This window comes from Phocoena phocoena, chromosome 7, assembly GCF_963924675.1.
Source record: "Phocoena phocoena chromosome 7, mPhoPho1.1, whole genome shotgun sequence".
In the NCBI taxonomy this organism is placed as follows: domain Eukaryota; kingdom Metazoa; phylum Chordata; class Mammalia; order Artiodactyla; family Phocoenidae; genus Phocoena; species Phocoena phocoena.
Genome location: NC_089225.1, coordinates 47,653,946 through 47,726,034, shown reverse-complemented (window position 1 = coordinate 47,726,034; position 72,089 = coordinate 47,653,946).

The window sequence follows — 72,089 nt, the reverse complement described above, 5'->3', positions numbered from 1 at the left end:
AGACTGGGGATGTACTGCCTCTGTTCCTTGATGTCTGGGCCTCAGTTGAGGACTTCGATATATGGGGATGACTCAGAGGCTGGGTACTGGAATCATCTTGTGGGTTTTCACTTACATGCTTGGCATTTGGGTTGAGATGGCTCAAAGGCTGTGCTCACTTGTCTATTGATCAGAGCGGCTATGTATGGTCTCACCATTTGGTATGGACTCTCAGAGCTTGGTGGCTGGGTTGTGAGAGAGTATGTCCTGACAGACAGCATCTGGAGAACTAGCTTTCCAGGAGTCAGAAGGCTTCATTTGACCTAGGCTCAAACGAAGCTTCATTTTCCTCACATCCTGTTGGCTTCTGTTGCATCACTAAGGCTGACCCAAACTGAAAGAGAGGTGAATTCAACTTCATCCCTTGACGGGGAAGTGGCAAGTTCACATTGCCTAAGGGCGTTTAGGATAGGAGGTAATATTGTGACAATTAGGGGAAAATATCATGTCACATTCAGCATCTTATTGAATGGGGAGTTATTAGAGGCATGTATGCTAAAATCATAAAGCAGGATACTCACCATCTTCACTACTGTTTAACAGTTTAGCATATATGCCTTGTATTGAGGTTTTTACCAATGTAATTAGAATAGAGAAACCAGTTAAAAGCAGCCTATGAATCGGAAAGGACGGTCGTGTGTGTGTGTGTGTGTGTGTGTGTGTGTTGTGTGTGTGTGAGAGAGTGTTAAATATGGCTTAAAATGGAAGGCATACAGATGCTTTTAGGCTTATTGTTTATTAGGAACTCAAGAGATGGACAACATAGATGTACTAGCCATAGAGTGTGTATTAAAAATAGGTTTTTGCCCTCTAGGTACCTATGAGGCAATAAAATATACAAACAGATCAAACATACCATCAACAAAGCAGTATCATTATAAATTCAAAGAATACCTCTCACGAGAAGTTGAAGCATGATTATGTTGGCAAATTAAGGATGGATAACCCTAATACAAAAAACTTCTGAGAAGAGGTAGAGCATGAAGGAATTTGTGACAGCGTGTACAAGTGGCATACAGGAGCAGGGAGGAAAATGAAGCATGAGGACCAGCTTGGGCAAGATGTGGCTATTAGTGTCAAAAGCCCTGGGTTGCTGGGTTGGTAGCAGGAGCTCATGCACATATGAAATAACATTTTAAACAAGTCCACACACTTCAGCTTGGGGTGAGAGATTAAGGAAGGGAAAGGGGTGCATGTGGGATATCATTTCCCTCCATCTCAGTTGTTACACTGTTCAAGTCTACAGAGGTTTGTAATTGAAAGTGTACAATAACAGAAATACTAGTAATGAGTTAAGCTTTATAAGCCCTACTGTTTACTAAACATTGTGCTAAGTAAGAAATGCTAGCCTCAGCACCTCCAGTGTTCTTTCCTGCTGCTTAGTTACTCTCTCAAAATTCATACGGGCTCTCTGCTGTCGCAGAAACCTGAGTGGAGAGCACTCAGGGGACTGTGATCTCCCTTCCAGTCAGTGATAAGTGGGGGGCACACTGTGGCCCACCTCCCATCTGTGTCTGAAGTCCAAAGAGAAACCGAGAGCTCAGGAGGTATTATTGTACATGCCCTTTTCATTAGCATTCAGTTTTGGTCTGTTGCTTATGATGAGATAGGACAAGCATTTTCAGGGTGCTCCATTAAATTTCTTCCTAACGCCTGAATCTCTTTATGATGGTGGGAAGATAAGATGTCCTTGTCCTCCATGTCCTTTTATTATTCACTCTAACCTGGTTCTCGAGTGTCTCCATTCACCCATTTTGAATCCGCCTTTTCCTAATCTTTGTAGATTATTTCTCCATTTTTTGAAGACCGGGCAGTTGGCTCTTAAATGTTTCCTGTGGTCCTTTCATTTCACTGAATTTTAAATATTTCAGCCAATTTGAAGAGTTCATAATGATGAATAAGATTAAGCTTGGAGCTTAACCTTTTGAAACTGGGTGACGCGTTAACTCGGCTGGAACAGTGGTTAATTTAACAGCAGGAGTTGAATTAACTTGTCACAGCTCTGCCATTGTTAAATTTCCTGCTCAACATCCTTGTCCCAATCTCGCAGCACTCCGTTGTCCTGGGACCAGGGGATGAGTCAGGGTGAAGAAGAGAGTAGAAACGGGAGAGGAAAGATGGCATGCATTGTTAGGAGGGTAACAGGGTGACCAGAAATGGCCAGATGAAAAATCTGTTTTAGTTGGGGAAGACTAGAAAAGAACAAGGTGGTGGGGGGAGTTTGATAAATAAAAGGCAAAGCAAGGGGATCATGGGGAAGGGGGAAGTGAGGAACAGAGACAGGATGAGACATGAAAGAGAGGAGTATATTAAGAGGAGGCAATGGGTGATGTGGCTTGAATTTCTTGGAAACGCGTTCGTTTCAGCACATCAGAAGCTTTTAATAGTGGCAGTCTGGCACACAAAAATAAAGTCACCTGCTTAAAGATACCTTGTGCATTAGGCACAAATGAAAATGTTGAACCATAAGAATAATTTCAAAGATGATCCCAACAAAGAGAGGGAAGTTACTTTAAATATGGCTCAGCAGAAACATTTATTAGGCATATTTGTAGATCCTTGTCAAACATTATGGTTCAGTGCAGTTGAGTCAGTTAGAAGGGAAGAGAGTAAAGGGGTGGGAGGAGTGGAGAAGGAAAGTAATTCAGGGACCAGGGAGTCCAAGGAGAGGCAGGGGGAGAGCACGGTGGTCTTTTCCGGGGCAGGAGGGGGAGCACATTTGTGGAGGTTGGGGACAGAAAGCAAAAAACAGAAGCAGCTGCAGCAGGTACATTTGCAGTTATGTTTCCCTTCAACCAGGTATCGGGCATTGCTGGGCTGGAATACTCTGTGCACGTATTGCGTACCCTATGAGTAACTTTCATATGGGCATTGTCTCAGGTTTGCTATTTCTTTCAGACAGGAAGCTGTGTGCAGTAGAGTAAGCGGCTCGGCCTTCAGGGCAGAGGCCTTAATGACACCAGAAATGCAGGCAAAATAACCAGTCTGCTCCTAAGGCCCAGCTGCTTTGAGGCTCATCAATAGGGATCACCGAGAGCCTGTCTTCCTTTCAATTGTTTCAGCAGTGCCTTAACACTGAAAGGACATTTTCTTTTCTATTTGTATGATTTTGTCTGAAGGCTCACGTTATTCCACAGATGCTCTAACAGGTTTTCAATTTCCAAGGTAGTTGCCTGAAAAGACTGTTGGCTGCTCAGGAGCCTAACCAGCACTCAGTAGCTGGATCTGAAGCGGATTACTAAGGATTCCAGGGCCTTTTGCTTCTGTCCAAAATTACTTAAAGGTATAGCTATCAGATGGCTGTGCTGTGTCTGATGGATCAAGAGAATGAGGCAAGTGGAGAGAAGGTGAAAGGGATAAGTAGGAGATAGAGGACAAAAGGAAGGTAAAAAAAAAAAAAAAGTACAAGAGAGTTAAAGAGTGAAGGATTTCTTATTTAGTTTCAGGATAGAAACTAAACTCAAGGCATTTTAAACTCACCAATTGATGTTAAAAGGCCCTAAGAAAGTTTTGAATCTGGGTAGCCAGGAAGCAATGCACTGAAAAGTAACCATAGTGAAAAAAGAGTTTTGATGAATTAGCTGGTAAGGTTGAACTTTCCTCCTATACCAAAGCAGTTTGCTGGATGCACGATTGTTTTGCTTCAGATAATCCAAGCAGAGATACCATTATTGGTGAAGTTTGGGCAGAATTTGAGGGTACAAATTTGCATAGTATTGTTAACCACATGTTTCCTTTTTCAGTGGAGGAAAGTTAAATTTTTTTCCCCACCATTCAAAGTGTATATGTTTCCTAATAAAAATAACAGCTAGTGTGAGGTGGATTTGTCTTCTTCTCCTGCATAAGGACTTCATTTTTCAAGTTCTGAGGGATATTTAAACTGGTGTCTAGATAATAAACTCCAAGGGCAGCACTATATAGAAACTCTAAATGCCTTCCTTGAACATAATGCTTCTCAATATTACGTGGTACACCTGAGCTTGATTGGCCTTTAGCATTTTTGTTAAATAATGAAAATGAAGCAGGGGAAATTCAAATTGAAAAAAGAGGGGCATGAAAATTTCTACTCTCTCAGATGAATGAAACAATGATTTCCACTGTGTTTCATGGAACATTACATGGTATGGCACTCCATGAGTGAGGTATTTTCAATGAACTTATTTACAAAACAGAAATAGAGTCACAGATGTAAAAAACTTATGGTTACCAAGGGGGGAAGGAGGGGGGCAGGGATAAATTGGGAGATTGGGATTGACATATATACACTACTATGTATAAAACAGATAACTAATAAGGACCTACTGTATAGCACAGGGAACTCTACTCAATACTCTGTAATGACCTATTTGGGAAAAGAATATAAAAAAGAGTGGATATATGTATACGTATAACTGATTCACTTTGCTGTACACCTGAAACTAACACAACATTGTAAATCAACTATACTCCAATAAAACTTTTTAAAAATAATAAATAAATAGGAAAAAGGAAAAGACTTCATTACTGTACATCTCCAGGATGTGGTAAAGAACTTTCCAAACATGTTGACTAGGGAGTCATTTTCTTCACAGAATACAATCCTTACATTTTAGAACACAGCTATTACTTCTTAAGAATAGTATAGTCACTGTTTCACCAAGTTTTCATGAACATTCTCAGAAGTAACTGACCTACAGTCTATTCAGAGACAGGACAGAGTTCTGCATTCCCAGTGCCACCAGTATGATTTGATGGTATTGGTTTGACACAAGGAGTATGTAGCTCTTTATGTCATGCTAGCTTGGGCAGCACCTTCAGCTTGCTGTGACTTCTATTTGTGCTGGACAGTAGTGCCCCAGTAACTTTAGGTGTACAAGTTAAAGGGGCCGTGGAGCTGCTGCCAGGAAGACCAGCCCTCAAGGTTTCAGGGTTTCATTGAGCTGAGAGTGTGCATTTTGTAGCCACAGAGAGGGGGAGATGTGGGCTGCTCTGTTGCATCTGGACAGGACATCTGTACTCCTAGTCAAATGGCCATCCAGGCACCTCAGTGCTACTTTATGTGCCTGTAATTTCCATTATGACTTTAGACTGTCATCTTTCAGCATATTTTCATTTATTGTTTTTAGCTACAATCAGGGCAGTAATAGGAGAGCAATTCTAGGGAGTGAGTGCACAGATAAAATATGTAGACCCCGGCAACAGTGAGGTCTACTTAGCCACACCTCATATTTCAGTTCACAGAAATGTGTGTAGGGGTTGACATAAGTACTCCCTGTTGTGTTATTGCTTCTGGCTCAGTAGCCCTTTGAGAAGACCGGAGAATAAAGGACTGCAGAGAGCGGGTGCTATCGAAATGGCAGTGCTAGAGAGGGTGCCTGCAAGCACCCGAGAGAGTTTTGTGTTTTTTAACAAATGTTTTCTTGATGTTTCCCTTAAATCCCACCTGCGATTTCTTCTCTCGCCGTTGACATCAGTCGCCTCTCTGCTTTTCAGGCTTCTTTTTGAGGCATCAATGAACCTAAAGGAAACCAGCATGATGGGAATTTCACGACAACTTCCAGCACATTGTGCTTTCTTGGCAAGCAATGTCATTGAATGGCATTCAGACTCTCACGGCAGGGCCACGGCTGATCAATAATTTCCAGGAGCCCCTTTTGATTGTGTCAGAAGCAAAACCCAAGGAATGTGACTAGACCAGTTAGAAACAGCACCCTGACAGGAAAATTCCAGGGCAGTCAAAGGATAAATTGTAACATTTGGTTATATTACTATGTGCTAAGGCTCTTTCTTGACAGGAGACATTTGGTTCCCATTTTAAGGCTGCAGAAGGTTTTAACTAAGCACAAAGATATGAGTGTCACAAAGGAGTGTTTCAAACAGCTACATTAAGAAGCTGAGGTTGTCAGACCTCCCCTTGTGATTTTAAGGATGAGAAATGATTACGTATGTACTAAAAGGTTCCATTAGAAAACTATTTTAAATGCTGTTACCCTGGTAAAGCCTCCCCTAATGAAATGGAAATAATGTTATGATTTCTAAACTATTTTTTTTTACTTTTCTATCAGGAAAGTATATCATCTTGCAATATAGTACAGTTATATTTTTCTTAGCTTATTATTTAATTTAGTAGCAGTAGTAGGTATACTCATATAGACAGTTGTTGCATGATTAACCAGTAATTCCAACAGTTTATTAGCTTTTAAAATGCTTGTCCAGAATACTGCTAAATATGAGAGAACTTGGTAAGTATTTTTGGGTGATGAAGAACACAAAACGCACTCTCTTCCTTTGTATTATGCGTGTAGAGGGCAGAAGACATCAACTTTTACAAACATCACTGTCATCAATGCCATTTATTGAGGCTGCATGTAGAATACAGTATGACTGGGAATAAGGAAAAGGAAACTCAATTCTTGGACTTCTTGTCCTTCTTTTAGTCAGTTAGCAAACTGGAGGTCAGACTAGCTCCTTAAGTAGTCCTGTAGGCCATAAATGGTCAAGGTAGAATTTGGAAGGAGATCTCCCAGACTCCAAAGACCTTGTTCATTCTTTAATACAAGACTGTGTCCTAGTCAATGATGAGAAAGTAGAGCTAACAGGTTATTTATTCTGTTTCACCTTCAGTTATTGATCTGTGAAATGGGAATACTGTTGTATTCATTCCATGCATTTCAAAGCTATTGTAAATAGGAGAAAATTGATATGCAGAAATTAATATAGTAGGCTTCTAGTTAATGGTATTCTCCATCATCATCATCATCATCCTCAACCAGATTGCAAAGTTAGTTGTGATAATAACTCTTCTTAAAAGGATAAGATTAATATTTTTTAACTTTTTGGCTGTGTTGGGTCTTCATTACTGGACGCAGGCTTTCTCTAGTTGCAGCGAGCAGGGGCTACTCTTAGTTGTGGTGCGCGGACTTCTCACTGTGGTGGCTTCTCTTGTTGTGGAGCGCGGGCTCTAGGCGCGAGGGCCTCGGTAGTTGTGGTGCATGGGCTTAGTTGCTCGGTGCATGTGGGATCTTCCAGGACCAGGGATTGAACCCATGTCCCTTGCACTGGCAGGCGGATTCTCAACCGCCTGCGCCACCAGAGAAGTCCCTGGAAGAGGTTAATATTGATCAGCACTTTGAAAGGGCCTGACTTACAGAGAAGAGGAAAGGTCATTCAAGTTTAGAGGGAATGTCTGTGCCATAACTTGGAAGTGAAATAATTTTAATTTAATTTTATAGAGAATCTTTTAAGCAGGACTCATTGGATATGGTCGAGAGGAGTGGCATATGTGTGGCAAGGCAATGGTGGTGATGGCAATTAATAGAGTCTTCATTCATTTATTCAACAAACATTTAATGAGTACCACTTTATGCCAAGCAAAATACTAGCTCCTGGATTTGTAAGATATATAAACCATGATTTCTGCATTCGAGGAGTTCACTGTTCAATGAGCCATCAAATAATGAACCACTACTCTTTAGAGTGGAAAGTGTTGTAAAATAGAGCTGTGTACCTGTACAGTGGTGGCAATGAGCAAGAGGAAGCTGGTTTTTTTGAGAAGACTGAGAAAATTTTTCTAAAGGTTGATGCTTAAAATAGCACTTGCCTTTGGAATTGTAGTTTAAATTTCAGAAGATGTGTGGCCCAAGAGCTGACCAGAGAAGTGAACTAACATGATCAAAATGCGTGCCAAAGAAATTACTTTACCTGTAGGATGGACGGGAGACTGGGGATGCAGAAGTATCCGAAAAATGCTGTTTTGCATCATATAGGTAAAGCATAGGTCCCGACAATGGATGGATTTGAAAGAATTAATGGATGATGGACTCTGTGTCAAAAGTAAAAGAAGAGATGTGGAAAATCTGATATTATATTTATAAGCTTGAATGTTGTCAGAGATAATCATGCCTTTGATATATACACAGAAAGATGAAGAGCCATGCAAAATGTCAGCTTGAGTGGGAGTTAATTATTCCCAGCATGGAGAGAATTTCAAGAAGGTGTCAGCCAATGGGACTGACTGGGAAAATTGAATCGCTTACAAGCATTTTCTGAATTAAGTCTATTTCATCCTTTTCTAGTGTCCACAAACCACTGCAATAGATAAATCTGAGAGATGATGAAACTGATTTTTTTTCCCTTTTTGAGCTTGTTAAGAGTAGAGAAATAAAAATAAAAGCAGTCTAATACAGCATCCCTATATCAAAAAGGAAATATCCAAACACACTTACTTCAGAGCCCAAAGTGACTTTGGGATTATTCCATTCTACTCTCCTGATTAGTATCAGTTAAGTGAACTAATCCTGTTTGTGGATGAGACCTTCAAAATAACATATTTCTTTGTTTCTTTAAGTAAGAACATATGAAAACAGGGTACAGCTGTTTTAATTATATGGAAAATACTTTAGTCATTCACCACAGTCACAGTTATTGTCACTCTAGTCCTGACAGTATAGATTTCATAGCTGTGGTCTGATATGTGCTTCTCTGCTAGGTTTAATCTGACTTTTGAATAAAGAGAAGCATGTCACATTTGCTTTTCTGTGTCATGCGGACTTTCTTAGGCTCTACATAGTGTAATTGTTAATATATCAACTTTTTAATTCCTTGTTACTTGGAAGAATAAATCTTCCTGAAATAACATGAAGTGAAAACCCAGGTAAGTAAACAAAGATCTGAAAATCTGCATTAATTTTTTCAGTGGAGGAATATGGCATGCACAGAAGATTATAACTTTCAATTTAATGCAAGCATGTCTCGGCAGTCTTGACTTCATGAGAGATATCAAAATGTAAAACTGTGGAGATCGAGTGTGCACTCCCAGGAATGTATAGGACATTTGGAAGACATAGGCCGATTGGGCATTATTTGGTGGGCATAATTGAGAAAAGTCAGTGCTGAAAGAGAACCCTGGGAAATGTACAAATTTGTTACTTGTACATTGAGATGATTCCAAATTCCATGAGGATATTTAGGACTGGTATAATTTACTGATTAAGAGCATGGGCTTATCATCCAACAAAACTAGAATCAAATTCTTGTTTCCCTTTAATTATGGAATTTTGTGCAGAGTTATTTATCTTCCCTGAATCTCAGTTCCCTCATCTAGGATGGTGATGAGAACAAAAAGAGGATAAATAGATGATGTTTGCAAAGGGCTCAGCACAGTGCCTGACACAGTGAATGATCAAAAATGGTACTAATTTTAGACTTTTATAGCTCTTTCTCTAGAGCTAGCTTTGAGAGTTAAAACCAAATGAGACACTTTCAGGTATTCACGGGCACAGAATTTAGTTGCTTCTCAACTTCCCTCTTTTGGTACACCGCTAGAGAAGTATAGCAGAGTGAACATTTTCTGTGACAAGCTCAAGTCACTTTTCTCCTGATCTTTACAAGCTGGTTTCAACTGCCCAGATGCCCAGTGCTCACTGAAGACAGAGGCTGCTTAAATGAGTGACTTCCTGTTGCCAGGGCTTTCCTATACACGTCTCCCTTGGCATCTGTGGGGATTGGTTTCAGGACTCCTGTGGATGCTCAAGTCCCTTATATAAAATGGTGTAGTATTTGCATATAACGTAAGCATATTCTCCTATATACTTTAAAGCATCTCTAGATTAGTTACAATACCCAATACAATGTAAATGCTATGTAAATAGGTGCTGGTGCAGGGCATATTTAAGTTTTGCTTTTTGGAACTTTCTGAAATTAAAAAAATATATTTTCTCTCTGCGGTTGGTTATGTCCGTGGATGTGGAACCTGTGGATATGGAGGGCCAACTGTAGTTGTTGGGCATGCTAGCCTGAGGCCGTGGTCCTGTTGCCCTTACATGGAGGCCTTTGTCTGCCCCTTTAGCTTTCAGTCCTTTTTCCCTTTCTCTTCTATCTTAGCTCCTTGGGAAGCGGAGAACAAGAGTGAATTTACAGCTCTAATCCCCGAAATGGGGCTATTGACTTTGCCTTTCCATGGGTAAGTTGAAGAGTTTACTTATCCAAAAGAAGTTCTAAACAGTGCCTGTCAATTTCTTACCTCCAGTATGCTCCTTGCAGGGGACTGGTAGATCCTTCTTAGATTTAGGGCAACTGTTAGGTGAACACATTTCTTGTTTCACTTTAAAATTCCAACCATGCAGGAGAAGGGGAATTCCTTTTCCCCAGCACAAGCCTTATTACCTGAGGCTATTTGATCACAGACAAATACCAATATGCACCTTGTATTGAAGCAACTGACATTAGTGACTGCTCCTCTCAGTGCTGTTGAGATCATTGCCATGTGGAACTAGCGATTCCAGTGACTTAGTCTCTCTCCCTTTGTGCTATAGAGGGATCAGTGCTCGTTTAACACAATGTCACCCCAGAACCTATCTACTCTGGATCCATGGACACAGAACACTCTAAATATGAAACAGATTTCTTGCAGAGAAATCCAAAAAGGTAGCAGGTTGCACAGACCTGATCTGAAAGGAATCACATTTTCAGAATCTTGGAATCAGCTTCTAGAACTGGTTTTTCAGAGATACTCATGGTCAATTCAGGGTCTCCAAGTGGTTTACACCGGAAGAATGGGAAATAGCAGTCTATTTCACTTGGAATTTTTTTATTTATGGTACTAAAGAGAGCCAATCTCAAAAAATGTTACCATAATGACAAAGTGAATTAACGTTGGTCTTGGAAATCATGAAACACTTAATGCTCTCTAAGAATTTGGCTCATTAAGAAAGAAAAACTACTTATTGTTTTGTAACAATTTTTTAGATTTTACATTTCTCCTTTGAGGAATGGAAAATGTGAAACCGATATGGCAGTCATTTGAAATTAATTTCGAAAGCCTACTCAGTTTACTATTTAAGATCAAAGTACGTTTTTCTGATATTCTTTTGTTACTAATTACCATTATAGCTTAATTGACTTCCATTTGGGAAAGGATATATATATATACACATATATATATGTATATATACATATATATATATAACGTAAGCACACACACACACGCGTAACCGTCCAATGCTGTTTTATAACCTACATGTGTGTATGTGTATATACATATACACGTATACACATGTATACATATATATCCATCAATGGTAAAATAAAAGCAATAACATAACTGGCTTTTAAACTCTAGAATTGACTTATAGAAGATATTAAAGGTGTTTTACAAAATAAAATATAATGGAAACCAAGCATGAAGGTGAGTTAAAGATTTTTGTGTAGGAAAAAATTCTATTCTAGCCATCTTACAACACTGTGTAAAACCTTTTTGAAATGTAGAAGCAGAAGCACAAACCATTCGCCCAGCTTCCTCTTTCTGTTTTTTCTTCACATTTTATAAAACTGCAGTTTTACTGCTAGATAATACGGTAAAAACGATTCATTGTAAGGGTTACCTAACAACGTTGGTGGTGTTGATGAATAGTTGCAATTAATACATTCCCTTAATTAGTCTGATACCCAGAAGATGCACCTGGCAGGTCATTTTAATACTACAATTGATTTATAGCTGCTAGAAATGATTTTACCAGCTATCTTCAGAGAGTACAATTAGAGCAGATTTCATTTTTTTATGCATTTTCACTGAGGAATAAACATAAAAGGTCTATGTAATTCAGAACAAAGCAGCTATAATGTACTAATGGTTTATGGATTTTATTAATATTCAGCTAACATTAGAGGCAATTTTAGGGGAGAGCAACCTATTTTCTTTATGAAGTATTCAGTTTTTTAGTATCTGAGTGCTTTGTTTAAAAAATAAACCCTGATATTTTCTGATAATTTGCTTCTATTTCTTATAGCAAAAATGTTATGTTACAAAGTATGAAAAAAGAAAATAAGAATTTTATGTGCTATTTATTAATTGCATGCAGATACATTTATATACTGCATATTTCTTAAATACATGTAAATTTTAAAGTAAGTCATTAGGCATTCATGTGATTTAAATAATGCTTCCATTAATATAATTGTTGAGCTAATGGATGAACTCTATTAGGAATGGAGGGAGTTGCACTTCGTGGTTGAACAGGTAACAGAATATTTTAAGAACCTGATTACATATCTGTCTTTTAATTCCCTGTTTATCTGGGATATTAATTTTGCTAATCGGGACTCTCCTTCTCTTTCATCATCCATAACATGGGACCAGTTTACTTGTTTAGTTTACGATACTAGGACAATGAGAAATCAGTTCCACAGATAAAGCCAATAGTCCTGTGAAAAGTATTAATATTTAAATATACCATTTCCATGATTGAAATGAACGCTACCTAAAAAATGTCTTTACCAAAGGGTCAGCTCAAGGAAAATTTACATATAAAAAATCCAAAATTACTTTAAAATTTATTCTATGTCTAGTTAGTGAGGGTCTACTTCGTGCAAGGTACTAGGCTCAGGAAGTGCTGTGGATTCAAGAGGGAAAGAACAAAAGGTCTCTGTCAACATGGAATTACAGTCTAGTGGGGAAAGGCAGGAGGATTCAACTGATCCACAAGTAAAAAATCATAAGCTTCATCCCATGAAGGAAAAGCTGAGGAGCCTGTGAAAGGATATCACAGGGAGGCCTGGTTGCTGCTGCATTTCTGTATTACAGATTCCAAGGGGGAGATTGACAGCCTGGTCCAAACCACAGAGAAATACATCTTAACACCCAAAATGTCCCATAATAATGCATCTCTTTCAAAAGTGAAAATTCTTCTGAACTTCCATCAGTAGGTGAGCTTGGTTTTTTTGTTTGGTTTTGTTTTTAGTAGTTAGTAATAGATTTGCAAAGTCATTCAATCTCTTGTCCAAATTTCCCTCTTAACTAGCACTACAACTTACAAAGACAGCCGGCTAGGTTTAGCAGTAGAGTTCAGAAGCAGCTATTCTAATTCTTTGGAATTCTATCATCCACATAGAGGATAATTTATCAAATCTTACAACATGTGTGTGTGTTCCTCCTTAAAAAAATTTTTTATTGAGGTATAGTTGATGTATAATATTATATGTTTCATTTGTGCAACATAGTGATTCACAATTTTAAAAGATTACATTCCATTTAGAGTTATAAAATATTGGCTATATTTCTGTGTTGTACTATATATCCTCATAGCTTATATATTTTATACACAGCAGTTAGTACCTCTTAATCCTCTACCCCTATCATGCCCTTCCCTCCTTCACTCTCCCCACTGGTAACACTAGTTTGTTTTCTATATCTATGAATCTGTTTCTTCTTTGTTATATTTTTAAATATTTTGTTATTTTTTTGTTATATTCACTAGTTAGTTTTATATTTCAGATTCCATATATAAGTGATATCACACAGTATTTGTCTTTCTCTGTCTGACTTACTTCACTTAGTGTAATACCCTCCATGTCCATCTATGTTGTTGCAAGTGGCAAAATTTCATTCTTTTTTATTGCTGAGTAGTATTCCATTGTGTGTGTGTGTGTGTGTGTGTGTGTGTGTGTGTGTGTGTGTACCACATCTTCTTTATCCATTCATCTGTGATGGACACTTAGGTTACTTCCATATCTTGGCAATTGTGAATAATGCTGCTATGAATATTGAGGTGCATGTATCTTTTCAACTTAGTGTTTTTGGGTTTTTTTGGATATATATCCAGGAGTGGGATTGGTGGATCATATGGTCGTTCTAGTTTTAGTTTTTTGAGAAACTTCCATACTGTTTTCCATAATGGCTACACCAATTTACAATCCCACCAACAGTATATGAGGGTTACTTTTTCTCCACATCTTTGCCAATATTTGTTATTTGTGGATTTGATAGCCATTCTGACAGGTGTGAAGTGATATCTCATTGTGGTTTTAATTTGCATTTCTCTGATGATTAATGATGTTGAGCATCTTTTCATGTTACAACATATATGTTTAAAATAGTTTCTCAGCCAATATTATCCTGTGTAATTGAGGGTTATTCAAAATTAATCTTAATTAAGATTAATAATAATAATGTCTGGAATCATTAAGGCAAGATGATCTCTCAAGATGCTTTAAGGCCTTTGATTCTATACCTTTCCTGCAAAATCTACAAGTTAAAAAAATCTATGCTTGTTTACCAAACAGTGTAGTTACCCATAAAGTTTCTGAGATTCTCTGGGGAATGTCCTAATGCCAATAGGAAATTAAATGATGATTTCCACTAGGATTAGAGGGCCACAGGAATTTGGAAGTTTCCAGGTATTGGAAGCAAAGCTATTTTTCCCTGCTAACATTCTGGCATGTCTTAACAGAGGGTTAAAGTGTGTTGCCTTTTGGCTACTAGTGCCTGCTAACCCCTTTACCACCACCTCTGTGGTTATGCTGAAGGAGTCAGTAACCATCTCCTAAATTATAGGATTGGGACTTCAAGAGGTCATTTTATCCATCCCCCTGCTTCTGGGCAGGACAGTACTTAATTAGCTCGGCTCACAAATCTCTCTCTGAAACCAATTGATGCATAGAAGTAATCATTTGCCTCGGGGGACCACGATGCTATGTAGATAGATTGTTTTTGTTTATTTGTGTTTTTGGCAAATGAACATTTAAAAGTGAAATTCTCTCCCACTTGATTTTGTTCACAATGTGGTCTAAGTTATATTCTGCTCTGGTTCTCATGCTGCAGGAGGTTTTTAATGCCAAACAGGATCACTGACAGCCATCTGTGCCTGGCCCCAGGCATGGACTCTCCAAGGATATGTCTATGCTCACCTGTCGGCACTGCAGGTTTAGGCTGCTAATATCATTTGAACACTTTGCATTGAAAGAAATAGGAATAAAAAGGTAGTTTTGTGTCCTGTGGGAGAGTCATTATTCTTACAACTTGCCGGGCAGCTCCTTCATTCCAACTTCTTCAAGGCTGGCTGTTGACACAACTCATGTCACATTACACTGTTTTTTAATTTTTATTTTTAAAGATGATCTAAAACTAACTTCTGATTTAAATACTTAAGAGTTAGTTGTTCGTGATACTTTTTCTCCTAATTTCCCACTAACATGCTTATGAAGACATAAGAGATAAAGCAAATCAAGACACAAAACCAATCTGTAGCTTGCAAATAATTTTTAAACAAGAAACAGAACAGACTCAATCACCTAAAAGAAGGTGGGTGGATTCTTTCTTCTTTCAAAGTGCATCCCCTGACTCAGAAGCCTACCATCTATATCCAGCAGAGTAGGGGCCATCTCACCTCTGCATTGGTGAGTTGTAGGAGCTGGAGAGAGACTAGCCGCATCTCATCCCCTGGGAGCTTGTGAGAAATGAGGGATCTCAGATCCTGCCCAGACCTACTCAGTCAGAATCTGCATTTGAACAAGTTCTGCAGGTGATTTGTGTACTCGTCAAAGTTTGGGAAAGCACTGTTTCAAATGTTGAAACTCCCTCCCAATATGCAGTATTAAGAAATAAACATGTTGAGAAAGAAGATTATAGAAGTTGAGAATGAGAATTTTAGCCAAATATGATGGTGTTCTATTTCAGCTCATGCTAACAATTTTCAAGTTAGGAAACCTGGTAAAAAATACCTTTTTTTCTCTTTACCCACAACAGAGTTGCATAGAACACTAAAATGGCTTCTTTTACTTTTTAAATTTTCCAGGGTAATTGAGTAATTAATTTATGCATATTTAAGCATTTTGAATGATGTGAAACATGACATTTTGCTGTAATTTGACAGAAACTGTGCAGTAGAAGATATCAGTCACTGATTCCATGTTAAATTCCTTTCTATCTGAGACCTGATTGACTGTTAGTAGACTTAAAAATCAGAACATATAAAATAATCTCAAATATTTAAAAATGCATAGGAGAGAAAAAATATATATATATTAAGAAAATATACCAATTGCTAATGATCTTCATTAGGATTCTGGATGAGTTTTTCTTCCTTTAAATTTTCTGTATATCCCAATATTGCTATAATAAGTATGCATTACCCTATAGTCAAATTATATTACTTAAAACTTAATTCATGCAGTTTTGTTCATGCAAGAAATTGAAACTATGTAAAACCAGCAGAAAGTCTGGAAGTACACCAAAATACTATCTATACTTTTTTGTATTTTTAGTTTTTTATCAGTATATAGAATATGTATTTCTTCTATAGTGTCTGCCACAACAGTTTCAATAAATGTCTATGAATGAATAAATATGGATGTAGAATTTTGGATGAATAAATGCATGGATGTAGAATTTGCTCCTTCACTAATGTTAACTGTGAAGTATTTGCATTATAAATTTTTAGATGGTATCACCCATAAGGATTGAATTATGATGGTTAATTTGTACATATACAGTCAAGTCAGATTAGTAATAGAAAAGTACAGTTTTCAGTGCCCACTTCCTGTTTCTTTTCTCCCAAACAGCATGGCATTTTGTAAACGAATGGCTTAACTAAACTTTCACAAAATTTAGAAACATACGATTTGATATATAGTTCCTTAAAAAGCATTTACATTTAAATTAATTAGCAATTGCAGATCTCTTTAGCATGTGATATAGGTGGTAATGTTGATAGAGTCATTGAATTTTGGCCGGTAGGTATAGATTACTGAAATCAGAGATTTTAAATATTTTTAGGTCTGGGATCCTTTATTCAATGTATTCTTAGTGGGAGCATGAAAATTAAATACACCCAAGAAGTTCTGGTTGTTTGAGGTGGGGTGAGTTCGAGTTCCTGTCTGACTCTTAATGAGGGTCCCTAGAAGCAGATTTGGGGAGTACAGTCTGAAAACCATGAACTTAACAAAGCATTTGGATACTGGGTTAAAGTAGAATATTTTTTCCTCCAGGATAAAACGTGGTCCACTAAAATTTTATGTTTATTTACCATATCTATATCCATCATTTTTGTGATTTCTCTGTAGCACTGAGAGTTAGTTCCTCTTACTACTAGTGAAGAAGAAAGTTAGAGACATCCAGTGTACTGCCCAAGTTGACATTGCCCTTGAGCACCAAAGCCAGGCTTTGATCCCAAGCTGAAAGAATGCAAACCTCAAGTACTTTCAGTGCAAGACGGTGCTGTACTCATTAACATAAATAGCTGACAAGTTAGTAGTTATTGTTAACTAAAGAGGCAGTATAATGTGGTACCCAAAAGTTCAAGCTCTTAAATTAGACCCCTGGGCTCAAGTCCTGCCTCTGCTGCTCACAATGACCTTAGGCAGGTGACCAGATTTCTCTGTGCCCTTGTTTCCTTGTCTGTGAAATGTGGTCATCATAATGTTCTTCTTTTAGATTAGTTTGGCGTTTAAATAAATTTATATTAGAAAAGCACTCAGAACAAAGCCTACCAATAGTAAGTGCTCAATAAACTTTAGCTAATTAGAGTCCTTAGAGTAGCCAAGAATGACACTAGGCATTTTATATGTACTGTTTATATTTAATCTTTGCCACGAAGGAATGATATATGTTTTTTTTTTAAATTCTAATTTTATGAAAGAAAACCCCAAAACTCAACAAGTATAAGAACTCTGTAAGGATAGGTCATGATTCTGGAATTTTGGTCCAAATCTCTCTAACTCGAAAACCAATGCTCTTATTTAAAAAAAAAAAAATCAGCGGTAACTGGCTTTTAAAATGATAAAAGTTTCATTGAATTATTTTCTCAAAAAAACAGTGAGTAACAATAATTCTTGGATTCATTTAATCTTATTCCTCTAAATGATTCTAAAGTATATACTTCCATTTGTTTATATAATAACCTTATAAGATATGGAATAGGTAAATATAATGCCCTACGACACCAAAAGGTTATTAAACACATGTTTATACAGAAAAGATTAGTAGTAATATCCATATTAATGCAGAGCAAAATATGTCAGAATGTAAACCTCAATGTAGAATGTGTTCTGTCTCCCTGACAATCAATTTTTCTGCTTTGTATTTCATAGTCCTTATAGATTTTCATATTTTCAGTTACTACTTTTCTCCTGGTGCATTACATAAAATACCTAGTAATATATAGAATAACCATTTCCCATAATTGGTATTTCATGCCATATCATTGAAATTGATCTTTATTTCCTTTTGATGGCAAAGTTATCAGAATACCCCCTACAGAGTTCACTTATGCAAAGTGTTAATTTCCCGTCACTTTTTAATTTAAACAAGGGTGGAAGAAACTGTTCAGAAGGCAGTATGTATTCTTATGACCAGCAATTATGAAACTGAAATAAAATTTTTACAGCTTATTGTAATTGGAAATGGCAGACTGTTCCCTAATAATTAGCAATTTGTCAACTTCAAAATAATTTAGTAGAACCATGAATATCCCATGAGTGACTGTTAAATGATCTATTATGAAATGTCAGTGAACTGAGTCTACTTTCAATTGACTAATGACAGATCTAACAAAAACTAGATATTATCCCTATCTTCTCCTGAAACTTGCTACTACTTAGCAAAGTGGACCAAACTTTAATGGAGAAAACAACTGGTCTACTCTTTCACCAAAGAAGTTGTCCTTTTCGTTTGGGATTGAGGCATGTTTCCTTTATTGCAAAGGGCATTTCATATTGAGGCTGTCATTTATATTGATGTTCTTTTTTCAAAATGACACCTCCATGTAATTTTTTTCTGCAGAAAAATTAGACTTCAGTGTTCAGGGTCATTGGTAAGAGATCTTTCAGTGATTCAAAATTCATTTAAAATTTTAGGAAGAAGGGGGGGAAAAAAAACAGAACAAAAACTCCCCAAGAGAAGTAATATGTACCTTACTTGGAAGACCTAGCACATTTTAAATGGGCTTACCAAATAGAAGACAGTATTTTTCCTTTGCCAATTTAATAACAACACATGGGAATTTCTTTCTCTAGAATTTTGTGAAAACTTACAATTATCATAGGACTGAGTGGGGTTTGTTTGCTTCCCACAAAAGCAGAGATGATTTTTATTGACCAATCTTTGATCCGAGAGATTAAAGAAAGTACTGCATGAGCAGCGAGAAGGATAACACCACGGGGGTCAATAGGCTTTACTGCTATTGGAAATGAAAGTGAATCATTCCATTGGGAGATGGGGTAATTTAGCATTCTTACTGGGAACTCAAGACTCTTTTCTTTTTCTCCCTCTTCTGGAAAAAAAATATTCAACTTATGAATAGGTTTCTCCATGACTTAATACCACAGCCACACATGAGGTCATTTGGAGGGCACTAAATTCACCAACATAATTCTGCACAATGCTTTTTAGCCCAAATGGCCTGGCTGTCACATTCTCACACCCTTGATTGAAATGTCCCTAGTAGACTTTTGGAATGCAGTCTGAAGGCTTAGTGACTCAATATTTTCACAGTGAATACATTTCCAATCTCATAGAAAGTTGCCACTAACTGTTGCAGAGGTTATGTCTCTTTCAGTTTTCCTCTGAAAGACTGTAAATGGAGTAAAATTTCAAGTTTAGCTGAGTTTTGAGAAAACAGGATATCATAAATCTACACTGCCATTATTTACCATTATAATATGGTTCTGTTCAAGACAAAACTATCCAGCCTACCATCTTTGAACTGATAGTCTATAAAATAGTTTTTTCCTATTACCATAAATAGAATGATTATTTTTTTCCCTTTCTTTTTACTATGAGCCAGGGAATAAGGATTGGAAGTATAACATCTGGTATGATTGTGACTGGTGATAATGTTGAAATACCATTGTTTATAGAATATTCACCAAGACTCCTGAGGCCTGAGAAAATGTTCACATTATGCTTCTTTGTTTCTTTGAAATATTGCCAAAGAAATTTCATTGAGTTATCTGGATGTATTTCTCTTCCAATTTGCTAAAGATGTATTTAAGGCTCTGGGCAATTTATTTTAAATTTTGACTGATTGTTTTTAACAGAGTTCTCATTTAAAATGTCCATATTCTTCTCTCTATAAACGTTCTTGGATGTAAGACAGGTGTCTTGTAGTGATATCAGTAACTTGCCACCCAGAGCTATCCGATTCTGGTCCCTTTGGTTTCTAAAGCTGATTTAGCATTGGGGTTACACTGACAAAATTAAAATCTATGATCAAAACTACTCTGTTTCCTCTCATTTGAAGGCAGCTGTCCATTTTGCTTTTCTTAGCAAGAGTACAGAACTAAATTCTACATACTGTGCCTCTCCCTTATCAGATCATTCCATTCCAGTTTAAAATTTTGATTAATAGGAGCATAATTCTCTTCTTCTTGGGGGGAAAATCACATTTATTAATATTAACAGGGACATACTGCTATAAGTTTACATGATGGAATATGATTTCCCCTCAATTTTGCTAGCATACCTTTTTATACTCATTCATCTAGAGTCTTCTCATAGTATTCAGAATATTGCTCTTGGCCGTACCGAATGGTGTCCAAGTGGATAGAAATAGTGCATACTTGTTTTCAAAGCATTCACTTTGGTTGTTAGTAAGAAGCTGTGCAATGACTAACTTACTAACTTACAAGATTCTTCATTAAATGTTATTAATGTATTGAATTTTGACCAATGCCTTAAAATTAAAATTAATGGGAAATAATAAGTGATTCAGGAGACTGATGATTTTTTCTAAACTAAACATTGATTCATCTGTGACCTGAGGCAAATCAATCAATTTGAACCAGGTATATGTAAATGAAGAACCTTTTATTTTGAAGAGAGACCTGAGTGATATTTTACTGAAAGTCACAAAAGATTTCTCATTCTTAAACTGGGCAACTTTTGACTCCACCATTAGTGTGGAAGAATGTCACTGTTAGTCTAGAGTACCTAGTAGCTCTGTCTAACTATGTGATCTGGGCTCAAATCAATTACTGTTACATGCCTGATATAAGTGCCAAGGGTTAGTATGGAGTTAATTTTAGTGCTATAGATCCTGTTGAGTTCTGTATGCTAAAGTATAGTACTTATAATAATTAAAATTATAACAACAATGAGAATAGCTAAGATTTATTGATTCCATACTGTATATCAATCAGACTTTGTGCCTTACATGTACCATGTCATTTGATCCTGAAGATCAACATGTGGGATAGGTATTGCTACAGACTGAATGTCTGTGATCCCCAAAATTCGTGTGTGGAAATCTAATCCCCAAAGTGATGGTGTTTGAGGCCGGGCTTTTAGGAGGTAATTAGGTCGTGAGGGTGGAGACCTCATGAACAGTATTAGTCCCCTTATATGAAGAGGCCAAGAAGCTAGCTTCCTCCCTTATCACAATATGAGGATACCAAGAAAAGCTGTCAGTCTGCAACCCAGAAGAAGGCCCCCACCAGAACCTGATTATGCTGGAACATGGACTTGAAGTCCCCAGATCAGTGAGAAATAAATATTTGTTGTTTAAGCCACCCAATCTATGGTTATTTGTTATAGCAGCCCAAACTGACTGAGACAGGTATAAATATCATTTCTATTTTATGGTTGAGGACACCGTATAATACTAAACATGCTCAGAACTGGGATTTAAATTCTTATCTAAATGTCTGTAGATTCCACTTTAAAAACCATTCTGGGTTTCCATGCTGAACTCCTGGAGCCTCAGGACCCCAGGGGCTGCTCTCAGGGGGTCAGGGAGAGGCTAGCAGGTAAGAAGGTTCACGGTTTCCTCCTCTGCACCAATCAGAGCATCTTTCCTTTTACCTGGTTTACAAATGGGGCTGTGCATATGTTTTTGATGACAAGAATGATTTTGCTGCCAAAACATGTTGGGTAACCCCTGCTGACACATGCCTGGGGAGGCGGTGGGGGAGACCAGGAAAGCTCTCTACACCTGGGAATGGGGAGACCTTGTGTACAGACACCCCCTTCCTGATTCTAAGGGCTCCGCATCCTCTCTCTGCCCTCACTGTCCCCTTCCCGAAACGCTGACTGGTCCTTTTCTGCAGAGTCTCTGATCCCCAAGTTGGCTCTGGCTTCACACAGAGTGACTCAGGGGTGGCCGAGGCTGGGTGACTGAGTGGGGTGAGGGCACAAACCCAGTCAGGATGGGCAGGGGTGCTTTCCACACCACATACCAGGTTTGGGGCTAAGAGTAAAAGATTTGGGGAGAGGCTGAGTCAAGATGGCGGTGTGGGAGGGTGCAGAGTTAGCATCACCCTACAACTAGGGCACCTGCTGGCCACTGGTGGGGGACTCCGGTGCCCAAAGAGATGGGAGGAACCCCAGAATGAACCAGTAGGATGTAGAGGGACTGAGGGTGGAAGAGAAGTGGAGGCCAGACAGGATCAGCACCCCTGAGGCCGGCGAGATCAGGAGAGGCAGGTGGGAGGGGACATCCAGGAGAAGGGGGAGAGGAGTGGAGGGCAATTTCCCTGACCACTGGGACCCAGGGAGCCTGCTGAGCTCCCAGCCCGATCCCCTGCCCTCCAAAGCCCCCTCCAGGTCACGTGGGTCCTTGCGGGACATAAGAAGGAGGCCAAGGGGAGAACAGGAGAGGCAGGCAGGAGGGGAGCCCCGGGAGGAGCAGGAGAGGAGTGGAGGGTGATTGCCCCACCCACTCATGCACCGGGAGCCTGCTGAGCTCCCAGGCGAATCCCCTGCCCTCCATGCCCCCTTCAGGTTGTGTGGATCCTTGGGGGCATAGGAGGGAGGCCGGGGAGATGAGGAGAGGCAGGCAGGAGGGGCCCTCCCAGACCCCAAACAGGAGGAGCAGGAGAGGAGAGGAGAGCATTTGCCCCACCCACTTGAGGCCAGGAAGCCTGCTGAGCTCCCAGATGAGGTCCCCTGCCCTCTGAGACCAGGGGTGGGGGGCATGCCTGGGCCCCTTCTGTCCCTTGAGCCTAAGCCCCACCCCCCCACAGGCCACAGGGTGTTTTCCAGCCCTGTGGGTCCTCAGCATTGGCCCTGCCCACCCCCCAAACCTCACCCTTGCTTAGACCCCACTCTCCAGAGCCAAGGCCTGCTCCCCATCTTGTTTTTTCTTGCCCCTCCTCTTTTTTACTATTGTGGTACTGATACACCTTTTGCTTGTTGATTCATCTGTATTTTATTTTTACATTCTTTCTAACATATCTGTTAGTTTCCTAGTCTAATTTTATTTTTAGTTATTTATTTTTTTCCCACCCCATGCGGCTGGCAGGATCTTGGTTCACAAGCCCAGGGTCGGGCAGAAGCTCCTGCAGTGGAAGCTCTGAGTCTGAACCACTGGACTAACAGAGAACTTCAGACCCCAGGGAATATTCATTGGAGTGAGACCTCACAGAGGTCCTCATCTCAGCACCAAGACCCAACTCTACCCAGTAGCCTACAGACTCCAGTGTTGGAAGCCTCAGGCCAAACAACCAGTAAAAAAGGAACACAAACCCACTCATAAAAAAAAAAGAAAAATGAAACACCAAAAAAATATGTCACAGACGAAGGAGCAAGGTAAAAACCTACAACACCAAATAAATGAAGAGGAAATAGGCAATCTATCTGAAAAAGAATTCAGAGTAATGATAGTAAAGATCCAGAATCTTGAAAATAGAATGGAAGCATGGATTGAGAAAATACAAGAAATGTTTAACAAGATCTAGAAGAACTAAAGAACAAACAGAGATGAGCAACACAATACCTGAAATGAAAAATACACTAGAAGGAATCAATAACAGAATAACTGAGGCAGAAGAACGAATAAGTGAGCTGGAAGAAAAAATGGTGGAAATAACTGCCAAGGAGCAGAATAAAGAAAAAAGAATGAAAGGAATTGACAATCTCAGAGACTTCTGTACAACACTAAATGCACCAACATTCGAATTATAGGGGTCCCAGAAGAAGAGAGAAAAAGAAAGGGTCTGAGAAAATATTTTAAGAGGTTATAGTTGAAAATTTCCCTAACATGGGAAAGGAAATAGTCACCCAAGTCCAGGAAGCACAGAGAGTCCCATACAGGATAAACCCTAGGAAAAACGCACCAAGACACATATTAATCAAACTAACAAAAATTAAATTCAAAGAAAAAATATTAAAAACAGCAAGGGAAAAACAAAAAATAACATACAAAGGAATCCCCATAAGGTTATCAGCTGATTTTTCAGTGGGAACTCTGCAGGCCAGAAGGGAGTGGCAGGATATACTTAAAGTGATGAAAGAGAAAAACCTATAACCAAGATAACTCTACCCAACAAGATTCTCATTCAGATTCGATGGAGAAGTCAAAAGCTTTACAGACAAGCAAAAGCTAAGAGAATTCAGCACCACAAAACCAGCTTTACAGCAAATGCTAAAGAAACTTCTCTAAGCAGGAAACACAAGAGAAGAAAAAGACACACAAAAACAAACCTAAAACAATTAAGAAAATGGTAATAGGAACATACATATCAATAATAACCTTGAATGTAAATGGATTAAATGCCCCAACCAAAAGACACAGACTGGCTGAATGGATACAAAAACAAGACTCATATATATGCTGTCTATAAGAGACCCACTTCAGACCGAGGGACACATACAGACTGAAGGTGAGGGATGGAAAAAGGTATTCCATGCAAATGGAAATCAAAAGAAAGCTGGAGTTGCAATACTCGTATCTGATAAAATAGACTTTAAAGACAAGAGACAAAGAAGGAAAGGAAAAGAAAACAATAGCAAAAATCAATGAAACTAAAAGCTGGTTCTTTGAGAAGATAAACAAAATTGATAAACCCTTAGCCAGACTCATCAAGAAAAGGCAGAGGATGCATATCAACAAAATTAGAAATAAAAAAGGAGAAATCGAAACTGACACTGCAGAAATACAAAGGATTATAAGAGATTACTACAAAAAACTATATGTTTATAAAATGGACAACCACGAAGAAATGGACAAATTCCTGGGGTACAATTTTCCAAGACTGAACCAGGAAGAATTAGAAAATATAAACAGACCTATCACAAGTAATGAAATTGAAACCATAATTAAAAATCTTCCAACAAACAGAAGTCCAGGGCCAGATTTCACAGGCAAATTCTGTCAAACATTTAGAGAAGAGCTGACACCCATACTTCTCAAACTCTTCCAAAAATTGCAGAGGGAGAAACACTCCCAAACTGATTCTATGAAGCCACCATCACCCTGATACCAAAACCAGAAAATGATATCACAAAAAAGGAAACTTATAGACCAATATCACTATTGAAGATAGATGCAAAAATCCTGAAGAAAATATTAGCAAACAGACTCCAACGCACATTAAAAGGATCATACACCATGATCAAGTGGGATTTATCCCAAGGATGCAAGGATTCTTCAATGTACACAAATCAATCAGTGTGATACACCACATTAACAAATTAAGGAATGAAAACCATATGATCATCTCAATAGATGCAGAAAAAGCTTTTGACAAAATTCAATACCCATTTTTGATAAAAACTCTCCAGAAAATGGGCATAGAAGGAACTGACCTCAACATAATAAGGCCATATATGACAAACCCGCAGTAAGCATCATACTCACTGATGAAAAACTGAAAGCATTTCCACTAAGATCAGGAACAAGACAAGGATGTCCACTCTCGCCACTCTTAATTCAACATAGTTTTGGAAGTCCTAGCCACGGCAATCAGAGAGGAAAAAGAAGGAATCCAAATTGGAAAAGAAGAAGTAAACTGTCATTGTATGCCGATGACATGATACTACACATAGAAAATCCTAAAGATGCCACCAGAAAGCTACTAGAACTAATCAATGAATTTGGTAAGGTTTCAGGATACAAAATTAATGCACAGAAAGCTCTGGCGTCCCTATACACCAACAACAAAAAATCAGAGAAGTTAAGGAAACACTCCCATTTGCTGTTGCAACAAAAAGAATAAAATACCCAGGAATAAACATGCCTAAGGAGGAAAAGACTTGTACTCAGAAGACTATAAAACACTGATGAAAGAAATCAAAGGTGACGTAAACAGATGGAGAAATATACCATGTTCTTGGATTGGAAGAATCAATATTGTGAATACCACTATACTACCCAAAGCAATCTACAGATTCAGTGCAATCTCTATCAAACTACCAATGGCATTCTTCACAGAACTAGAACAAAAAAATCTTACAATTCGTATGGAAACACAGAAGACCACGAATAGCCAAAGCAATCTTGAGAAAGAAAAATGGAGTTGGAGGAATCAGGCTCCCTGACTTCAAACTATACCACAAATCTACAGTAATCAAGACAGTATGGTACTGGCACAAAAACAGAAATATAGATCAATGGTACAGGATAGAATGCCCAGAGATAAACCCACACACATATAGGCCCCTAATTTATGACAGAGGAGGCAAGAACATACAATGGAGAAAAGACAGCCTCTTCAATAAGTGGTGCTGGGAAAACTGGACAGCTACATGTAAAAGAATGAAATTAGAACACTCCCTAACACCATACACAAAAATAAACTCAAAATGGATTCAGGACTTAAATGTAAGACCAGACACTATAAAACTTTTAGAGGAAAACATAGGAAAAACACTCTTTTACATAAACCACAACAAGATACTTTTTGACCCACTTCCTTGAGTAACAGAAATAAAAACAAAAATAAACAAATGGGACTTAATTAAACTTAAAAGCTTTTGCACAGCAAAGGAAACCATAAGCAAGACAAAAAGACAACCCTCAGAATGGGAGAAAATATTTGCAAATGAAACAACAGACAATGGATTAATCTCCAAAATATACAAACAGCTCATGGAGCTCAATATCAAAAAAGACAAACAATCCAGTTAAAAAATGGGTGGCAGGGCTTCCCTGGTGGCGCAGTGGTTGAGGGTCCACCTGCCGATGCAGGGGACATGGATTCGTGCCCTGGTCCGGGAGGATCCCACATGCCGCAGAGCGGCTGGGCCCGTGAGCCATAGCCACTGAGCCTGCGCGTCCGGGGCCTGTTCTCTGCAACGGGAGAGGCCACAACAGTGAGAGGCCCGCATACAGCAAAAAAAAATGGGTGGCCGACCTAAATAGACATTTCACCAAGGAAGACATACAGATGCCCAAGAGGCACGTGAAAAAAGATGCTCAACATCACTAATTATTAGAGAATGCAAATCAGAACTACAATGAGGTATCACCTCACACTGGTCAGAATGGCCATTATCAAAAAATCTAGAAACAGTAAATCCTGGAGAGGGTGTGATGAAAAGGGAACCCTCCTACACTGTTCCTGGGAATGTAAATTGATACAACCACTATGGAAAACAGTATGGAGGTTCCTTAAAAAACTAAAAATAGAACTACCATATGACCTAGCAATCCCACTACTGAGTATATACCCTGAGAAAACCATAATTTAAAAAGAGACATGCACCACAATGTTCATAGCAGCAATATTTACAATAGCCAGGACATGGAACCAACCTAAATGTCCATTGACAGATGAATGGATAAAGAAGATGTGGCACATATATACAATGGAATATTACTCAGCCATAAAAAGAAACGAAATTGAGATATTTGTAGTGAGGTGGATGGATCTAGAGTCTGTCATACAGAGTGAAGTAAGTCAGAAAGAGAAAAACATATACCGTATGCTAATACATATATATGAAATCTAAAAAAGAAAAAAAATTGCTACTGATAAACCTCATTGCAAGGCAGGAATAAAGAGGTAGACTTAGAGAATGGACTTGATGACATGGGGTGGGAGGGTGATGCTGGGGCGAAGTGAGAGTAGCATCCACATATATACACTACCAAATATAAAATAGTTGTCTTGTGGGAAGCAGCAGCATAGCACAGGGAGATCGGCTCAGTGCTTTGCGATGAACTTGAGGGGTGAGATAGGGAAGATGGGAGGGAGGCTCAAGAGGGAGGGGATATGGGGACGTGTATGCATATGGCCGATTTTCTTTGTTGTACAACAGAAACTAACACAGTCCTGTGAAGCAATTATACTCCAATAAAGATCTATTTTTTAAAAAAATTCTGCTTTGACTTTTATATATTTCTCCCCTTGACTTTTGTATATTCACATAGTCCACAATTGTGTATAATCTCTATTGATTTCTCAAAACCATGTTTTGGTTACCAAATTTTGTCGTGGTGGTGTTTGCCAGCCAATTATATCTGAAAGCTTATTAAGACCTCTATTAAATGATTGCCAAATGTCTATTTCAACTACTTTTCCCTCACAGGGCCATTCTTTTCTGTGTCTTGTAGTGATTATTCTTATGATTTGGGGCTTTAAAATACAGAGACCTAAGTTCGAATCCTTACCTTACTACCTACTAGTTGCTAAGCCATTAATGCTAAGCTATCCTGAGCAAGTAGCTTAATATCATTCCTCAATTACCGTGTTTGGAAATAGGACTAATGCTACTTGCCAAATAGAGCTATTATTAAGATTAAATGAAATATGGTATAAATATGCTTATCATACAGTTTTTGGCACTTAAATATCAATTGTTTTAATTTTCATTGTTATGAGATATAGAGATAAGACAAGGTCTTTGTGACAGACTTTGAGATTATGGGGTCAGTGAGCATGGTTTGCACTTCTAAAGACTCACAGAAGTCTTAAGCGAAAGGAGCAATAATTCTTCTCTGGCTACTGAAACTGCTAGGGAGAAGTCCTGGTCCTGTTCCCTTTTTACACTACAGAACCTGCCTTGCACCTTGGCTGTTAATGAGAATAGTGTTCTATTTCAGAGGACCCCAGCTCATTTCCAATTGTTCGGTTTCTTTGCATCACCATAGTAAAATGCGATAGTAGTTTATAGAGGACAGGGTGTTTTGAAGATTTGCTTGTTCCCCATTTTTACTCTATATAAAATAAACATTCCACATTATTAAATGGAAAATGGCAACTATATTGATTGATTCATTTCCCTTAGGGTTTTTTTCTAAGGATCAGAAACTTCAGCCTTGATCTCAGTATGCGTATCTACTATCTCTGTCATGTTATAATTTAATTCCATAATTGTGTTTTGAACTAGGTATTTCTCAACTTTGGCATTTTACAAAGCAAAAAAAAAAAGTAATAAATTGAGGGGGGGGTTGTGCTTTTTTTTTAAAGGTGCACCTGTGGCATTTTCAAGAAAAGCAGGTGCTTTTGATATGAACATGAAAACTTTCCCTCTTTAGAAGATTCAGGCCAGTTTCTGAATTTTACTATCTCAGGGAACTATTTACAGTTACTTCCCAGAAATAAGCAACTTGAAGAATAAAAAACAATTTTATAGTCAATTGATGTCATTTTTAAAGCTTTTCTTCTTTTCTTCTCTTTTCTCCAAGATTTGACCTTACAATTATTGTTTGAGTACAGGAGATACACAAATAAATTAAAATTTTTTGCATTAAAATATAAAAAGCAAGAATAGTATGCTACATGTAGCTTCAAATTTTCTCTAATCTTTTTTATGGTTCAGTACCGGTAGGAATGATGTGGGTGATATTATTCTTCAGTTTCTACAACTACTGAGAAGAAATTACTTTTCAGGGAAAATGTATACTTTTATAAAAATAAGACTCCAGTTCATGTAGAGCCTTTGTAGAGTTAGAACTTCCATTGCTGAATTTCATTTGGAAGATCCCAGGAGTATATTATACTTATTTTATCTGCTTCTGAATGATGAAAGACTTAGTTGAATCTACTTGTGGCTAAACTTCAGTTTATGGATATATTATCCTGTTAGTAATGAAACTTTGTATGATTTTGGCTGATTAATAGTCTGAGAAATGGGAATATTATTAAAATTCTTATAGCCAAATGTAAGAAAAACTGCTTTAAGCTCATGGAGAATCAAGTTTTTCTATTGAATGCAATGCAGGTCTCATGCTAATTACCTGAAATTAGCATAGACTTCAGAACAGCTTGAGGGCACTATCCTCCACAAGACACCTCAGTTTAGACACCAGTCATACTCTCCCGGGTGCACAGGTTACCTTTGCTTCTGAACAACTGGCTACATAAGCAGGGGTTCCCTTTACCTTTCACCTTCAGTTATTCACTGGAATAATTCACAGAACTCAGGAAAGTGCTATACTTATGATTATGTTACCAGGTTGGCGTGCATTGTGTCAAATGGCTTCAACCAAGGAGGTGAGAGGAAGACCCAGACCAGCAATCTTGGTCCTCCTGATAGCAAGCGAAGAATTGCAGACTACCACTTCGGGCTTAAGCACAAAGCAAAGTTTGTGTAAAGCATAGTTACACTCTCAGAGAGAGAGAACGGGCTGTTTCTGCGAGGCGAAAGCAGCATTCCTGTACAGGCTTAATGGTGTTTTTAAGGAGCATTGTGTGGGCAGGAGGGGTGAGTGACAGGGGATCATTATTTGATTGACAGTCCCGAGCTATGTAACAAGTTCACTATTGCGCATGCTTTCACCCTAGATTCGCTAAGAAACGCCCACGGTGTGTGTGTGGGGCAAAACCACCTGTAGATTTTATTATAATGATAGTATAATGAGTTTGGGTTTACTATAGGTTATACACCTGTCTGGTCTGGGCATGCGCAGCCCGGGGAAGTTCTCTAGTGTTACTGTGTCCCCTCTTTACCAGGATAAGTTTGCCCACTGCACGACCATAGTTTCGCCCGTTCTGGGTGGGGTCAGGGGATGTTCCCCAGATGGTTGGGGTGTAACGTGACTCCTTGCTGCTAACGTCAGGAGAGGGTCCCCAAGTGTTTGGGGTGTGACTTGATTATTCCCCTTTTGTCCTTTCACCGCTGTCACCTTTTCGCTGCTAATGTCTGACTAAATACCTAACAATTATACTTTTATTATAAAGGACACAGATCAGCCAAATGAAGAGATGCATAAGGAGATGTCTGGGAGAGTCTCAAATATGAAGCCTCTGTGTCCCCAGGGCCCTTCACCCTCATAGTAAATCTATGGGTATCACTAGCCAGGAAGCTCACCTGAGCTTTAGTATCTAGAGTTTTTATTGGAATTTTATTAGGTAGGCATGACTGATTGAATCATTGGTCACTTGGTTGAATTCAATTTCCAGCCCCCATCCCCTCCCTGAGGCTGGGCTAATAATCATGTGGCTAAGTCCCAACCCTCTAAATCACCTGGCTGATCATTCTGGTATAGCCACCCCCCATCCAGAAACTATCTAGGGGCCCACCTTGTGAGCCACCTCATTAGCATAAACTCAGGTGTCCTTTGAGATGCCTGCTGTGAATAACAAAGACCCTCCTATCAGTGGGAAATTTTAAAGATTGAGGATCTTTCTCTCTCTCTCTCTCTCAGGTACAAGGGGACAAAGACCAGACAAATTCTTTATTATAAAGTTTTGGAGATTGTGGGGTTTTTTGTGTACTTAACTATGCAATATATATAACAAAATACATGTATGGCATCCTACTCTTGGGAACACTGAAGAATCTTGGGGTAAATCAAATGTGGCTTGCTTAATTCCAGCTCATGCTGTCTCTACACGTGAATATCTTTCTACCACTCCTCTGTGAAGCTGTATCTCTTCCCTTTCTTAACAACCTCAAGGTCCACCTCTTCCAAGAAGCCTTTTTTCTTTAGTGCACTTTGTGCTAGTGGTTTTCTTTTTCACAGTTCTACCTTTACAATGAAATGTGTCAGTGTATGTGTATTATCATTTAGCTGCTTACGCATTTCTATGGACATTTGGGTTCTGACAGCTAAGAAAAACTGGAGAAGAAATTGGGATGTAGAGAATTAAAATTGGTTAGACATAAAGGAAGATTCTAGATACAGGAGGGTTTTGATCCCTAGAAAGTACCAAATAACCCATGTTTTCATTTTTTATACAAATTCTAGTGACATGAGGTTCTGCTCATGTTTGGCACTGGTCATGTTTCTTAGATGCAATAATATTCAAGGTAAGTGAGCTCCCAGGGACAATGCATATTAGAGAGAGGAGAGAGATAACAAGTAAACAAGCACATGGCACAAGATAATTTCAGATAGTGATGGGTGATGATATGACAAGAGAGGAAGAATATGTGGGGCAGGAAGAATATGTAGCTTCAGTTTGGGTGATCTCCTCCAAAGATGTGATATATTGAGCAGAATGATATGAAGGAGTCAGTCATACAGTGACCTGGGGGCACAGTGCTCCAGGCAGAGGGAACAGTAGATGCAAAGGCTCTAAGACCAGACTGCACTCAGTGTAGCTGAGGAACAAAAAAGCACAGTGTAACTTTCAGAAAGTGAAGGGGAGACAAATGTTAAATGAAGTCACAGAAGAAGGTAGAAACCAGGGCCATGGTAAGGGATAGATTTTATTCTGATTTTACTATAAAATATAAAAACTACAGAAATATAAGAAAAATTAATCCATAGCCCAATAGAAACACTAACTGTGGACAAAATATCAACTCATTTCTCTTCAGTATTTTTTTTCCTGCATATATAAAAGTACACATAAAAAAAAGATCGGGGGTGAAGATATAGTTTTGTGACTTGCCTTTTTTTCACCAAATAATATGCTATGGGCACTTTTTCATGTCTGTACATACTGTTTTACAATGTGATGTTAATGGCAGCACATATTCTTTTATATGGATGTGCCATATTTATGTATTCAATCTACTATTTTTGAACATTCACTTTTTAAAAAAATTATTTATTTTTGGCTGCATTGGGTCTTCGTTGCTGCGAGTGGGCTTGCTCTAGTTGCAGTGAGCGGGGGCTACTCTTTGTTGAGGTGCACGGGCTTCTTATTGCCGTGGCTTCTCTTGTTGCAGAGCACAGGCTCTAGGCGCACGGTCTTCAGTAGTGGCATGCGGCCTCAGTAGTTGTGACTCGCGGGCTCTAGAGCGCCGGCTCAGTAGTTATGGTGCACGGGCTTAGTTGCTCCGCGGCATGTGGGATCTTCCCAGATCAGGGCTCGAACCTGTGTCCCCTCATTGGCAGGCGGATTCTTAACCACTGCGCCACCAGGGAAGTCCAGAGCACTCACTTTCTTATCTCTTTTTTCTCCCTTGCTTCAGGGATTATTCTTGTATTTAAAACATTTTACACATTTCTGATTATTCCTTCAAAATAAATTCATAACATGGAAATATTAGGTCAAATAGTATAAACACTTTTAGGGCTTCCAATGTGTAAATATCCTCTAAAAATACACCAGTTGGCACTCCCAGTCAGTGGTTGAAGTTTCTGACTCACTGTACCCTCACTTTAAAAAGCACTTCAACTTTAAGAGGTAAAAATCATATCTTGTAGTTTTTTACTGACTGTGTTTAATGAGATTAATACATTTCCCACTTACTTATTGGCCTTTATATTTCTTTTTTGTGTGAATTGAACTGGTACATTTTCCATAAAGCTTTTCTTGATTCACTAGGTGAAAGTTTTTCATCCTTTTCTGAACTTCCAGAGTATTTTATTTTTGCTTTATGGATTTATAGTCTTCCTTGTATTGTAGCATTGTGTAATAAATTTCGTAGTTCTCATAGATGTGAGGTTGGAATCTTTGTCTCTTTTCCTGGATACTAGCACAACGTAACACATAAAGTGAGTACTTAAGATGTGTTAGTTGAGTCAATAACTGATCCTCATATTTAGTTTAGCAGATACTAGTGTAGAGCGACTTATGATTTGGGTGTTATTTTTATGCATATTCTTTAGGATAGTTTTCAAATAAAGTATCAGTTTTTGAAATGATGCTGCGTTGATGAGTTTAATTTGCTAAAATCCATTTTACTGCATCATGAATTATATATTGTCATATTTCTTCCTCATTTTCAATTACCATTGTACACTTGATTCTAGTCCAAGTACAGACTTTCATCAAATGCAATAGTACTTGAGCTATTAGCTTAGTTTAGTTAGACAGTTTAAACTTTAGCATGTATAAAAATCATAAAGAGGACTTGTTCAAAGAGAGGAATAGTCGCTGCCCCCAGAGTTTCTGATTCTATAGGCCTGAGGTGGGGTCCAAGAATTTGCATTTCTAACATGTTCCCAGGTGGTACTGATGCTGCTGGCCTCTGACCACATTTTGAGAACCACTAGACTAAATGATATTCAGCACACTTAGTGTCCCCTTGGAAAGAAAGAGCAGCTGCTTCTTTGCATAATTTTTCTTATGAAGTATGTCCTAGCAAAGGATGTAGAAACAAACTTTGAGAAGAAGAGAATTTTGCCTATAGCTTTGGCAAGCGAACTGCCTTAGTGCCTTGCATTTTCTCTTGCTGGGAAATCCTCCTGTTGAGAGGGCCACCACCGTTACCATTTTAGAACTTGTTCTACTTTAAAGAACCAAGTGAGTTCAGAAGAGGGAAGAGAGAACAATGAGAAAGGACACCTGTGATGAACACAGGAGGGGGGTGCAGGTTTGATCAAATGAGCTCCATCAAATCACCAACTCTCCCAACCCCCCAAATATAGAAGTTGACATGTTGGCTCTACCTAAGGCTGTCTCAGAAGGGAAATGTCATGAAAGTATAAACTGCTGCTTAGGGCAGCACAAGTCCCGTGGGGGCGTCAACTTCAACAAAATTGTTAAAACGTGTGCCAGCTTCAGGTTGGCAATTTCGAGTTCACTTCAGTAACGTCAATGACGCACCTTCACACAGTAAGCGCAATAGAGACAAAGAGGTGCCTTGCAACTGCCGGAGAGAGAAAAGAGTCCTCTGAGATGAAATGTTAACATAAGAAGTGGAAATGGTTTGTCATAGTTGCAAGCTGGCTCTTTGGGGTTCACTTTCCTATAGCGAGTGAACTGTAGTGTGGTACCCTAGCAAAAGAGTCTCAATAAAATTAGAACAATCGTTTAAAAAGGGCAGAGAGAGAGAGAGGCTAGAGAGAGAAGGAGAGAGAGTTCTTTCTTTTGTGTGTATGTGATAAGAAGCTTAACAAAAGTGAAAAAACGCTTTATGTGGATGTGAGTTTTCATGGCAGTCTCAAGCCGACACTCAGTTGCCTTTATTATAGACTAAGCTACTTTAGCAAGCAAAGGATAATGGAGAGACAGAGAATGCAGGAAACAACAGTCAGGTGGGGAGGAGGCATGGAGAGACCTTTTGACAGGGAATGTTCTGTAACTAAAGAAACAATATACATTTTATTTATGTTTTTCATATACTCTACTCCTTATAAGAAAGAAAAAGAATATGTGAGTTTCTCCCTGCCCTGAATCCTTGAAGTTATTTTGAAATGTGATTTAATAGAATGCTAATTTTTAATTACAATGTCATGTTTAGGGCCAGGAAATTCTACATATAAGAGAAAAGAATAGCTGGAGTGTGTTGAAATAGGAGCCATTTTTAAAAGTTTGTTTCCAGTATATTATAGTGGAAAAATAACGGAAACATATTTAACAGAAAATGAAACAATCAACCAGGCTCCTTGCTCTTTTACTTGCTGAAATGTTCGTAGGGGCCAAACTAGTTCAAAATTGGTGGGAGGAATTGAGAGACTCCATTAAATAACTTGCCACCTTATTTACATTGTTAGCTTGAATTTTACTCAAACATTTACGTTTGTTTTGTTTTTCGTCTACATACGTGAGATTCCAAGGAGTCATAGAAAGTGAGGTTTGGAAAAGACATTAAATATGACCTATTGGCAGATGCTTGAATCCATTGGACAATATCTCCAACGTGCTATACTCCAGTTACTTCTTGAATGATGGTATTCTTATCAAGACAACTGGGTGCATATTTGAAGGTCTTTGACTGTTAGACTGAACCAAAAATCTGTCTCCTTGTAATTACCATACCTTGTTCTTTCATTTAAGTCCATACTAAGCCAATCGTGTTCTTTCTCCCTGATATAGTAATATATCTAGACAACTATCACATCTTCTTCAATTCTAAAGGTTAAAAATTCCCAGGACCTTCATCACTGATTATGGTGTTTCAGGTAGTCTGATAAGTATGGAGTAGAGAGGGCCATTATTTATACTGAAGCAATTTCAGATCAATCTGAAATTCGATGACCACCCTCCAACATTGACTCCTGTTAAAATAATTAAGTATAACTCCACCAATCCTTTTTATTTTTATACGTGTTCCTCCTAAAAAGTTATACTTTTTATATTCTACTTGTGCTGATAGTTCACTGGTTTCAAATTTTGGGCATGGTATTTATTTTTATCAACCTCTTATGATTATCTATGTCCTTTCCCATCTGTGGGGATCTTTTTGAATCTAAACTTTATCATTCAACAGATTTTATATCACTCCAAGCTTTGTGTAACTCACAAATTAATTGTATATATGGACATGTGTATTTGTGTGTTATTGTATGCACGTGTGTGTTTTTTCAGACTGGGGTAGTGATTGAGAGCTCCATCTCTGAAATCAAACAAATGTTGTACCACTAACTAGCTTGTGACCGTTGGCAAATGAGTTAACTTTGCCAAATCCTGTTTCCTCTTCAGCGAAATGATTCCTACCTTGATGGGTCGTTATGGCAATTCAATATGATAATTTAATGTGTACAGAGCTTAGCATAGTTCCTGGCACATAGTAAGCTACTGGGGGGAAAATTTCTTAAGCTCACTAATTCTCAGTTTCCTGATTTGTAAAATAGAGGTAATAATAACATTTTTCTCGTTGTGTTGTTGGGGGAAATTAAATGAGTTAATATATCTAAGGGGCTTAGAACAGTGTCTGGAATATAGAAATTACTGTAGGTTTACTACTATCCCCATCAGTATTATTAATAGTTATTAGTGTTAGTCTTACTTAATTCATAGTAGGTGCTCAAGATATGCTATTTGCTTGCTTTTTTGCGGCAGAATCATCCAGTTGCTTTCTATATTCATGATTAAAATTGCAAACATAAACTCATTCCAGTCTCTATAATTTTGGTTAATACATTCTCAATATTTTATTTAGAATATTTAGTTTTTTCAATTCATAGTTTATTCATTCTGATCATGTGTGCATTTTGTAGTGTACAGAGCTAAATGCAAAATGCTTTGTTCTGAAGGGAGATTCCAATATTCTTGGTATCTTTGAGAAGAATTACTGATTTCCAAGGAAACTGAAAATGATTTTTTTTTCAAAGATTAAGGTCTTCTAAATAACAGTGAGCCTCTAATTTCCTTTTTATGGAAGATCATTATATATTTTTACATCATAACATCTTTCTCATTCTCTCCAATAACCTATTTGTTACTGAAATAACCATCACTGAGTACTTAACTTTGTGGGAAGTAATGTGTGGGATGTTTTCAAGGATAAAGTTCTTCCTCCAGGAAGGCCTTACAAGACAATGGGTAGGGATGTATGATCTTCTTACAAGGTGATGACCTAAAAAATTAGGAAAAATAAAATTAGGGATAGTCATACAATCTATCAAAGTGATTATTATCTGTCTATCATGTGAACTATGTTATTGTGCTTCAGAACAATATTGTACTTTCTGCAGGTGAGAATGGGTTGATAAAACAGTTGAGGAGGAGAGAGCCTACTAAGCCAGGTTGTGGAGGAAAAAAAGTGGGTAGTGTACCTTTGGTTAGAATAGGGGCTGTGGGCATGGGTAATAAATAATGAAGTTGGAAACCTGTTTGGCCCCTCTGGACTTTTACAAACACATAAAGAATTTTTTTAAAAAAATTATACAATATATAAAGTTACTATATATACTTTTATGCTTTTTTACAACTAGAAACTACTTAAAACCACCATGCTAATTTGGTTTATGCCTATATATTGCATAGTAGAATGTACTGAAAAAAATTATATGATAAACTTTGTATATTACAAGTTGCCTTATATAACAATGTTTAGCTAAAAATTTCAGTTTTTCTTTAAGATATACCAACATGGAAAGAGCTTCTGAGTAATTATTTGGTTTCGAAACAATAAGTTCATGTACTCTGTTTTCTTTTGGTTTTTTTTGCGGTATGCGGGCCTCTCACTGTTGTGGCCCCTCACGTTGTGGAGCACAGACTCCGGACGCGCAGGCCCAGCGGCCATGGCCCACGGGCCTAGCCGCTCCCCAGCATGTGGGATCCTCCCGGACCGGGGCACGAACCCGTGTCCCCTGCATTGGCAGGCGGACTGTCAACCACTGCACCACCAGGGAAGCCCCCATGTACTCTGTTTTATATTTACTTATTTTTCATTTCATGAAAATATTTTAGGTTTTTAAAAATTTTTCTCTCTGTTGCAATTTGAAAATTTTACTTTTATGTTTTCAGTTCAGAAAGAAAATGGGCTTTAGGAATATCATTATGAGTAAAAAATAATCCAGAAAAGTTTTATAAGACATGAGAATACTAGTAACAGGAAACATAATTGCAAATACTTTTACACTTGCTTTATTTTCCAATAACCAGCTTATTTCCTAGCACATAGTAGGCAGTCGATAAAATTTTTTTTAACAAGTAAATGAGACTAAAGTTGTGAGTCTAATTTTCAAAAATACTCAGAAGCATATTTCCCAGAAACATTCTATTTTCTATCCTTAGGCTGCTTTCCAATAAGCCATTTTGGAAATAGATGGTACTAATGCTAATGGAGATTCATTAACAGTACATATAAGTCATGGCAAAGTAAAGTCTATTAAGTAACATCAACTTTATTTAGAAATTTAAGTCCAGTTTTACAATATTTTGTTAACGATAATCACAAATTTAAAATAGACTGTAGAGATGGAAGGGATCTTAGAGACCGTCTCATCTGGTGGAGAAACTGAAGCTCATAGCAATTGATTCATTTGTAATTAATTAATGTCCATGAGTAGAAGCCACATTTCCTGACTCCCAGTTCTGTGTCCTCTTTCCCCTTATATCATTCCTATTGCCTTCCTATTGCCAAGCTTTATATATAAATGATATAAAATCCTCATCCACAGATTTAGCAATTGTTTTCTAAAACTGTGTTATGAAACTATTGAATTTCCCTTGGATCCTGATGTTAATTAACAAAGCATATTGACTAATACTCTTTTGGCTACATTTGTTACATTTAAAGTAACTGAAATTGTGACTGTAGCCTCAGAATAAATATCATAAAGTTGAGGAATTGTAGTCTTATTTCCCCCTTTGCAAAACCATGTGTAAGAAATTTATCTTAACACTAGTACAATAAATAAAGAGTTGGCTAAAATATATGATATTCTTCAAGTCCTTAATCAAGGTGCCTCATATCACTTAATTTGTTTTTATTCCACCTACTGTCTTGTGTGTTTTTTCTAGTATGAAACTAATACCCAAATTTTTGAATTCCCTACTTTTGATTCTGGGCACTCATTTACACTTACTCTCATCTCTCCTGCTAATATACAGACCTTTAAAACTGTTAATAGCTCTTCATGAAGGGGCTTATATATGAGCTGAGATTTAAAGAATGAGTGAATGAATAAATGATTGAATAGTGATCATCATTGCCTTTATTAGAGGAAGGTCATGTTCATTTCATGGTATGTTGTCATGGTTTCAAGGGAGTGGAGACTCTTACTGTTAAAATGAGCCCAGTTTCAGCTGGAGGCCCGACAGCAGCAGCTGCGTGACGCTTCTTCAGTTGCAGACCATTCAGAAGAGGACTGGGAGAAATGGTGGATCACAAGATGGAAAAAAGCCTTGGTTGCTTAACCACCACGTGGAAGCTTATCTCCTGACATTTAATGAAATAAAGTACAGCCAATCCAGTGTCAGTCTGAGAATATTTATCTCCTTAGCTCCAAGAGCTTGAGTTCAAAAAGAATATGCTGTGCAGTGCTTCAACATGGTGGAAGAGTAAGACGTGGAGGTCACCTTCCTCCCCACAAATATGTCAAAAATACATCTACACGTGGAACAACTCCTGCAGAACATCTACGAATGCTGGCAGAAGACCTCAGAATTCCCAGAAGGCAAGAAAATCCCCACGTACCTGGGTAGGGCAAAAGAAAAAACAGAGACAAAAGAATAGGAATGGGACCTGCACCTCTGGGAGGGAGCCATGAAGGAGGAAAGGTTTCCACACACTAGGAAGCCCTTTCATGGGCGGAGACTGCGGGTGGCGGAGCAGGGAGCTTCGGAGCCACGGATGAGAGCGCAGCAGCAAGGGTGCAGAGGGCAAAGCAGAGAGATTCCCACAGTCCCGCAGTTGGTGCCGACCAGCACTCACCAGCCCGAGAGGCTTATCTGCTCACCCGCCGGGGCGGGCGGGGCTGGGAGATGAGGCTCCGGCTTCAGTCGGAGCGCAGGGAGAGAACTGGGGTTGGCGGCGTGAACACAGCCTGAAGGGGGCTAGTGTGCCACGGCTATCCAGGAGGGAGTCCGGGAAAAAGTCTGGACCTGCTGAAGTGACAAGAGACCATTGTTTCAGGTGTGCAAGGATAGAGGATTCAGAGCACCACCTAAACGACCTTCAGAGACGGGTGCAAGCCTTGGCTATCAGTGCAGACACCAGAGACAGGCATGAAACGCTAAGGCTGCTGCTGCAGCCACCAAGAATCCTGTGTGCAAGCACAGGTCACTATCCACACCTCCTTGCCTGCCCCCTTCTGGGAGCCTGTGCAGCCTACCACTGCCAGGGTCCCATGATCCAGGGACAACTTCCCCGGGAGAACACATGGCACACCCCAGGCTGTTGCAACGTCACATCAGCCTCTGCCGTCACAGGCTTGCCCTGAATTCAGTACCCCTCCCTCCCACCAGCCTGAGTGAGCCACAGCCCCCTAGTCAGCTGCTATCTTAATCCCCTCCTGTTGGGCAGGGAACAGACACCCTCAGGTGACCTACATGCAAGGGCAGGGCGAAATCCAAAGTTGAACCCCAGGAGCTGTGTGAACAAAGAGAAAGGGAAATTTCTCCGTGCAGCCTCAGGAGCAGTGGATTAAATCACTGCAGTTAACTTGATGTACCATACATCTGTGGAATACCTGAATAGACAATGAATCATCCCAAAATTGAGCTGGTGGACTTTGGAAGCAACTGTAGAATTGGGTTTTGCTATATGCAACTGACTTGTTTCTGATTTTTATGTTTATCTTACTATAGTTTTTAGCTCCTGATATCATTGGTGGATATGTTTATTGGTTTGGTTGCTCACTTCTTTTATTTTAATTACTTTTTAAAAAATTTTTTATTTTAATAATTAAAAAAATTTTTATTTCCTTTAATTTCTTTCTTTCTCTTTTTTTCCCTTCCTTCCTTCCTTCCTTCCTTCCTTCCTTCCTTCCTTCCTTCCTTCCTTCTTTCTTTTTTCTTTCTTTTTTTCTCCATCTTCTGAGTGACGTGGCTGACAGGGTCTTGGTGCTCCAGCCTGGTGTTAGGCCTGAGCCTCTGAGGTAGGAGAGCCAAGTTCAGGACATGGGACCACCAGAGACCTCCCAGCTCCATGTTATATTAATCGGCGAGAGTTCTCCCAGAGATCTCCATCTCAACGATAAGACCCAGCTCCACGCAGTGGCTAGCGTTCTCCAGTGCTGGACACGCAACACTAAACAACTAGCAAGACAGGAATACAACCCCACCCATTAGCAGAGAGGCTGCCTCAAATCATACTAAGTTCATAGACAACCCAAAACACACCACCAGACATGGCCCTGCCCACCAGAAAGACAAGATCCAGCCCCACCCACCAGAACACAGGCACCAGTCCCCTCTACCAGGAAGCCTACACGAGCCCCTGAACCAACCTTACCCACTAGGAGCAGACACCAAAAGCAGTGGGAGCTATGAACTTGCAGCCTGCGAAAACGAGACCTCAAACACAGTAATTAAAACAAAATGAGAAGACAGAGAAATAGCAGATGAAGGAACAAGGTAAAAACCCACCAGACGAAACAAATGAAGAGGAAATAGGCAGCCTACCTGAAAAGCAGTTCAGAGTAATGTTAGTAAAGATGATCTAAAATCTTAGAAATAGAATGGAGAAAATACAAGAAACATTTAACAAGGACCTAGAAGAACTAAAGAGCAAACAAACAATGATGAACAACACAATAAATGAAATTAAAATTTCTCTGGAAGGACTCAATAGCAGAATAACTGAGGTAGAAGAACGGATATGTGATCTGAAAGATAAATTAGTGGAAATCACTACTGGAGAGTAGAATAAAGAAAAAAGAATGAGAAGAATTGAGGACAGTCTCAGAGACCTCTGGAACAACATTAAACACACCAACATTTGAATTATAGGGGTCCCAGAAGAATAAGAGAAAAAGAAAGGGTCTGAGAAAATATTTGAAGAGATTATACTTGAAAACTTCCCTAGTATGGGAAAGGAAATGATCAATAAAGTCCAGGATGCGCAGTGAGTCCTGTACCAGATAAATCCAAGGAGAAATGTGCCAAGATATTAACCAAACTATCAAAATTTTAATACAAAGAAAAAATATTAATAGCAGCAAGGGAAAAGCAACAAATAACATACAAGGGAATCCTCATAAGGTTAACAGCCGATCTTTCAGCAGAAACTCTGCAAGCCAGAAGAGAGTGGAAGGACATATTTAAAGTGATGAAAGAGAAGAACCTGCAACCAAGATTACTCTAGCCAGCAAGGATCTCATTCAGATTCAATGGAGAAATTAAAACCTTTACAGACAAAAGCTAAGAGAATTCAGCACCACCAAACCAGCTTTACAACACATGCTAAAGGAACTTCTCTAGGCAGGAAACACAAGAGAAGGAAAAGACAGTAACAAACCCAAAACAATTAAGAAAATGGTAATAGGAACATACATATTGATAATTACCCTAAGTGTAAATGGAATAAATTCTCCAGCCAAAAGACATAGACTGGCTAAATGGATATGAAAACAAGATCCGTATATATGCTGTCTACAAGAGACCCACTTCAGACCTAGGGACATATACAGACTGAAACTGAGGGGATGGAAAAAGATATTCCATGCAAATGTAAATCAAAAGAAAGCTGGAGTACCAACTCTTGTATCAGACAAAAGAGACTTTAAAACAAAGACTATCCCAAGAGACAAGGAAGGACACTACATAATGATTAAGGGATCAATCCAAGAATAAGATATAACAATTGTAAATATTTATGCACGCAACATAGGAGCACCTAAATACATAAGGCAAATGCTAACAGCCATAAAAGGGGAAATTGACAGTAACACCTTCATAGTAGGGGACTTTATTTAACACCCCACTTTCACCAAAGGACAGATCATCCAAAATGAAAATAAAAAAGGAAATGCAAGATTTAAATGACACATTATAAAAGGTGGACTTAATTGATATATGCAGGACATTCCATCCAAAAACAACAGAATACACTTTTTTCTCAAGTGCTCATGGAACATTCTCAAGGATAGATCATATCTTGGGACACAAATCAAGCCTTGGTAAACTTAAGAAAATTGAAATCATATCAGGTATCCTTACTGAACACAACGCTATGAGACCGGATATCAAGTACAGGAAAAAAACTAAAAAATACAGACACATGGAGGCTAAACAATACGTTACTAAATAACAAAGAGATCACTGAAGAAATCAAAGAGGACATCAAAAATTACCTAGAAACAAATGACACTGAAAACACAATGACCCAAAACCTATGGGATGCAGCAGAAGCAGTTCTAAGAGGGAAGTTTATAGCTATACAAGCCTACCTCAAGAAACAAGAAAAATCTCAAACAATCTAACCTTACACCTAAAGCAACTAGAAAAAGAAGAACAAACAAAACCCAAAGTTAGCAGAAGGAAAGAAATTATAAAGATCAGAGCAAAAATAAATGAAATAGAAACAAAGAAAACAATAGCAAAGATCAGTGAAACTAAAAGCTGGTTCTTAGAGAAGGTAAACAAAATTGATAAACCATTAGCCAGACTCATCCAAAAAAAAAGAAAGTGGGGGAGAAGACTCAGATCAACAGAATTAGAGATGAAAAAGGAGAAGTAACAACTGACACTGCAGAAATACAAAAGATCATGAGAGATTACTACAAACAACTATATGCCAATAAAATGGACAACGTGGAAGAAATGGACAACTTCTTAGAAAAGCACAACCTTCTGAGATTGAACCAGGAAAAAATAGAAAATATAAACTGACCAATCACAAGCACTAAAGTAGAAACTGTGATTAAAAATCTTCCAACAAACAAAAGCCCAGAATCAGATGGCTTCACAGGTGAATTCTATCAAACATTGAGAGAAGAGCAACACCTATCCTTCTCAAAATCTTCCAAAATATAGCAGAGGGAGGACCCCTCTCAAACTCATTCTATGAGGCCACCATCACCTGGATACCAAAAGCAGGAAAAGATGTCAAAAAAAAAAACTACAGACCAATATCACTGATGAACATAGATGCAAAAATCCTTAACAAAATACTAGCAAACAGAATCCAACAGAACATTAAAAGGATCATACACCATGATCAAGTGAGGTTTATTCCAAGAATGCAAGGATTCTTCAATATATGCAAATCAATCAATGTGATACACCATATTAACAAATTGAACAGTAAAAACCTGTTGATAATCTCAATAGATGCAGAAAAATATTTCGACAAGATTAAACACCCATTTATTATAAAAACTCTCCAGAAAATAGGCATAGAGGGAACTTACCTCAGCATAATAAAGGCAATATATGACAAATCCACAGCCAACATCATTCTCAATGGTGAAAAAGTGAAACCATGTCCTCTAAGATCAGGAACAAGACAAAGTTGTCTCCTCTCACTGCTATTATTCAACATAGTTTTGGAAGTCTTAGCCATAGCAGTCAGAGATGAAAAAGAAATAAAAGGAATCAAAATTGGATAAGAAAAAGTAAAACTGTCACTGTTTGCAGATTACATGATACTATACATAGAGAATCCTAAAGATGCTACCAGAAAACTTCTATAGCTAATTAATGAATCTGGTAAAGTAGCAGGATACAAAATTAATGCACAGAAATCTCTTGCATTCCTATACACTAATGATGAAAAATCTGAAAGAGAAATTAAGGAAACGCTCCCATTTATCTTTGCAACAAAAAGAATAAAATACCTAGGAATAAACCTACCTAAGGAGACTAAATACCTGTACTTAGAAAACTATAATACACTGATGAAAGAAATTAAAGATGATACAAATAGATGGAGAGATATGCCATGTTCTTGGATTGGAAGAATAAACATTGTGAAAATGACTCTACTAACCAAAGCAATCTACAGATTCAATGCAATCCCTATCAAACTACCCATGTTTTTTTCCACAGAACTAGAACAAAATATTCACAATTTGTATGTATACACAAAAGACCCCGAATAGCTAAAGCAATCTTGAGAAAGAAAAACGGAGCTGGAAGAATCGGGCTCCGTGACTTCAGACTATACTACCAAGCTACAGTAATCAAGGCAGTATGGTACCGGCACAGAAACAGAAATATTGATTGATGGAACAGGATAGAAAGCCCAGAGGTAAACCCACAGACATACAGTCATCTTACCTTTGATAAAGTAGGCAAGAATATACAATGGAGAAAAGACTGACACTTCAGTAAGTGGTGCTGGGAAAACTGGACAGCTACATGTAAAAGAATGAAATTTGAATACTTCCTAACACCATACACAAAAATAAGCTCAAAATGGATTAAAGACCTAAATGTAAGGCCAGACACTCTAAAAGTCTTATAGGAAATCATAGGGAGAACCCTCTATGACATAAATCACAGCAAGATCCTTTTTGACCCCCCTCCTAGAGAAATGGAAATAAAAACAAAAATAAACAAATGGGACCAAATGAAAGCTAAACGGTCTTGCACAGCAAAGGAAACTATAAACAAGATGAAAAGACAACCCTCAGAATAAGAGAAAATATTTCCAAAGGAACCAAGTGACAGAGGATTAATCTCTGAAATATACAAGCATCTCAATATCAAAAAAAAAACAACCTAATCCAAAAATGGGCAGAAGACCTAAATAGACATTTCTCCAAAGAAGATATACACATTGCCAACAAAATCATGAAAGGATTCTCAGCATCACTAATCATTAGAGAAATGCAAATCAAAACTACAATGAGGTATCACCTCACACCTGTCAGAATGTCCGTCGTGAAAAAAATCTACAAACAAAAAATGCCAGAGAGGGTGTGGAGAAAACGGAACCCTCTTGCACATTTGGTGGGAGTGTAAATTGATTGAGGTTCCTTAAAAAACTAAAACTAGACTACCATATTACCCAGCAATCCCACTACTGTGCATATTCCCTGAGAAATCCATAATTCAAAAAGAGACATGTACCACCATGTTCATTGCAGTACTATTTACAAGAGCCAGGACATGGAAGCAACCTAAGTGTCCATTTACAGAGGAACGGATAAAGAAGATGTGACACATATATGCAATGGAATATTACTCAGCCATAAAAAGAAATGAAATTGAGATATTTGTAGTGAGGTTGATGGAACTAGAGTCTATCATACAGAGTGCAGTAAGTCAGAAAGAGAAAAATATATGCTAACACATACAGATGGAATCTAAAAAAAAATGGTACTGATGAACCTAGGGGCAGGCCAGGAATAAAGGCGCAGATGTAGAGAATGGACTTTAGGATGCGGGGATGGGGAAGTGTAAGATGGTATGAAGTGAGAGTGTTGCATTGACATATACACACTACCAAATGTAAAAGAGATAGCTAGAGGGAAGCAGCCACATAGCACAGGGAGATCAGCTCAGTGCTTTGTGACCACCTAGAGGGGTAGGATAGGGAGGTTGGCAGGCTGACACAAGAGGGAGGATATATGGGGATATAGGTATATGTATAGCTGATTCACTTTGTTACACAACAGAAACTAACACAACATTGTAAAGCAATTATACTCCAATAAAGGTGTTAAAAAAAAGCATACACTATTTGAAAAGAAAAATTAAAGGAGAAAAATTAATCTATTTCTACCCTTCCTGCCTTCCAAGTCCAGCTTTCTGTTTTCTTCCCACACAGCTACAACATCTAGGAAATGGTAGGAGTAGCTGAGGCAATGATGGCTATTAATTTCAACACCCCAATAATTTTAACTTTTCCTTAAAAATCCAAATGTGTATATATGCAATGGAATATTACTCTGCCATAAAGAATAATGAAATTCTGTTGTTTGCAACAGTGTGGATGGATCTCAAGGGTAGTATGCCTAGTGGAGTAAGCCAGGCAGAGGACAAACACTCTGTTATCACCTACATGTGGAATCTGAAAAATAACATGAATGTATATGCATGTATATAACAAAATAGAAACAGACCCACTGATAAAGAGAGCAAAGTAATGGTTAGCAGTGGGAAAAGGGAAATGGGGAAGGGGAAGATAGTGGTATCAGATTAAGAGATACAAACTATATTATAAATGAGCAACAAGGGTATACCCTACAGCACATGGAAATATAGCTGTTATTTTGTAATAACTTTAAATGGAGCATAACCTATAAAAATATTGAATCACTATGCTATACACCTAATACTAATATATTATTATTAATCAACTATACTTCAATTAAAAAATAAAATAAAATTAATCCCCCCCCAAAAAACACAAAAAACAAAAAAACCCAGTTTCCTGCCTGTAAAGTTTAAATATTCATTTCTTGCTACGCTATTAAACTGGCAATTATGTTTTTTTTTAAATGGTTCTGCATCATGTTATGTTCCTGCCTTCATATGATGTCCAACCTGAATTAACACGACTGGAACAGATGCTAAATGAGTCTACCCAAGTCACTTGTGTCCTGTTTTACACTTCACTTCATGAACTGTGTTAGACCAAGAGAACATTGGCTCTCCAGCTCCAAGTCACACCATATGTCTTCAAATTCATTAGATATAGGCTTGTGATCACTTTATTGCCCACCTGATCTCACTTCTGCTTTCTTAAAATTTAAATGCAAAGGAACATACATAGCAATACAAGTTTAAGTTATAAGGATATGTGTTTTTATTTTTACGTTTTCAATAGAATTAATTTTTTACTAGTATAGGTCAGGGAATAGGCAGTAATTTTTACTGGTTGAAGTATAAAACTGCAGAACATTTGTCAGTTGGTTTTGTGTAATAAGCTGAAATTTAAGGTGTTTTTATTTAGAAAGTTTGAAATTCAGACAGGGTGAAAATCATTTTTATTATAAATAAAGGTGTTATTTTGAAACTCTAACATGCTAGACTACTGGTGTAACAGGTGGAACTATATTAAAATTAAAAGGAGACTGTGGATGCAAGCTCCCCTCTGCATGTTAATGGTTTGGGAGGTAGTCTTCCATGGCTCTTTCCTTCTAAGAGTAGTGATCAGTAAATCTTGTGGTTACTCAATTTGCATTGGTCTTCTGAAGATATCGCTATTTGCCGTCCTAAACCAAACTTCCTTTGGAAAAGTGAAGCATCGCTGGTGACACAGGTCAGGCAGGAGTGGCTCCTATTTACACATATGCAAACTGAGACTTTGACTTGAAATAATGCAGCAAATTAAATCTCAGAGTACATCCCCAGTTCTAGGACACTCTATTCAACCCACCTTGTAAATAGTGAGGTCTGATTTTAGGGTAAATGGCCAACCTGATTTTTGTGTGAAGACAGAAACCTGCACAGTGCTTTTCCTGAAAACTGTTTTGAATGAAATATTCTGCCTCTATCAGTGAGGAAATAATAATCATGCTCTTGGAAAACCAAAACTAAAACAAAAACACACATCCATAACAATGATTATGAAATCATCAGAAAGTCTTTTATCATTCACACAGTATTAAAGAAGGTAAGACTCATTTCCTTCTCATTATGAAGAAAGGATTGAGGCACAACACATTTATTTAATTCACAAATGTTTTCTGAGATTTGAACCAGCTCTGTGCTGGGCGCTGGCGGTAATGAGCAGAGGTATCACGCTTCTGGTGATGACAGCTTCCCCTCAGTGGTCTTCCCCTATGCTCTACAGGTACTGATAGGAGCCCTCAAATCAGATTGATTAAAATAAGAGACGGCGGGTTAAGTAAATGAAAGAGGGGGTTATAGATGTGTGATTTGGTGGTGATGGGGTTATCAGGCAGTCCCAGGTGAGAAGAGAAGCCTGTGGGGGAGAGGGGAGCAAGCTGTATAGCCTCATAAAAAAGTCCTTTTCCCTCATCTTTCTTCCAAGGGGAGAGTGGTAATGAAAAAGGGATAAACAATACAAAATTCAGCTCATTTCTCCCATTTGCAGGTAACTAGAATTTATTCCAGATAAGAGAGTACGTTGACTGGAATCTCTTACCGTACAGAATCAACATTCTATCTTCAAACATTTTATTTTTATTTTTTTAATATTTATTGATTGATTTTTGGCTGTGTTAGGTCTTAGTTGTGGCACGCGGGATCTTTCATTGTGGTGTGTGGGCTCTGTAGTTGTAGCGTGTGAGCTCAGTAGTTGCGGTGCGCAGGCTTAGTTGTCCCTCGGTATGTGGGATCTTAGTTCCCTGACCAGAGATCGAACCCAGTCCCCTGCATTGGAAGGTGGATTCTTTTTGTTGTTGTTGTTGTTGTTGTGGTACGCGGGCCTCTCACTATTGTGGCCTCTCCCTTTGCGGAGCACAGGCTCCGGACGCACAGACTCAGTGGCCATGGCTCACGGGCCTAGCCGTTCCGCGGCATGTGGGATCTTCCCAGACCGGGGCACGAACCCACGTCCCCTGCATCGGCAGGTGGACTCTCAACCACTCCGCCACCAGGGAAGCCCGGAAGGTGGATTCTTAACCACTGGACCACCAGTGAAGTCCCTTCAAACATCTTAGATGACTGACTTGAGCTTTTATTTTCCAGTTAAGCCAAAGCATACTTTCCCCACATCTTTATTCCATTAGTGATGAAATATTTAAAAAATTTTTAAAGGAAGGAAAATAACATGTTATTGGGTAAAACATTTATTCCTGGGTGCTTGTACCCCACATAATACATGTTATTATTTGACTAGTTTACTTTCAAATATTCTGGGGAAACTTAGGCCAGCTATTACTATTTGTACAGAAAGTGCCTTGCTTTCTCTTGTATTCTGCCAGAATTTTCTTTTTTATTTAATTGCCTTATTTTTAATTTTACCTTCTTGCTCTAGGCTTTATATTGACTTTCAGTTTTCAATGTTTACACACATTGGGTATTTGCAGACAATTCTCACGTTCCCCTTAGTTAGCCAACTGTATGTACATTGTTTATTCTTTTAATATTTCCTCTAGAGTAAATACTTCTGGTTCCTTAATTATTCCTGTTGATTTCTTCTGAACTTCCTGCAGTATGTCTCTCTTTTTCCCATAATGAGATCCCCAAACTAAGTGCATATTCCTGCTTCAGTCTCTCCTGAATCACAAAGAGGGGACTCTTTTTTCCTCTGTTCCATAACATAAGTTTTTGCATGTGCAGTTCAAAATAACAATGACCATCTTCACTTAATAAGTTTCAGTACAAACCTGCTCATCATTACCTTCCAGTAATATTTAAAGTATTTTAGAAATATGAACTCACTTCCCATCTTGTGACCCACAGGTGTTTAGTAGATTGGTAAATTGTGATCTCTAGTTCTTTGAGGCTGAGGCTTTCAAATTACTGTGTTACTCTGCTTCATGATGATCCAGTACACTGTAATCAGGTACAGCAGTAAGTCCACTTCTACAGCTTTTCCAGGCTTCCATTGCTTCATAATTGATGAAGTGTCAGGAAAGGAAGAGGATTGGCAAACTCAATTCTCTCAGAAGAGGGATGGGGATTTCACATACGTGAAAGGAAAGTGTCCATCCTTTGGTTTATCCTCTAAAGAGATTTAATATAAGTTATTTTCATGATTTCCTTCCTTCAGTCATTTTTAATTCTGCCTTTATTAATTTCCCTGAAATATTTTAGAATGTTACTCTTAAATGCTTCTGTGCCTTCCCATGGCTTATGTGACAAAATCCAAACTCCTCAGCTTAGCATTTAAGGTTCTCTCCAAAGAGTTCAGCCTTGTGCCCCCTTTTCCCCTTTTAGGAATCTTCATTTTGTGTGTGTGAATGTTTGTTTGTGTGCCTGTGTGTGTCTGGGTAGTGTACAACTCACCACTTCCACATTTTTGCACATAAAATTCTGCTCATTGTACAACTTTCTTTTTATAAAGCTTGATCATACTTGCAAAATTCTTCTAGAACTCCATTATTCCTGTTCTTAGTGATATTTACTTGACCACATCCTTTATGTCTTGTATTAAGAGACATCTCTTCATATATCTATGTATCTCCCAAACTTCCTAGCTCTTTGAGCAAAAGGACAGTGTTTGCATTTTTTAATTGTCTTGCACAATGTAAAATCGCCAAACAAAAACAAAAACCAATGAAGCGTGATTTCTCACACTATCCATAATGTTTAAGGGTAATGAATATATTGAGTAAGTGTTAAGGGTTCAGTTGGGTCCCCCAAAATTCATGTGCTGAAGTCCTAACCCCCAGTACCTCGCAATGTGACCTGATTTGGAAACAGGGTCATTGCAAATATAATTAGTTAAGATGAGGTCATACTGGAATTGGTTTAGTCCCTAATCCCGTGTGACTGATGTCTTCATACAAAGGAGAAATTTGAACACAGAAATGAAACACACATAGATGCTAGGAGAGAGGCTCAGAACTTCCCTAGCATCTTCAGAAGGAGCATGGCCCTGTGCCACCTTGATCTTGAACCTCTAGTCTCTAGAACTGTGAGATAATAAATTTCTGTTGTTTAAGCTACTGAGTTTGTGTATGTACTCTGTTACAGCAGCCCTAGCAAACTGATACAATAAAAAACTAATAATATTTTATGAAAGTGATGCCCAATTAGTAAGGCTACCATACATTGTCATATTTTTTCTCTCTTTAAAAAAACTGATTCATACTGACTGAAAGACAACTATGTTAAATTAATAAAATGATCTTTAACATCTCTTTGGATACAGTGTGTTGTGGATCCTATCCTAAAGGACAAGCCCTCTCATTATACAGTAGACAGTTTCTGAAGTATATTTTCTGCTCTCATGGCCTTGACTTGTACATTTTTTTCCCGTTGAAATTTGCCACTCATGTTGACATAGATTTGTTGTGTGTGATGAAGTGACAAAATCAATGAAGAAAGCATGTGACTCTTCTGCTTGCGGAAGGACTTTATTTTTTATTGTTTATTGTGGTAACTTAAGCCCTCCAAGCTATTTCTGTGAAGTTGTAGTTATTTCTTTGGTCTGTTTTATTCTACCTGCAGCTTAGAGATTGCTCTTGGAAATAGCATATGGTACATTTCCAAAATTTTACTCTCATTGAAATAAATTTATGTGACCATATATTCTAAAATGGTGCCCTCCCTGTTCTAATCCCCTGACCAATAAGAAGCTTAAATTAGCTGTTCAACTTGGAAGACATGCATCATTGTTCTCTGAGTTACTCTTCCCATAAAAAAAAATCCTATTTTCATCTAGAGTGCCAAGAAATGTCTTCTTTTTTCCCACATTCCTCACACTTATCTAGAATCAGTAATATTCAAAGCTGAACCTTCTGGTTCTAAAATTATCTATGTAAACAAAAAGTTGCCTAAATGCTAAGTATATACACTAACCACAAAATTAAAATCAGATTTTAAAACTAGAGAGTCACATTATCAGATGTGTATTTTGAGGATGTAAGTGCCCTGTGGAGAGAGAGCCCTAGGGCAGTGGCATTGAAAGAAATGACGAGGGCTCAGATTAAGGTGGTAGCTGTTTGGATGCTGAGGAGGGGGTAAAGGTGATCAACTTCATAGAAATTGGTTATCATTTAACTTGGAGGGTGAGAAAGAAAGAGAACTTGTTGATAATTCCTACTTCATTTTTAGTAGTTTGTGAGGCCACTGTCAGAGAAATCCAGCAGGAACTCTATAAGGTATGCCTGCTATTGTTCTTCTTGTTGTCATTATTTACCAGTTCAGGGAAAGAGAAAAAGAAAATTTATCTTTTCATCATTAAATGAATTTAAATGTGAGTAGAATAAAAGAAGCTCAATATGAATAGATTTCCTAAAATTTTATTATCATTGGCTATGTATTTTGAAAGAACAGTTTGCCCAAATACAGCTAAAAATAAAAGTACAGAGAAAAAGAAAATTTTCCGTACAAAGAAATGAAAGTGTTAACAATTAAATCAGATAATTTATAATAAAATTTCAAGATGGCTTATACATGATGGGAAATAACCTATGCTGCTAATATTCTATTATTCCTATAAATTGACTGCCCACTGAGAGATCTTGCCTTGAATATTTTAACTGTTCTTGAACCACATTTTCATTACTGAATTTCAAAAATAATAATCTGGCTTTAGTCAACTATATATTATAACTGGTATGCAGTTGTAGATCTGGTGATCCCAGGTTAATATTTTGCATTCTGGTTCTGGAAAAAAAGGTTTTTTTTAATAGGTATGACACTGAACACATGATTTTTAGATGACCTTTTATGAGTAAAGACTAGCAGTCTGTAATTGTAGATCTTTCATTCTTTCTGTGAAAGTGGTTCCCAAGGAACTGCTATTAAAACAGATTCTTGCCAGTCTCAAATCAAGAAGATACAAAGTTGAAAGAAAAGTACTTAAAGAATGAAAGTAACACAAAAAACATCATAAATTAAAAATTATTTTAAAAAGTTTATACAAATAACTATTATAGGAAAAAAAGAGAATAATATTTCTTAAATTCTGTACCAGGCATGCTATGTAATTAACCTATTAAATATAACAAACATATGAGTTAGGTATTATTATTTTTGCTTTAAAGATAGAGAACAGAGGTTCTGAGAAGTAGAGCAGTTGGCCCAAGATCACACATTAATAAAGAGTAGAACTGCCTCTGAATTTGTATTTTCCTTCTACAGCTTTTTGTTTTTCCACTATAGCCCTATACATAAGCACATAGGACTACATGAACTGCATAAAGTCCCTTACGCTAGTCTCTTGTGTCCTTTTGCAAATAATTCCACTGAAGCTTAGAAATGAGTAGTAAAAACCTTACCCCTTGCTTCACTGGAACTGATTGTGTATTTGTAAAACAGAACCTTTCTCAAAATTGAACTTGAGAGATAGGAAAACAGCTCAAAATCTGTTTAGCATGTTTTATTTTTTCCCCTGTCAAAAGTTGAAAAAATTGTATACCTAAATCTTTATCTGTATATGTATATGTCTGTGTACACACATAAGTAGAAAGGATAATATAATAGCTGATAGGAATTATTTATATACTCTTGATACCAGTTCATCTAGCATGTGTTAGAGAATCTCTCCCAGTCTATGACTTGTCTTTCAACTTTGTTCATAGTGTCTTCCGGTCTGGGGTACTAAAAATAAATTCTAGGATGTAATATAATTCTTCTTCATTTTCTTATAATAATTTCTGTATTTTTATATGTAAGAATTTAATTCACCTGGTATTCTTTTTCTGAATGTTGTGAAGTAGATATTTACCTTATTTTTATATGGATTTAAATATAGCCATTTATTTGTATACCATCTTTTGCAACTGGAAATGCCTAACTCTTATGGCTTAATAATAATCTGACTTTATACAAATTAACTGATAATTAGACTTTTCATTGGTAATAATGATGCCAGAAAACTATGAAATTATAACTTTAAAATGTTGAGATAAATAAGTGTCAGCTTAGAATTTTATGACCCACTAGAGTGTTATTAAAGAGTGAAAGCAAAATTAAAACGTCACCAGATATTAAGATATGTAAACCCATAAGCCCCATCTAAAAAAAAAAAAGACAAAACCAAAACCTGTTAAAAATGTTGTTTTCAATGAGAAAAAAACTTGAAAAAAGTAGACAAGTTGTGGCTAATGGAATGGTGAGCACAAATGTTAGTAAAATTTGCTGGTTAGATTTAGTTCACGTCCTCATTTAAAACTAGTGAATTTTGTAAAGGCAAAGAGATAAGTTTTAAAGAGTTAGAAATGTTTGCAAAAAATAAGACTTGAGGGAAATTGTGTTTAAAGAACAGTGAAGATATTTCCTTGTCATGGCCAAAAAGAGACCAGAAGTACTGGATAATGTAGATTTTAGAAAGTCTGTAATACATTAAAAATAAACACTAAAAGATAAGAAACATAACTTAGATTGTAAAAATTAGCAATGAAAAAAGGCACAGAATGTTTGTCAATCCATGTGAAATCAAGGAAGGAAAAGAAATAGGACAAATGGTATGAATAGTAAGCAGGAAACACAAAATGATAGGGAGGAGATAATTTTAAATAAATTGGTAGCCATAATACATATTAACAAATTAAATATACATTTTTAAGTCCAAAGACCAGCTATATGCTGTGTGTAAGTGATATACATAAGCAAATTCCAAAGAATGTTTAAAAATAAAATAATGTAAAGTAATAGGCAAATAAATTTTTTTTAAATGAAATTAGCAAAATTCATATAAAATTAAAATGTTGGCATCTCCCACAATTAAAAAGAATAAAGGGGGTCATTATATATGATAAAAGTAAAAATACACCAAAAAGATATTTTATTCAGAAGTTTATGTGCACTTAACATTCTAGCTCAAAAATGTACAGAGCAACCACAGACAAAATGATAGTAAGGGATTCACAAATCCATAAAGATAGCAGGGAATTTTAATGCAGCTCTGTCAGAAACCCATTGACCAAACAGGCACAGGTATAAACTTTTGTATTATCTGTGAAAATGTAATAAGGTCACAAGTAATTTGTAGACACTTTGAACAACAATACTAAAAATTTTGAGCTGATAGAAATCTGCTTCCAACAAATAGTTTGCCAGCCCCTCTGGAACATACACTAAAATTTACCAGGTACTAGTTTGCAAATAAATTTTAAAGAGTTTAAATAATTAATATCAAACATACCATATTCTCTAATAATGCAATTAAAAGATCAACATTGAAAAAGTTGACATTTTCTTCATATTAAGAGACTTTATAATGAAGTCCTGAATAAGTAATAGATTATTCAAAAACTCATGATGGAAAGGACAAAATATTTACAACTGAGGAAATTGAAAATAATCAATGTGTTCATCTAATCCTGTGTTATGCAGTTCAAATAGTACTTTTGACAGCCTCAAAAGCTTTTGTTAAAAATAGAAAAACGAGTGAAAATAAATAATATCCATACCCACCCAAAGAAGCAAGAAGAGTTACATCAAAATAAACGTAAAACTCTAATAAAGGAGGAAATAATAAAGGCAAAAACAATATTTAATAAAATATTAACTACTAGAGAGGATAAAAATAAACACAGTAGTCAAAATTCCAGGAAATAAAAAACAGTGCAAAAAATATGTAATCCAAATAATCAGCATGCCAACGTAAGATATGAAAAAAAAAATGGAGTGAGCTTTGAAAACAATTAAATAGGAGAGTCTTCAAGTACCTTAATGAATAATATTCTTGATAGCAAATCCACCCTCAAATGGCTGTTTCCAGTGATGACCCTAGTGAAATCTAAAAGCATGTTTATTCCATATTGAAACTTTTTGTTTCAGCAGAACTAGAAATGGCATATTTTATTAAACAGATGGATTCAAGAGCTATAACAGCCAGGTTAGATGCCTTGTTCCACCAGGTACTAGCTCAGCAACCTAGGAAAATTTACCCTAAGACTCATCTACAAAATACCAATAATAATGATAGTATATAATCCATGTAGACAACACACAGCATAGTTTTCAGTACAGAAATAAGCAACCAGTAAATATTATAACTTCTCCTCGTCCTCCTCCTCATTTTAGAGTAGAAAATGGAAATATATGGTTGGGTTACAGGAATGATAATTATACTGTTTCCTCCATGGCGACTAAGAAAAATTTCTCTGACTTTATGTTTATTGGTCAGACAGAAACTGACAGCCCTAGGAAGAATGGTTACAATTTATATGAGCGAGAAAGAGGAAGAGAGGGAGGAGAGAAAAAGATGTCGGGGTGGAGCGGGGGCAGAGGAGGGAGAGAAGAAGGAGGAGAGAGAGGGAAGGGGGAATATGCGTGCATGTGTATTTTGGGGCCTGCGTGTATGGTGTATTTGTACACGCTTTGGAAATACTGTATTTTCAGTTAAAGAAGATGTGTCATGTCTATAGAGTCAGAAGGGTGAGCATTGCAGAAATTGGCACAATGCTTGACATATAGCAGACATTAAATTAATGTCTTTGGACTTGAGTTGAAGTGATAAGGAATATTCAAGCTGTTAATTTTGTTATCAAAGATGGAGTGTGTAAAATAACTGACAAAAAGCAAACCTAAAAAACCTGACATAATTTCAGAGACTAGTAAATCAGATAGAACTGTGTGTACATCTGCAGATTGGTGAAATTTTCCTTTTCAGGAAAGCAAGCTAAGGACATGAGCAAGGCTCTTTTTAAGGCTTTCCGAAAACTTTAGGGAGTGTTTTCTCCTATCATTGCCCCTTTTCACATTTCTTTATATGTGTATACACAGGGTTCCTCTTTTTGTAAGAGGAGAGAGAAAACTACCCTACAATTGATCAGAATGTTCATTTCAACCTTTGTAAGATTTGTTGTCTTGAATTAGTTGAAGATAGTGAGAGGGCCCTAATATGACATTAGTGGGAGGTATCTGTGTGACTGAGGGCAAGATTTGGCCACAAGATTTTTCTAACAAGTATTGCAATATTTTTAAAATGTCATATAGTCTATATATAGTGACTGGGTTTTAATTTAATGTTCTTTTAAAATTTAAGAATAAAGAGAGAATTAGTCAAAGGAGTAAGTCTTGGTTGGGTATGCAGGTGTTGGCAAATGTTAAGCATGAAATCAGCCATGGTGTTAATGAAGAGTTCCCTGTCCTCTACCTGTCAGGTATCCCTATCTAAGGTAAGAGGCAGGACTTGGGACCATATAAAATAGTCTGTTTCTGTAAGAAGTGTCGGTTAATACAGAACTGAAAAGAGAATGACAGTGAATTTTCTATTATCTTAATTTTCGAACCTTGCTACTGCCAAAATGTAATGAAAAAACAGTATTTTAAAGCAGAAAAGATTAAATGTTTATTAGTTTTGATCTATAAAGATGATTGCTATCAGAGGTTCTCAAACTTTACTTGACATCAGAATACTCTTGGGATAAATGTTGAAATGCGGACGCTTACACACCAGGTCCAGGATTCAGGCATTCGAATGGGGACTGGAAACCTGTATTTTAAGATATAGATTATTCTAGAGAAACTTAGGTGGTGTGTTAGTTTGCTAGGGATGTTGTAACAAAATAATACAGTCTGGGTGACTTAAGCAACAGAAGTTTATTTTCTCACAGTCCTGGTGGCTGGAAGTGCAAGATCAAGGTGTTAACAGGTTTGGTTTCTGCTGAGGTCTCTCTCCTTATCTCGCAGGTGGTCATCTCCTTGCTGTGTCCTCACATTGTCTTTCCTTCATGCATGTGCATGTTTGGTGTTTTTTTGTGTATCCAAACTTTCTTTTCTTATGAGGACACCAGTTAAAATGGAATAAGGCCTACTCTAAGGGCCTCATTTTAACTTAATCTCCTTTTTAAAGGCCCTATCTCCAAATACAGGCACATTCTGAGGTATTGAGGGTTAGTGCTTCAACATATGAATCTGGGGACACAATTCAGTCCATAACAGTTGGTACATGTAAAAACACTCTAGAAAGCCATCTCTTGATAACATTCTGCTTTAACATCCAAGTTAAAGTAATATATTGAGAATTGTTCCCTCCTAGACTGTTTTCTGAAAAGTCTCTGGCTGCTGATTAAACTATTCTTGAAAACTTGCAAAAAAAAATACGAAGTGTGTGGTCCCACTACTGCTTAAAATGTAAATGTTTAGGTTCATATCTGAGGCATGGTACTACTCTCCAGCCCTTCCCTAACCAAAGTCAATGAAACAAAAATCCCCTGATGCACCCTGGGAAGCCCAATGAAAAGAGGAGCCCTGACCTAGGCTATTGATATGTAGGTGAAACCTTTTCATCTTTTTCTGCACAAATACCATGGGAAGGGGGAGACAAAACATGCCTTAGGCAGGAGTCGTATTTCTAGCTTTTATGTAAAAAAATTTTTGGAAAGTGCTTATATCATTGACACTGTTACAGTAGCAACTTATTAGGACACTTGGAACCACACTTATGAATTTGACCACGACTTTCACTTGACCATCTGTCTATGAGCTGTCCTTTCATTATATGGTATAAGAATAGACTTTGCGGGCTTCCCTGATGGCGCAGTGGTTGAGAGTCCGCCTGCCGATGCAGGGGACACGGGTTTGTGCCCCGGTCCGGGATGATCCCACATGTCGCGGAGCGGCTGGGCCCGTGAGCAACGTCCACTGAGCCTGTGTGTCCGGAGCCTGTGCTCCGCAACAGGGGAGGCCACAGCAGTGAGAGGCCCGTGTACCGCATAAAAAAAAAAAAGAATAGACTTTGCAACCATGTGATAGAAAATGCTTTCCCCATATGGTCAAGAGAAGGTGACAGTAAGTCCTTCTCATATCCTGTTATTAGAGCTCTCCAGAACAGTATCACCAGCAGCCACCAAAAAAGACTGACCCACTAAAGGAACCTCTTAAGTGGACAGCATGGAGGACTTCACAGGGCAAATATTTCTTGTCATGCGGAAGAATGATGGAGATTTTTAATATCTGAAATTCTTGTAGTTCACTGTAAATTGTGATTTATATGATAATAACCATTGCATAGATAGGTTCACAATTGAACTCTAATTTGTTCAACAAAAAGATATAGGCACCAGTAAGATATATATTAATTCACTATTCATTGAAGCATTTCCTCTGATATTGTATCAAGTTTCTATACTTTGCTCAACTGTTAAATACTTTTGTGAGCACCATAGTAGCGAAACGAAGAATGAAGTCATGTCAAAATAATTCAGGGCCCTGCATTGACATATATAGGTACCATGTGTAAAATAGATAGCTAGTGGGAAGCTGCTACATAGCACAGGGAGCTCAGCTCGGTGCTCTGTGATGACCTAGAGAGGTGGGATGGGGGGTGGGTGGGAGAGAGGTTCAAGAGGGAGGGGATATATGTATACATGTAGCTGATTCACTTTGTTTTACAGCAGAAACTAACACAACATTTTAAAGCAATTATACTCCAATTAAAAAAATCACAAGCTATAATATACATCTTTAAGACATTCCATTTACAATAGTGTATCATTTATGAAATGCATTTTGTTGCTTGTAACAGGGATTGAAAATAAAAGCTGTATAAACAAACAAAGAAAAAAATTCAGGGAAATTTTCCATGTAATGACCAAAGAATTTAAGCAGAATTCATGTTTCCTCTCCCACACACTATAAAGATCACTATATATTTTTTCAAATTATAAAACAAATGTATGTTTTGTATAGAAGACACCTTTCAAAAAGCATCTACTAAAAGGATCATTGTTATCATTTTTGTATATATTTGTACTTATGTATGTGTTTTACTTCTCAATGTTTATTACAAACTGGCTAAAAAATTATGTTCACAGCATAGTTGACTTTGCGTGTGTAAAGGCAAGTTTACATCTAAATTCAACACCTCCATCAGGGAGCATTACTTGAAGGGAAAGGTCAACATTATATATTTTATAAGCTCTTAAATGTCAGAAATTTGTCTTCTACATCTTATTACATAGTTGATAATTGGGAATGACAATAATTGAAATGAGACAAGACTTTTATTCTACACCAGGAAAAGAAAATAAATAGAATTATTTGATTTGGCAATGACTAAATTGTTCTAAATAAGATCAATGAATTTCTAATCACCCTGTCCCTATTTCATGCGGCATGTGGGGTCTTAGCTCCCTGACCAGGGATTGAGCCCGCGCCCCCTACATTGGAAACATTAGAGTCTTAACCACTGGACCTCCAGGGAAGTTCCTCTGTGCTTCTTTTTTAAAATTTCTTTCTCATTCCTCTGGTATTCCTAAGACATGAGCTCAGTGTCCGGAATATACTAGATGCTTAGTCATTAGTTATTTTGTCTAGCTAAAGAAACAACATTGAAATATTTTATATTGGTCCCTAAGCTACGATAGGAATTTAGATTCGGATATACAGTGGTAGATCTGGGTGAAAATCTAGGAATTCTTTTTATCAGAATTGGAAAATAAGTTTCTCTCCAAAATTCCTCTGTAATTGACTTATTGGGGCCCTGTTTGCTACTAACTTCGCATTTTCTAATCACTCCACATTCTCTAGCTAGGGGAGTTCATCAACCCCATTGTTTTAGAAGTCAGCAACCTCGTCTACTCCATTTTACTTGTTCTTTGATATCTTAAAACTAATGTCTAAATATGACTTCTTGACTCCTGCCTCCATCACCAATTATGCACCTCCACGTGTGCTCCCCTCAGAGTCTTTATGTCAGGTAAATTTATCTTATCACAATTTACCCTGTTGCTTTAAAGTAGAAATCTAAGAGTCACCCTTAATACCTTCCTCTCTCCTACACCCTCATATCCAAACTATCAGAAAGTCCTTTTTACATCACTCAGACAGCCTTTAGGTTTTTTTCAGAGGAAATTGTTCCATATCTAGCTGTAGACTCAGTGTGTCTGGAGAAGGAGGTAAGCTCAGACTCTTTCAACATTGCCATCTTGAACTGGATCAGAAAGCCCTTTTTTGTTTGTTTGTTTGTTTTTATGAAATATTTTAGAACAGGTTTAGGTTCACAGCAAAATTGAGAAGAAACAGAAATTTCTACCCTCACAATTGTTAGAGACTCCCTCATGTCAAATCTCCCATTAGAGTGGTAAAATTGTTATAACTGGTAAACCTACATGGACACATCATAATCACCCAAAGGTTATAGTTTACATTATAATTCACTCTTGGTGTTGTACATTCTGTGGGTTTGGACAAGCATATAATGACGTATATCCACCATTATAGTATCATACAGAGTGGTTTCACTGCCCTAAAAATCGTCTCTGCTCGGCAGATTTTATCCCTCCCTAACTCCTAACTCTGGGCAACCACTGATTGTTTTACTGTCTCCATAGTTGTACCTTTTCCAAAATGTCATATATTTGGAATCATACAGTATGTAATTTTTTAAGATTGGCATTTTTTTCATGTAGTAATATGCATTTAAGATTTTTTCATGTCTTTTATTAGCTTCATAGCTCATTGATTTTGAGCACTGAATAATATTCCATCATCTGGCTATATCATACTTCATTTACCCATTTGCTTACTGAAAGACATCTTGGTTGCTTCCAAGTTTTGGTAATTATGAATAAAGCTGCTATAAATATCCCTGTGCAGGTTTTCTGATAGACATAAATTTTCAACTCCTTTGAGTAAATACCAACCACTGCAAGTGCTGAATCGTTTGAAAGAGTGTGTTTACTTTTGTAAGAAACCACCAAACTGCCTTCCAAAATGGCTGTACCATTTTGTATTCCCTCCAGCAATGAATGAGTGTTCCTGTTGCTTCACATCCTTGCCAGCATTTGGTGTTGTCAGTGTTCCAGATTTTGACCATTCTGATAGGTGTGCAGTGGTACCTCATGTTGTTTTTAAAATTTGCATTTCCCTGATGACATATGATATGGAGTATCTTTTCATATGCTTATTTGCCATCTGTATATCTTCTTTGTAGGGTGTCTGTTAATACCTTTAGCCCACTTTTTTATTTGAGTAATGTGTTTTCTTGTTGAGTTTAAGAGTTTTTAAATATATTTTAGATAACAGTTCTTTGTCAGATGTGTCTTTTGCAGATATTTTCTCCCAGTCTGTCTTTTCATTTTCTTGACATTGTCTTTCACAGAGCAGAAGTTCTTAATTTTAATGAAGCCCAATGTTTGAGTTTTTCCTTTCATGGGTCATGCCACAGGTATTGTATTTAAAAAGTCATCACTGTACCCAATTCATTCAGATTTTCCCTAAGTTATCTTCAAGAATTTTTGTAGCTATACATTTACATTTAGGTCTGTAATCCATTTTGGGTCAATTTTTGTGAAGGGTGTAAAGTCTGAGTCTAGATTCAGTTCTTTACATGTGGATGTCTGGTTCACTACCATTTGTTGAAAAGTTCATCTTTTCTCCATTGTATTGCCTTTGTTCCTTTGTCAAAGATCAGCTGACTACATTTATGTAAGTCTATTTCTGGGCTCTCTATTCTATTCTATTAATTTATGTGTCTATTCTTTCACCAATACCACACTGTCTTTATTATTATAGCTTTATAGTATGTCTTGAAGTCAGGTAGTATCAATCCTCCAACTTTGTTCTTCTCCTTCAGTACTGTGTTGGCTATTCTGGATCTTTTTCCTCTCTCTATAAACTTTAGAATCATTTATTGGTACCCATAAAATAATGTGCAGGGATGGGAATTTTTATTGGAATTGCATTGAATCTATAGATCAAGTTGAGAAGAACTGACATCTTGACAATATTGACTCTCCTATCCATGAACATGGAATATCTCTCCATTTATTTAGTCCTTTGATTTTGTTCATCAGATTTGTAGTTTTCCTCGTATAGATTTTAAAATATTTTGTTAGACTTATAATTAATTATTTTACTTTTGAAGGGTGCTTATGTAAGTGGTACTGTATGTTTAATGTCAATTTCCACTTATTTCTGGTACATAAGAAAGCGATTGATTTTTGCATATTAACCTTATATCCTGAAACCTTGCTATAATTGCTTATTAATTCCGTGAGTTTTTTTGTTGATTCTGTTAGATTTTATACCTAGACAATTACATCATTCCCTGATTGATATAATTTCTTATGATTTGGGGAGTATTTTTTGTGGATCCTTTCACATTTTCTATGTAGATGATCATGTCATGCAAACAAAGACAATTTTTTTTTCCTCCCCAATCTGTATACTTTTTATCTCCTTTCCTTGTATTACTGCATTAGCTGGAACTTCTAGTACCTTGCTGAAAAGAGTGGTGAGAGGAGACATTCTTGCCTTCATCCTGGTCCTAGTGGGAAAGCTTTGAGTTTCTCACCATTAAGTATGATGTCGGCACTAGGTTTTTTGGTAGATATGCTTTATCAAGTTGAGGAACTTCCTCTCTATTCCTAGTTTCCTGAGAGTTTTTATCATGAATGGGTGTTGGATGTTGTCAAATGCTTTTTTTGGTATCTGTTGATATGATCATGTGATTTTTCTTCTTTAGTCTGTTAATGTGATGTATTATACTAATTGATTTTTGGATGCTGAGCCAAACTTGCATGTCAGCATGGTGTATTTTCTCCACCCATTTTCTTTTAATCAGTATGTGTTTTTATAGTTAAAATGTGTTTTTTGTGGACAACATATACTTGGGTCTCGTTTTTTGATCATTGCTGACAATCTCTTATATTTTTCCTGAATTTTATTTATTTTTTTATACAGCAGGTTCTTATTAGTCATCAATTTTATATACATCAGTGTATACATGTCAATCCCAATCACCCAATTCATCACATCACCACCACCACCCCCCTTGCGCTTTCCTCCCTTGGTGTCCATACATTTGTTCTCTATATCTGTGTCTCTATTTCTGCCCTGCAAACCGGTTCTTCTGTACCATTTTTCTAGATTCCACATATATGCATTAATACACGATATTTGTTTTTCTCTTTCTGACTTACTTCACTCTGTATGACAGTCTCTAGATCCATCCACGTCTCAACAAATGACCCAATTTCGTTCCTTTTTATGGATGAGTAATATTCCATTGTATATGTGTACCACTTCTTCTTTATCCACTCGTCTGTCGATGGGCATTTAGGTTGCTTCCATGACCTGGCTATTGTAAATAGTGCTGCAATGAACATTGGGGTGCATGTGTCTTTTTGAATTACGGTTTTCTCTGGGTATATGCCTAGTAGTGGGATTGCTGGGTCATATGGTAATTCTATTTTTGGTTTTTTAAGGAACCTCCATACTGTTCTCCATAGCAGCTGTATTAATTTACATTCCCACTATCAGTGCAAGAAGGTTCCATTTTCTCCACACCCTCTCCAGCATTTGTTGTTTGTATATTGTCTGATGATGCCCATTCTAACTGGTGTGAGGTGATACCTCATTGTAGTTTTGATTTGCATTTCTCTAATAACTAGTGATGTTGAGCAGCTTTCATGTGTTTCTTGGCCATCTCGATGTCTTCTTTGGAGGAAAGTCTGTTTAGGTCTTCTTCCCATTTTTGGATTGGGTTGTTTGTTGTTTTAATATTGAACTGCATGAGCTGTTTATATATTTTGGAGATTAATCCGTTGTCCATTGATTCGTTTGCAAATATTTTCCCATTCTGACGGTTGTTTTTTCACCTTGTTTATGGTTTCCTTTGCTGTGCAAAAGCTTTGAAGTTTCATTAGGTCCCATTTGTTTATTTTTGTTTTTATTTCCATTACTCTAGGAGGTGGATCAAAAAATATCTTGCTGTCATTTATGTCAAAGAGTGTTCTTCCTATGTTTTCCTCTAAGAGTTTTATAGTGTCTGGTCTTATATTTAGGTCTCTAATCCATTTTGAGTTTATTTTTGTGTATGGTGTTAGGGAGTGTTCTAATGTCATTCTTTTACATGTAGCCGTCCAGTTTTCCCAGCACCACTTATTGAAGAGGCTGTCTTTTCTCCATTGTATATCCTTGCCTCCTTTGGCATAGATTAGTTGACCATAGGTGTGTGGGATTATCTCTGGGCTGTCTATCTTGTTCCATTGTTCTGTGTTTCTGTTTTTGTGCCCGTACCATATTGTCTTGATTACTGGAGCTTTGTAGTAGTCTGAAGTCAGGGAGTCTGATTCCTCCAGCTCGGTTTTTGTCCCTCAAGACTGCTTTGGCTATTCGGGGTCTTTTGTGTCTCCATACAAATTTTAAGACTTTTTGTTCCAGTTCTGTAAAAAATGCCATTCATAATTTGATAAGGATTACATTGAATCTGTAGATTGCTTTGGGTAGTATAGTCATTTTCACAATATTGATTCTTCCAATCCAAGAACATGGTATATCTCTCCATCTGTTGGTATCATCTTTAATTTCTTTCATTAGTGTCTTACAGTTTTCTGCATACAGGTCTTTTGTCTCCGTAGGTAGGTTTATTCCTAGGTATTTTATTCTTTTTGTTGCAATGGTAAATGGGAGTGTGTCCTTAATTTCTCTTTCAGATTTTTCATCATTAGTGTATAGGAATGCAAGAGATTTCTGTGCATTAATTTTGTATCCTGCAACTTTACCAAATTCATTGATGAGCTCTAGTAGTTTTCTGGTGGCATATTTAGGATTCTCTATGTATAGTGTCATGTCATCTGCAGTGACAGTTTTACTTCTTCTTTTCTAATTTGGATTCCTTTTATTTCTTTTTCTTCTCTGATTGCCGTGGCTAGGACTTCAAAAACTATGTTGAATAATAGTGGTGAGAGGGGACATCCTTGTCTTGTTCCTCATCTTAGAGGACATGCTTTCAGTTTTTCACCATTGAGAATGATGTTTGCTGTGGGTTTGTCGTATATGGCCTTTATTATGTTGAGGTAGGTTGCCTCTATGCCCACTTTCTGGAGAGTTTTTATCATAAATGGGTGTTGAATTTTGTCAAAAGCTTTTTCTTCATCTATTTAGATGATCATATGGTTTTTATTCTTCGGTTTGTTAATATGGTGTATCACATTGATTGATTTGTGTATATTGAAGAATCCTTGCATCCCTGGGATAAATCCCACTTAATCATGTTGTATGATCCTTTTAATGTGTTGTTGGATTCTGTTTGCTAGTATTTTGTTGAGGATTTTTGCCTCTATGTTGATCAGTGATACTGTCCTGTGGTTTTCTTTCTTTATGACATCTTTGTCTGGTTTTGGAATCAGGGTGATGGTGGCCTCATAGCATGAGTTTGGGAGTGTTCCTTCCTCTGCAATTTTTTGAAAGAGTTTGAGAAGGATGGGTGTTTGCTCTTCTCTAAATGTTTTATAGAATTCACCTGTGAAGCTATCTGGTCCTGGATTTTGTTGGAAGATTTTTAATCACAGTTTCAATTTCATAACTTGTGATTCATCTGTTCATATTTTCTATTTCTTCCTGGTTCAGTCTTGGAAGGTTATACCTTCCTAAAAATTTGTCATTTTCTTCCAGGTTGTGCAATTTATTGGCATAGAGTTGCTTGTTGTAGTCCCTTAGGATGCTTTGTATTTCTGTGGTGTCTGTTGTAACTTCTCCTTTTTCATTTCTAATTTTATTGATTTGAGTCCTCTCCCTCTTTTTCTTGATGAGTCTGGCTAATGATATATCATTTTGTTTATCTTCTCAAAGAACCACCTTTTAGTTTCATTAATCTTTGCTATTGTTTTCTTTGTTTCTATTTCATTTATTTTTGCTCTGATCTTTATGATTTCTTTCCTTCTGCTAACTTTGGGTTTTGTTTGTTCTTCTTTTTCTAGTTGCTTTAGGTGTAAGGTTAGATTGTTTATTTGAGATTTTTCTTGTTTCTTGAGGTAGGCTTGTATAGCTATAAACTTCCCTCTTGGAACTGCTTTTGCTGCATCCCATAAGTTTTGGATCATCGTGTTTTCATTGTCATTTGTCTCTAGGTTTTTTTTTGATTTCCTCTTTGATTTCTTCAGTGATCTCTTGGTTATTTAGTAACGTATTGTTTAGCCTCCATGTATTTGTATTTTTTACGTTTTGTTCCCTGTAATTCATTTCTGATCTCATAGCGTTGTGGTCAGAAAAGATGCTTCATATGATTTCAGTTTGCTTAAATTTACTGAGGTTTGATTTGTGACCCAAGATGTGATCTGTCCTGGAGAACGTTCTGTGTGCACTTGAGAAGAAAGTGTAATCTGCAGGTTTTGGATGGAATGTCCTATAAATAGCAATTAAATCTATCTGGTCTATTGTGTCATTTAAAGCTTCTGTTTCCTTATTTATTTTCATTTTGGATGATCTGTCCACTGGTGTAAGTGAGGTGTTAAAGTCCCCCACTATTATTGTGTTACTGTTGATTTCCTCTTTTTTAGCTGTTAGTAGTTGCCTTATGTATTGAGGTGCTGCCATGTTGGGTGCAGATATATTTATAATTGTTATATCGTCTTCTTGGATTGATCCCTTGATCATTATTTAGTGTCCTTCCTTGTCTCTTGTAACATTCTTTATTTGCTGACAATCTCTTTTAATTAGTGTATTTAAATCATCGATGTTCAAAGTGTTTATATAGTTAGTTTCATATCTACCATATTCATTACTGTTTTCTGTTTATTGCCCCTGTCTTTGTTCCTCTTTTTGTCTTCCACTCTTTTTCCTGCCTTTTATTATTTCAGTTGAGCATTTTATATGATTCCATTATCTCCTCTTTCTTAGCATACAAATTGTATGTTTTTAAAAACTTTTCTTAGTGGTTTCCCTAGAGTTTGCAACATATATCTATTAGTAATCCAAGTTCACTCTCAAATAACACTGTACAACTTCATGGGTGTTATGTATTTTATAATGACAAAGTAATTTTAGTTCCTCCCTCCCATGTCATTTATTTTACTTTTATATAAGCATACATAAGTGTGTATATTATACTTCACAAGTACAGAATTCTAGGTTGGTAGGAGGTTTCACACAACATTTTAAATATTTTACTCTATTCCTTTGCTGCTCAGTGGTTTCTGAGGAGAAGTTGGATGTAATTCTTACCTTTGTTCCTCTATAAATATGGTGTTTTTTCCCTCTGGCTTTTTTTCAGGATTTTTCTTTATCATTGATTTTTGGTAGTTTGAAAATGATATGCCTAAGTGTAGTTTTTATTAATTATTATTATTGCCATTTATGTTGTTCGATGTTCTCTGAGTTTCCTGGATCTGTGATGTCAGCAATTAATCTGGGGAATTTATCAGTCATTATTGTCTTAAATATTTCTTCTGTTTTTTTCTTCTTCTCCTGGTGTTCCCATTATGTTACACTTTTTGTAGTTGTCTCACAGCCCTTGGATATTTTATTCTTTTTTTTTAGTCTTTGTTCCCTTTGCTTCTCAGTTTTCAACACTTCTCTTTGTGTATCCTCAAGCTCACAGATCAATTCTTCCCTCATCCATGTCCAGTGTACTAGTAAGCTCATCAAAGGCATTCTTTATTTCTGTTTCAGTGTTTTTGATCTCTAGCATTTCTTTTTGCTGCTCACTTAATATTTACATCTCTCTGCTTACATTGTCCTTCTGTTCTTACATGCCATCCATCTACTTTATCCATTAGAGCCCTTCACATATTACTCATCATTGTTTTATTCCCAATCTGATAATTCCAACATCCCTGCCATGTCTGGTTCTGATACTTGCTCCTCTTCTCTTCACATTGTATTTTTTGCCTTGTGGTATGCCTTGTAATTTTTCTTGGTAGCTGGACATGGTGTACCTGGTAAAAAGAAATGTTTTAAATAGTTCTTTAGTGATGTGGTAGTGAAGTGTTGGGGGAAGGGAAGACATTCTTTATTCCTTTGATTAGGTCTGTCTTTTAGTGAGCCTATGCCTTTGAACTGTGAACTTCCTAAGTGTTTCCCAGTTTTTTTCTCCTTTTGTAGGTGGAACAAAATGGTTAGAGTGGGTTGGAGTTGGGTACTTTCCTTCTCCCAGGTCAGTTAGGTCTGATGTTGCCCCAGGAGTTTAGGTTCTGGTTAAATAATTTCTCCTGAGAGCAAGCATTGTTAAGAACAGAATGCTATGTCATATTTTAAAATGGTTTTTTCCCCTTCCTATGCCAGAAACATGAGGGGAATTTTCACTGATATTTACTGTGGGAACTTAAAGTCTACTTCACAAAGGTAAATCTCACACTAGTGTGAGGGCTCTTCCAATGACTGGGTCTCCCTGGAGTTTTTAAGTCTCAGACTTGTCCTCAGTGAGCCTCTGGCAATTCATCAATTACAGTTCAGTTTTTTTCTATGCCCGCCCTGGTTCCTGTGGAGGTTTCCACTCATAAGTCTGCTCCAGTAAGCTGTGACTCCCTGTGTTTTCCAGTCTGTCTCCTGAGTCTTAGGGGCAGCCATTTTTCCTGTGTCTTACCCTCTCTTACAGATCCAAAAAGAGTTGATGATTTTTCAGTCTGTTCAACTTTTTACTTGTTGTTCGAATGGAATGATGATTTCAAAGCTCCTTACTTGCAGAATTAGAAACTGGCCCTTGATAATCTTTTTAAAAGGTAGTTACCAGTCTTCTTTTTATGTCTCAAAATATATCCTGAATCAGTCCACTTATTTTCATTCTCTACTGTCATGAATTTGGATCAAGCCACCATCATCTACTTCCTGGAGTAGTACTGTGGCTTCCTAATTGATGCCTCCACTTCTGTTGGCCTCACTTTAATCAGTTTTTCACACTGTGGTAAGAATAATCTAGCATGCAGAGATCATTTCACTTCACTACTTAAAGCCCTTCGATGGCTCTCTTAGGCACTTAGAGGAACACTGCTTAACATGCATAGCCTAATATACCTGCTCACACTGCTGCCAGCTGCTCTAAACTCATTAAGAGCTACTTCTGCCCTTGCTCCAGTCACAAATTAGGGAAATAATTGAGTCTAGCTCTTTTCCATCTCCAAGCCTTCTTACACACTGGTTCCTTCATACCCGAAATCTTACTAATTCTTTGGGTCTCAGTCTTATTGTTCCTTCCTCAGAGAAGCCTTCCCTGACATACCAATCTAAAGTATCTCCTGTTATTCTTCCTTATTGTATTCTATGCTTTCCATCTATAGCACTTGTCACCATTTTTATCTTGGCTGCACCATGCAGCTTGCAGGATCTTAGTTCCCTGACCAGGGATCGAACCTGTGCCCCCTGCAGTGGAAGCATGGAGTCTTAACCACTGGACCACCAGGGAAGTCCCCTTGTCACCATTTTAAATTAACACATTTATTTGTGCATTTTAAAGTTTGTCTATGTTCTTCTGTTAAATTAACCATGAATTTAGAGATTATATCTTGTTTATGTTTAAAAAATGGAAACTATTGACTTCTGGCTTCAGCTCCAACATGTATAAAGAGCTTGGAAGTCCTCACTCCTGTCCTACAAAAGGAAAAGCTGAACAAACTGAAAATCAATGATTTTCTTTGATCCATTGGAGAACTGTTTGCAGGGAAAATCACCACCTCATAGTCTGGAGAGACAGGTGAATCAGAGAGTCACAGCTGAGATCAGTTTGCTTGAAGGAGAAGATGTTTGGGTCACAACTGTTAAGAACACTTCAGTGGCATGAATAAATGATAAATTGCTTGAGGATGAGTACAGACTAGCATGAGAGTGGGAAACTTCCTCGAGGCTGCAGTCTTATGGGGGGCCCACACTGTCATGGGTTTTTGCCTCCAAAACCCCCACCAGATTCTGAAGATAAATATTTGAAAAATATCTCCTCATGCCTGAGGTAGGAGCAAGGGAGTTGTAATCATTATGAAACACAACCTGAGGTTTCCTCATAACAAATGCCTACTCTCAAGGGAAGATGACTTTACAAGAAGCTTATTCCAGGTAGGGAAGGACATTTCTCCAGTTCCCTCTAGCCTTCCTGTCTCACCTGTTTGGGGGTGGGGGGGGGAAAGATATTCCTCTGGAGAATGTGAAGATCACAGTAAGAGGCCCATTAAAATACAGAGATTTAATCATAAGATTATAGGACACTTTACTTCCCGCATATCTTATCACATCACCAACAAGACTCTAGTATAATAGCAGTGGATTATAGCTGAAAGAACTGGATAGTGGAAGAGTAATCATTGTGTAATACATCATGAGCGTTCTCCATAACAAAGGCCTAATCTCCAAGGAAAAAGAGTTTACCAGAGTATTATCACAGATGAGGAAAAAGTGCTTCTCACATTTTATTCCATTCCTACCATCTTTTCTTGGAATAAAATAAGCAAACATATTCAATAGATGCTAAGACTCAAAGGAAGTGAATAGGGAATGATACAGTCAGGGAAAAGAAGTACTGGGGAAACACTTGTGAGGGTCACAGCTCAAGGCACAGTTTCACTAAAAGACAGATTTCTTCATAATGTTATAGAATACTCCCCATTTCTCCATACCTTACCACCATGCTAACAAATCTCTAGTGTGATAAAAGTGTACTATAGTTAAAAAGCTGTAAAGCACAGACTTTCTCTGAAGAGGGGAAAGCTCAAAATCAAGAGAGGAGACAAAAAGCAAAGATAATAGAGGAATTTAAAACCTCTGGCACCTATAACTACAGAAATAATTAAATACATCATAACAAAAACTTTAAAATAACTATGATTACCATGTTAAGGTCTCTAATGGAAAACATAGACAACATATAAAAACAGGTAAGTAATGAATTTAAAAATTAAATCAATACTTAATTGTATTTTTCCAAAATAGAAAGCAACAGAACCAGATCATTTTCAGTGGAATTTCTAGCAAGTAGTTAAGGAAGAAATTAT